Source organism: Aptenodytes patagonicus, chromosome 3, assembly GCF_965638725.1.
Source record: "Aptenodytes patagonicus chromosome 3, bAptPat1.pri.cur, whole genome shotgun sequence".
In the NCBI taxonomy this organism is placed as follows: domain Eukaryota; kingdom Metazoa; phylum Chordata; class Aves; order Sphenisciformes; family Spheniscidae; genus Aptenodytes; species Aptenodytes patagonicus.
Genome location: NC_134951.1, coordinates 10,822,858 through 10,894,946, shown reverse-complemented (window position 1 = coordinate 10,894,946; position 72,089 = coordinate 10,822,858). Strand labels below are relative to the sequence as shown.

Below are 72,089 nucleotides of genomic sequence, written 5' to 3'. Positions count from 1 at the left end.
TACTACATCTTTCCATGGATCTAGCCTATAGTCAACACGAAGAGATTAGAAGACCACCCAGGAAGGAACTAAATGATCTTAAGAACTAGAACATTAGGAATAGCATGAATTTCAGTAGTACAAAAGGAAAGGTCGTTCATTTAAGAACAGATAGGAGGAACTTCTGCTTTAAGCTAGAAACTTGTATATTGGGAAAAAAAGAGAGGAAGGGAACAATTTATATATATTGTTTACAGGCAGGATAACTGTGAATACTGAGCTGTGGCATAAGTGGAGAGCACCTACCATCTTAGGCTCTATCAGTGAAAGTATTTCCCTAGTGATAGGGATGTATTACCTATTACTCATTAGAATATAACAGTAATTACTAATTATTTTCCCTGGTACTGCTGTGACATCATGTAGAATATTCTAAGCACTTCTTGTTACCCATATTCAGCAAACATGAATTCAAACTAGATGAGAATGGAAGGACTATTCAAATCAATACGGAAACAAAAAGTGTTTTTTCAAGAAGGGACAAAGCAGCCTGACACTTCTATCCTAGAAAAATCTGAAAGGGCTATGACTGATCCCTGTAAATCCACAGGAAGAGAAAAGAGCCATACAAGCTTAAGGATGATGTTGTTACAGGCCTAAAATAAAGCAAAGGTACATCAAGGCTGAAGACTGGAAATTATGCATCAGTCTATGAGCCTTTGCAGAGGAATGGTGGTATCTAAGGGACCAAAACTAAACATTTTTAGAGCCTAGTTTAATACATTTATGACTAGCATAAGAAAACACAGTTGCTTGTGATAGCAGGCAGGACTCTGGTCCTAAGGATTTCAATAGTCCTTTCCAGTTTTTTGCTTCAGAAATGCTGCAGAACTTTGCTAAGCAGAAATGAACTAAGAAAATGATGAAAAAACACACTGGTTACTTCTTTGACAAGATCTGTAGGCTAAATCTACAGAGTTCTTACAGAAAAACTTTTCTGTTTGCATACATTTACACTTAAGGTTAAACATTACCCTGAAAGGCAAAGCCCCTCATTGCAACATCAGATGGTATTTTTCCTCAAACACTAATGGGTTTTTAAACAACAAAAAGACAAAAAATCCCACCAAAAACCTACACCAGAAATTTCAGGAATGTTGTTTCTAAAATAAGAACTGGGTCTAGTGTCAACGGCTGACTACTGTGCAGAAAAACACAGATTATTAAACTGTTATGACATTGAAATACTCAGGCCCAGTATTGCACTTTTTATGTTTTCTTATTAGATGCATGATTATGTCAGGGAATGCATAAACAGAGAGGAAGACAAAAAGCAAGATTTTCAAAGGCACCAAGAATAGTTTATCAATGGAAATTAGGTGCCTAAGGGGTATTACCCCTTTGCATATAGATTCTATAATCTCTGCAATTAATGTTGTACATAGGGCTACCAGTATATGCAAAAATGCATGCAATCATAGTAATAAATCTGGGAGCTCTGCCAGAGCAACTACTCTCCAATTGGATACATCCTTTCTCTGAGGCATTCTTTCCCTTAAAATCTTTAGTCCAATTTTGCTTTGACTGAAGAAATTTGCCTCGTCACACCTCAGAAAATCCATGGTTTTATAATGCAAAAGAATATTAAAACAGACCTGTTTTTCCACAATGACTGGAACTGATAGAAAACATCAGTTTTCAAGGAGGTATCTAGTTTAGTGTGACAATGTCATCCTTCTAAACTATCTGATAAACCCAAGTTAGCCAGCCTGCTCCCAAGAACTCTGCCTATATAAAACACTGTGTTTAATAAACACTCTATGATATTAATTAATGTAGAGGAATAATGTTTAAAATAATTTTCCCTAAACTATGTAATAAGGTCTGAAGTAAATGGTGGACAGGATTTAAGGAGAGTCATTCCCACGGATGTAGATTTCAACACTGTAAGAAGCCACCCATGGATCACCCCAACTTTCTTCAGCAGGAGGGTTAGCCACCTCTATTGACAGTGACACCTTGCCAGGTCCCATTTTGCCCTTCACTGGCTTTTCTCTGAAAATGCTTGTAAAAATTTTTTTCCTACAGTGGGGCTTTTTATTAAGAAAACCAACCTTTTCGTTTGCTGTTTATTAGAATATGCTTGATAATTTGTACTATTCTGTTGCAAGAAAAGAATCATAAGGATTATAAGGCATTTCAATGAACTGCAGAATGACAGCAGAACTCATCAAGCTCTCTTTGAACTTCAGTTTATCTTTCTGTTATAATTCGGGCAATGTGATGGTCATGCAAAGAGCTTCATAAAGCACTTAATGTTGTAAATTAATGTTGACGCTTTACTGGTAGAAAGTAGTGACTATTCTCATATTTGCAGGGGGAGTCTATTAATCTATTATTTTGTCATTAGCCATGATAATTCTTATGGATATTTTAAAGATTTCTTTCCATTGGCTTACAGTTAGCTACTTATGTCAGCCAAGGAATGATTTCCAAGTGATGTGGGGGGACAACATGTACGTTGTGTTTCACTAGCACAGGCATAAATTCAACAGTGAAAAACTCATGATGTCATGAACATAGTTAAAAGAGAGACGTTCTTAAGTTACATATTTATTGGTGTTTGATACAGATAGAGTCATAAAAGTTAATGATGGAAAAGATCTGAGCCAAGATTTTGAAAAATGGCGATAATTAAAATGAGGCTGCTAACCATTAAATATGAGTGCATATTTAACCAATTAAAATAAACACCATGGAAATTTTTTCAGAATATAGTAGCCTCTGTTAAATTTTAAAAAGTTGATTAAAAGGTTAGTTGCAATGAAAATCAAGCTACTAGTTTCCAATACTAAATACAGACTTGGGAGCCTAACATTTTAAAAACATCCGGCCTTGTTAGACTAATAACTTATTGCCACTCAGTGGTACCTTTCATTCTTTTTTTGTGGTGGATTTTTAAAGGCACTAGTGAGATGCTTTGTGTTCACTAATGTATTTGGAAAACTGTGGTGTAAATTAGTTCTCAGAGTTCTTGGCCACAACGGTGAAATTTCCTCAAGTATCTGAAATTGCTTAAAGGTAATATTCTTGACATACCATTTCACTGCATGTGAAATGTGTGCCGTGTGTTGACTGGGAACTCATGTGAAACCCTGGAGAGAGGCACAGGCTCAGAACAACTGCTTCTGGGACAGAGCAGTAGCTGCTTCCACGGAATATCTCCAAGAAAGTAAGCAGTGCCATCAAAAATGCTTTGTCTTTGAATTTGCATTCATTTTAGTACAATGTATTTCTGCAATTATAGACATTAAAAAAATGCACGGCATCAATTATTTCTGCATCAGTAAAGCTGCTAAGATAATAATTTTGTAGTGTCTTGTTACAATCCAAGTACCAATTTTGGTTTTTAACAGTAAAATAGAGGGAAGGGCAATTTTAGATTGTTATCAGTCATGATAAAAAAGCTGAGAGGAAGCAGCAAAACCCACCTCAGAGGCGGGGTGAATGATTGGGCAGCGAAGTTGCACTGATCTCTGCCCCGCTCTGGCTCTGCTTGAGAGCAGAATGCCTATTACCAAGTTCAAGATCATCTCCATTCACTGCAGTCCTTACTATACAGACATATGCCAAGCCGAGCTCAGCCTAACTGAGGAAGGGGTCAAGAAGCAAAGTGCCTGAGATAAAAAGAAGAAAGATCAAAGTAAAGAAACTCAGCAGAAACTTGTTAACCTAACAGATAATGAAGGCATTAGAAAAGAAGAAACTAAATAGTATTTTGATATGAGAGAGTTTGCCATGATATGGTTGATTGACAAAAGCTATTTTACTAGATAAAGAAGAGCCAGACCTGATGGAAAGAACTTTAAGGGATATGTTTATATGTTTATATGAGAAGCTGAGGCAGGCTCTGTTACAGTTGACATGGTCTCATCACCCTTATATGGCACCACCAGTATGTTCCATGGAAGCAGACAAGGATGTTTTGTGTCCTGTAAAAACTGGATAAGTAAATGCCATATTACGGTTCTTCCTATACTAATTTTCATCAAATGTGCTGCAAGCATTACTGAAGTCTCTGGACGTTCTTGGCTTTCTGAACCACAGGGTTGTCATTTGACAAAAGCATAATGTGAGGACATGGACAAATCAAAGCCAACAAATGTGACCACCGCTTCCATGCCAATTCTTTCTTTGGTAGCCCAGCTGAAGACAGCAGAAGATGTTTCCAGAGCTGAGGAGTATGCAAACAGTCATTTGAGGAAATGATGTTCAGCATCTTGAAAAATGAGGACAGGCACACAAAAATGCACAGAAGATTACAGCCTGTTTTTTAGAAGTATGTGTGAGTAGGGGGGCTGCACTGGGCCCACAGTGAAATAACCTGACATGAAGCCAAAGGATTCTTAATCGTTCAATTCAGTAAAACCTATGTAAGATTTCCGTACCACACCTCTCCTATCAGGATTAGGTTTGCAAGCCATGTTATATTAAAATTTCCATTCTTTTTGCTTTCTTTTTTATTCTTTTCTCATTTTTAAAGTATATATTTCCTCAGTTTCCTCAGTGCCATGAGTCCTTGTAGTCTTCTGGTTAGGGTAAAAGTAGATCTCCCCCAGGGTTCCAAATACAGCCACAGTTCATCAACAGATAACCAGTTACTGACAGACCAGTCCCATTACACACCTTATGGCCAGAGAAAATGCTGAATTATTAGAACTTCATATAAAAGGAACAAAATGAAGATTCCCATTTTTAAATGACTCTTCCTCATGATGAGCACACAAAATAGAACAGGTGCAAATGAAAGGATTAAAATAGATGTGCTGTATAAGCCTGTTGGTTTCTCTGACAAGTACTAGTACTATTTTTTTATCCTTTTATGTGCAGAGAAGGGAACTGAACTTTTGTTTCCCATGAACCAAGTAGATGCTCTCATCACAGTGTTACAAGTAGAGAAAGGAGTAAAGCAAAGCACAGAAAAAATTCTATGGGAAATTACTCATTTTACCCACCTCATTCCAAAAAACATGTAGGTGTACACTAGATACTAAATGTTGTCCTTGTCTCTGAAGTCTACTCCTGTTTAACCTGGGAGGGTATTTTCCTACTGAAGAGTGAGTATTTTACTTTCAACTACTTAAAACTTCCTCGGCTTGTGGAGGGACACCGTACACCAGAAGATTCCACATTATAGCAAGACACTTTATGTTAAAACACCTCCATTTTGCTGTTGGTTTTGTTTTCTTCTCTTGATTTACATCCTCAGGCAACATTTTAATGGCATTTAGTTACCTACAGGTATGGAAATAAAGTTGGATTATTTTCACCTAACTTTGGGTATCTAAGTTGGCCGTCTAGATTAATCTGACCAAACATCTCTAATACAAATATATGTATTCCATCTAGAAACTAGGTTCTTCCCATACCTAGTGGGAGAAAAAGGGACCTCTAGGCAGAACTCACCTCCTCCTAAAGTTAAATCTAAAATAGAGCAGGTGACTCATGCTAAACATGCCTATTTCTTTCCACTGAATATAATGGCATCTTGGACAGCTGGTTCAGATTTTAATGCTACACACTAAATATTTATAAGATGCACTCTCCTAAATTCCAAAGTATAAAGAGATTTTATAAAATCTCAGAAAGTGTTAATTTGCTCATTTTGGTGTCTAAGAATTTTTAAAATACATCCCTCAGGACTCTTAGGTCTTGCTGAAATTAAACGAGATTATAAATACCTTCATTACCTAGGAATTATTTCATCTAACTTTGTGCATCTAACCTAGTCTAACTTTGATGAGTCACTTAAAATAGACACCTAATGATTGTGTGTTTACAGTTACATAAACTGAGCTGAATTTCACCCTCTGGGTGTTCTTAAATGGTCTAAATTTTATTACCCCTCCTCCTTATAAGAAAAGCTATGGAACATGAGATTAAGTTACTGCTCCATAGATATCTAAGTTGTTTTCATATACGCTTTCCATGTTTATGTCACCATTCCCAGTTCTTTCTAAACCAATAATAAAACATTTACTACTTGGGAGACTGAATAAAATATAAATTGCCTTTTATAATCTGAAATAGGATCCTTTACCTGTTCCTTCAGGAAAGCAGTGTAAGGGAAATTGCACTGCTTGTATCAAGGACAATGAATTCACTGCAAACAACTATTCAGTTCATGTGTAAAATTCCTGCCTCTTAACATAAATTATAAAAGAGAGGATGTCAGCATTTGCTCATGTTTGATACCTACAATATAGAAATGGACACTGCTCCAAGCTCACTGTCACAAGCAGACGTGTGTATTTCAAGTGGCAGTCTTACACATATGTGTAATATGTCTTTTTACGGTTGTACAAACTGGGAAAAATAGTTTTCTTAAACTAAAAATAACGTAGTAATGAGTGCAAAGAAAATTTTTTTACTGAGTACCTCCCTCCCTGACTTGCAAATGCTTTCTGTATAAGACATGGCAGTGGAAATGATTAGACAAAAGGTGATTACTTCACAGGCTTATCAGACCTCTGTTAAAACGTTGTTGCTGCAACCCCTGGTTAGGGTCACCAGTCCTCCAAAGATAGGATTAAAAAACCCAGAAAAAAAAAAACCCTTACATAAAAGACCTCTCTCTCCCCTCTTCCTCCCTCTCTCTCTTTTAAGGCATGAAATATCTCTTCTGTGGCCCTTACAGGCAGGAAGAATGGTTTCAAGACTCCTCTTTGACAAGAGACACTGAAAAGTAACATGCAAATTCAACTATTATATAAGACAATTTTCTCATTTGCATCAAGTTAATTAGCAGAGGTGTTCCTCTGCAGCACAGAGAAAATGAACGGATCACTGCACTCAGCCACAGTTACACTGCATACAGGAAAGATGTCCCCATACTAAATCAAACCTACAAAACATGTATTACTTGTTTCTTTGTAGAAAGCAGTCAATAGTGGGATACTCATCTGTAACTCAAACATATACACAAATGCCAACTAATTTGTAGAGATAGCTATAAAATGGAAAGCAAATTAATTAAAATCTTCATCTTCTCTCATGTTTTTAAATCACAATTTCCAAATTTCCTGACACTTTCGTATGCGCTCTGTTAACTCCAGTTGTTATTCTTCATTTTCTCCTGGAAAAAGGTGGAATAAGGACTGTATAAAAAGAATCCAGCTCTCACTTACTTAAACATCAAAAAATAGCTCATAATTGCTATAAAGTCCTGTGCCATTACATATATAGCACCACTCTGCCACTTTTTCTTTATTAATTATTTCCTTTTGAATAGCAATCAGTGAATCCAGATGTATGAACGTGAGAGATCTTAGCTGTGGCATCTGGATCCTCCACAGATTCCAAAAGTAAGTCTGCTATTGGCATTTAAACTGAATCACACTCCTTTTCAGTATTTATACTGCCTTTGGCTTGCTGTGTTATGGTGCATTTATTAATAAGCCGGTGTGCTTATATTTTGACTTGGGAATATTCTGTGCACTTTGGAAGAAATCCTATCCCCATTGAAGTCAATGGGAGTTTTGCCATCAACTACAAGAGCCAGGATTTCATCCTTTGAGTTTTAGTTCACGGAGAGGAATAGAGATCGCCTTAGGCAGGCTCTTCAAAAATCCTTCAGTCCTGTAAGCCTTCATTACTTATCTATTAAAAAATCTGCCAAGGGAAGAGGTTAAGCTCAAATATCCTGGTTGTTCTGTCTTTATATTATCAGCACACTCATAAATACCCACGTTGGACAAGGGTAGGCACAGAATATGCTCAGATTAAGACTCACAAACTGCTCACAGAATGGGTGACAGCAGGTAAAGGCTACTAAAATATAAAGATTTTGGCCCAAAGTTACAGTCAGGGTCTATTGGCTTCACAGCTATACCAGATCCCTCTTGCCAAAAACAGTCATATGCCATGTTGCCATGGACCCCCCAGTGGTGGGTTTGCACTTCTGCTCCCTTCCAACACTATGTGGAAGCCACAAGTATTTATAGTTAAAGATGCACCATAAAAAAAAAAGGAAAACCACTGAACTCAGATCTTTTAAACTGAGATTCATCACGTATTTTGTGAGTTTTTAAAAGCCTTTTAAAGACAGAAAACTTTTCCTAGAAAACCCTCCACAGATTTAAGAAGAATTTCTCATGAACAAATTCTGATAGAAAGCAAAGTATTTTGAGAATGGAGCTCTTTTTCTTTAATTTTAAACCATTGTTTTCCATGAAAAGGGAATGAAAAGTGCTGGGAAAACTTCTGTGTACTTTTCAGTGTCCTGGTTATTTTGCAAAAGAAATCTAGGGCAAATTTATTTTAGTTAAACATTTATTTGGTGGCCACTGTTTCTACAAAGATTTTTTTGCTATCCTCACCATTAACCATTTGTTTCTCTGAATGCCAGTAAGTGCCACACTATTCATCTACAAAGAGGCGTAAAGAAGTATTGTTTGTTAAAGATAAATTGCAGCACTAGTTTTCATGGTTCAAAATCTTGGGTTTTGCAGCTCTGTATAATTTAGGTGATGAACCATTCCCACTGCTCTATGGTGAATTATAAAACATATCAATCCCTATTACTCCAAAGAAAAGAAATAATAATACGCAAGGTACATGGTTGTATTTTTTTTTCATATGGTTGAATGCTTATCCGCTAGGAATAGAAGGAAGGTTTAGTCGAACAGCCAAGTTACTAGAGTAATTCTCCATGTGCTCACTCCTAGCTTGCAGCAAATGAAACAATGTCAGGATAAGTTCACATCTCCTTAGGGTTAAGCATATGTATGTTGACAGCTAGATCAGCTTAGCTGACATGAAATAACTTCTGAAGCCAGAATAAATTGAGCTTATATCTGAGTTGAAAGTTGAAGGCTAATATTTAGTTTTTATTTATTTTTATTTTAATAAATATAGTATTTTGGTCATGGATTTCTGAAATGGACCAGCATTTGGTTACAATCCTTGTGATCTGTCTGCACTTTACATCTATTGCTCCTCAAAGCTGCATAAGTTTTAACCTTTTTGGACTACTGGTATGGTCCAAAGCTCTGTCTGTCTGATATATTTTAGCTTTCTTTTTCCAAGTTACAGGGTATTCTGATTACAGAAACACATCTGGCTCATATATTTTAAATTTCCATTAAAAATTGCCTTTCTTGTCAGTTCTCTCTGACATTGCTTCAAGCATCTCTTACAGAGCTTGCTTTTCTCTACTTTGCCCACTGTCAGCAGTTATCTAACACTGGTCTCCTATCTTGTCATATGAGCTTATTATTTTGAGCTGGTACATTTTGTCCACTTTTGCATTCCCTTCTGTGTATCTTGTCTTCTGATCAACCTTTCTCCGGGGATTCACATGAAAACTGTGGGAGAGCTCAATACTACTTATTGCTCTCACCACTGACCCAGGCAGAATGGATTCTGAGGAAACCATGGAAGTGGTAATGAATGGTCAACAAATTCCTACCAGGAAAGAAATTATGTAAGTGCACAATGAAAGCTGAGGAAGGAAACAACTTCATATTAATTTTCAAATAATTCCTAACTATGGGACTCTTTTGGAAATGAACTTAGGCTTAATGATTCTATGATTCTATGATTCTTTGCCACATGTTGATAATAAGGAGCTGGAGGCTTAAGTGGTAGTTAATGGCAAAACTAGAAAAAAATAACGAGATTCACAGAGCTTATTCAGCCACCTATTCTGAGGCACTGACCTGGCAAATCCTTCAAGATCCACCTACAGTCAGTAGAAAGATGTACTTTCTTCCTGGGCGTTAATCATGCTATATCTTCACCAGCAAGTACTGCAGATCAAAAGGAGTGGACATGCAGAGCAAAACTGTTCATGCTGGGCACCTAGTAGCCATAGTAGGCACTTTTTGTGGACTTCAGATTGGTTTTGATCTGGTCCCACAGACAATACAAGTTAGGATGGGAGAGCTTAAAGTGCACATCTGGTTTAATCTCATTCAAAAGGAATCCAGTTTGTGCACTCCAAGACAGCTCCAGAATGTGAATCAAAGCAGAGTAAGTGGGAGTTTTGCTTCAGGAGCACATGCTGGATCCAGATTAAGAAGTGAATGTAGTTGCATCTTCAGATCATCTGAAGTGATTCACTCCTTTTTTGAGTACCTATCTGCATCACAACCTACTTCTCATTCCCCTGTCTCTTCCTCATAACAGAGACAGCTAGAACAATAACCTAAAGGAGTGTCTTGTATGTCCTCTTACCCCCGCAACACTGTCAGCTGTCACTGGTTGCTTCTTTTTCATTTCTTTGCTTTTATTTTGTGTATTTTGGAAAGCAAAAGGCTTACAGCGTCTCTTCCACTAAAGAACATGTAAGATTAAGCATCACTTCTCAGAAAGTGGTCTTTTAAGCTGAGGTTAATTCAAGAAATCAGTATGTTATCACTACTGTTATAATCGCCCTAGAAATTAAAAAGATGATAGCCTGTCAATGTTACCTTTGTAAGAAACAGAGCTTAGCCTTGTATTCTTTGCTTGCTCAGGACTTCTTATCTTGGTAGGAATTTTGACTGAGCATGAAATGCTGGGCTATGCTACACAGATAAAATACCTGAGTAAAAGTAAAAATAAAATGTTCTTCAAATCTACGTACTAAATAATCTAGTCAAAGGAGCGGTGACTGGTTTGCATTGCATTTTTGTCTATCCGCTAAGGGATAGAGCAGACACCAGAAAGCTGAGCAAAGTCAGGTAGAACATGTATGGACTGAGGAGAGTCTGGAAACCCTGACTTCCATTTCCTGGACAATTGGTTTAATTCTCTGGACTGTTACACACAAGTCTGATGCTTCCTCCAGCTGCACTTCTGGATGAAACTGTCTGTGACTGCTGTACTTTGTGTTGAAATAAATGCTGTCCATGTGTGTTAGAGGTGCCGAGAGACCACTGATTGAACTGACCTCCCAAAGGAGCTGACGTTGAAATGCCTTGTTTGTAAATCATAAACAGCCTTCAGGGAGAGAGCAGCACTGAGAAGCCAAGATTGTGATGCTTCAGGGAACATAAAACATTCTGGCACCAAATTAAGTTTTCACTAAAAGAGTAAGCACCCACAAAACCTTAGGTGCCCAAATAAGATTTATATAAACAATTCTAATGAACTCAGTTGCCTAAAATCCTAACTGCATTGAATTTCACGTGCCCAAAGGTCTTTTTTTACCTTGCCCTTTGAAAGCAAATGGATGAAATTCAGGCTTTGTGTTAGTCCAGCGCACTTCCATGCACAGTATTCTACACTATCTCCCTGTAAAACATGTATGTTAAAAATAACCAGATAAGTTTGAACACTGGGAATTAACAAAATATGAATATTTCTGAAATTTACACCTGGATTGCTTTTTGAAAGAAAAATGAATAGTGATTTGTGAATAGCTTGCATTTCTTTTTCTTATCTAAAACAATTAAAACCAATGAAAAGACACTAATGGCTAGAGCCAGCTTTCCAAAAGCACTTAAGAATCTTATGATATATAAAGGCACCTAATGGGAATACCAGTTTATGTTTTCCATTTATGCCACTACTTCAAGCAATCCCATTTGTGTCACTTGTACTTCGCTGCCTGGATGTTTTAAGAAATTCTTTTCAAGGCCCAGTTCCCTTAAAAATTCCAACTGTTAACACTATAACTATAGGTCTGTTTACTTGACTGAAAAATGCAAAGGGGAAATTTATGAAAATATCACGTGTATTTTCTCTGCTTTTCCCAGGGAAAAAAAAAGCTTAGGTGAAAACACATACGATACAATTTGAATTATTTATCTGGTTTTAGTTTTACAAAAAGTGTATCAGTACATCTGACATTACAGTTGGTACATATTAAATTGTTTTTCTAGCCAAAAGGTACTTTTTTTTTGCTTATATCTGACTTCCATGTCTGAATAAAATTCAAATATTGCTATAAAACTATGATTAATTAACAGTACTGAAAGACAAAGACTTTTTTCCTCTATTAAGGTAATTTCTTTATTCAAATAAATTAATGCATACATTTGCTGTAAAGCAGTGGTTCCTTCTGCATTTAAGAGTATTTTTACATGACTTAACTTCAAACCATTTCTTTGTTTTTCTGTTACTAACTCAATGAGCTCACTGCCACGGAGCAGATGTATTTATTGTGCTGTGCAAAGGTTGCAGACAACAGAGATTTCTTATGTGCAAAGTCCAGGTATCTGGGATCTTAGTAATTAAAGCATGGTATTTCTTGTTGCTTCTTTATAATCCAAATGGGTTCAGATAGAACAGCTTCTTTATAACTTCTCTGATAAGGCCTGGCGTAAACAGGAGGTACAGGCAGACACTGGTTTCAGGCTTGAGTTCATTCACTCACTGACACCAGTTTTAACCTACATATACTGATAAACAGCGGTAGAGTCAGCACTATTGATAAGACTCCTGCTCCCTGTACAAATACTGCACAGGTCTTGCAGTTGAAAAAATTCACAAGGGTGCTTGTCAAAATTGTTTTTGGCTAAGAACCTATTATAGAGTACTTGCATCTACAGAGTCTAACCTATCTGAGCTCCTCCAAGTCCATTTAGTCAACAGGAAATACCAGGAGATAGTGTCGTAGTCTCTTCAATGAAACTGAATCTTAACCATTACATCTAGGACAGTTTCATCGTTCTACCATTAACTAGAGATCATAAGTACTCCTCTCGCCTCATTCTCCACTGGATGATAAACCTAGGAAGATGAAAAAAAAAATCACAGAAGGAATTATAAAATCTAGCCAGAAAAGCAAGATAACCAAGTGAGCAAGTATACACTCATCGACAACTGCTCTAATACATGCACTCCTGACTAAGACAGTACAGACAACAACTGACTTGTGTTCCACTCCCAGATAATGGTCTCAGTGTTACCAGGAAACAGTACAAATTTATTAAAATCTCATGTCCATTTTTCAGTTTTCAGAGCTGTCACTGTGATGCCTGCTAATTACCCCCAAGACGACCATACACTATAGGTAATTGGTACTGAAGTCTTTCTACTTCCAAAGAATAGGTTCCCTTTAATTTCTTGTAACAGTTGGTGATACAGTGGTGGTTCTGCCCAGTACTGTTTCATGGCTCAAATATGTGCTGATGTATAAGACCATGATAGGGCCTAACTGGATTTCAGTTTTGTTTCTGCCCCAGTACCAGATTTCCTGCATTACACACTGATAGGCTCAGCACATGTTTGTTTCTTTCATCGCCAGGTGGGAAGGAAATAAACAGAAAAAGAGAGTAACAAAACCTTGGCTCCACCCTACCAAAGGATCAGGCAACATACTGGAAAGGGCCAAAAGCAAATTACCTCCTCTTCAAGAACCCTTTCCTATGACAGGCAGTTATTTATCATTTCTACATGGAACCGACAGTTAAGAACAATTGAAGCACTTAAGAGTTTTAGTAAAGATACACTGTAAACATGTTACATTGGATATTTTAAATCAAAAGCACCAACATGAATCACAATGCTGTTAGCAATACTGGAGTTACTGCTACTTAAGGTGAGAAGGTATTTTCAAGACTGAACTATATCCTTTTGTTCTGAAAGGAAACATTTTAAAAATAATTTCAGAATACAGAGGCATTTCTGTTACATTACAGGAATTTAAAAGCATCCAATTGAGACAGCTGAAGAATGTTTTCAAAAGCTGTATCTTTCAAATTTGGAGCACCCAAATACAAGATATTTCTTTCTTATATTTGATATGAACTTAGACAAAATGTTATGTAAATTTGTGCCCTTAACTTTACATTTCCTTCGTATTTTTGAGGGATTCTGTGGTATTTGTGTAGTTGAGTTTTTAGTTTTCCTTTTTTCTCACAGAGAAGTTAAATTATTTTAACAATTATAAATGGATATCTTACATACCTTCCATCTTGATTTGTGGCAGTAACAAAATCCTATCATCCAAACTGCGTATAAGAAAGTCCATAAATTATGGAAGTTGAACATTGAATGGTTGATCCCCTTTACTGGTTAGATCATAGAATCATACAGGAAATTAGGCTGGCAGGGATCTCAAGAGGCTATCTGGTCCAACCACTTGTCAAAACAGAGCTAACTTCAAAGTTAGATCAGGTTGCCTAGAGCTGTGTCCGGCTGACTTTTGAATAATCTTCAAGGATGGAGATTCTGCAACCTCTCTGGGAAACCTGTGCTATCATTTGATCACCTCCCCTATGAAAGACTTTCTTTTTTGTATCTAACTGTAATTTCCCTTGTTGCACTTTATTTCCCTCAGCCTTCCACTGTTCATCCCCAAGAAGTGTGTGGCTCCATTTTCTCAAAGATGTACCTATATGGTAGTTGGAGACAGCAACAAGATCACCCTATAGCTCTCTTTTCCTAAGGCTGAACAAACCAGCGCTCTCATCTCATACATCATGTGCTTCAGACTTCTAACCATCCTGTCAGCTTTCTCTCCAGTTTGCCAGTGTCTTTCTTCTACTTCAGAGCCCCGTGACCAGACACAGTATCCCAGATGCAGTTTTAAGAGTGTTCAATATAGAGGAATAACTACTTCCCTAGACCTTCTAGCTACTCTCTTGCTAATACAGCTTCTTATAAGGTAGGCCTTCATAGCTGGAGGGGCATACTGCTGACACAGGTTCAACTTGTCTACTAGTTCCTGTTCTGCAAGGCTGTTTTTTATCAAGTCAGTCCCCAGCCTGTTCTGTTACATGGTCTTACTCTACTCCAGATATAAGACCCTGTACTTAGTTTTGCGGAACTTCAAAAGGTTCCTGTCAGTCTACTTCTCTAGCTTGCCAAAGTCCTTCTTAGTAGCAGCCTTGACCTCCAGTATACCTATCACTCCCCCCCTATTTGTTGTCACCCATGTACTTGCTAAGAGTGCCTTCTGTTCCGTTGTCCAGGTTAATAAAGACGCTGAACAGTTTCAGGCCAGGTATTGAGCCCCAAGGAAAGCTGCTAGTAACCAACTATGAGTTAGACTTCTAACCAGTGACTGTTACTCTCTGAAGCACTGCAGTCTAGCCAAGTCTTCTAGTCTAGTCTAGTCCCACCTTACCCAGTATACACCTCCTCAGTTTGGTTTCAAGATGCTATGAAACACTATCTTGAAAACTTGCTACAGTCTACATAAACAACAGCCACTTGTTGACACAATGCTAGCTTTCTTCCAGTTCCTAAGAAGTATCTGAAGACTTACTAAAATCAGTATTAAAAATGCAAAGGCCTCCTCTGGCAGCTTTAAAAAAAACCAACAAAACCATGTTTGGATGCAAGTAATCCCTATATGCTTATTTTAAAGTATGCGTTATAACGGCTGACATCTAATATCTTCATTAGTTACTGTTGGAGTGGAAAATATTTGGGCATGACCTTACTGTAGTATCACCTAATATGCTTTCCCAAAATGAAAATAACAATCTGCAAGATTATTGACAGCATATCTTTGCATTCCTAGAAATAGACAAAAACCATTAACAGAAATTCTTTTATTCCTGATATAGTTAAAACTTCTAAAATTGTCTTTGTCTTCCAGATATGGTTTTCTCCTTATGTCTTTTTACTTTCTTTATAGTCTTTCTTCACTGTCTAACCTCCCAGTTAAATCCATTCCTGTTAGTTTCCCCTTTCCGCATATTTGATCCCATTGTATTTGTCCCCCCTTATATTTTCAGTCCTGTGTGACTGTTTGTATTTTGGTTTTCCAGGACCTAGTATGCTATCAAAATAATGTCAGTTACCACTAATACTCTCCTATCTAAATTTATAATTAATTGGCTCCTGATTGTTCCCTAATTTTAAGATGTTATGAGGATGCTTTAATACTGGCGGAATGATGTCTCCAGTATTTTGCTCATATTGAAATGTCCATAAAAGTACAGCTTGCTTTCTCCTCCTTAAGCAGTCTAAAGAAGAGAAATAGATAGGCTATTCTTTTAACCTCCACTGACAGTAGAAGTTCTGTGGAAGGCAGCAATAGTCACTGTCATGGTTAGATGAAGACAGCTTATGCTGAAGACAAAGGTCTGTAACAGCCTTATGTGACGATTTATCTGGTCTGCTTCTACTGCCTCCGCCTCTCTCAGGTCTCACAGAAGCAGCAGGCTGGACGTGCCCGCAGTAGCGGCCAGCTTTTATCTGCTGTTTATTGGAGGTGGTTGAAGTTCTCTTTCCAGTCACATGATAGGCATGTAGGTAGTCTGAAGATTAGTGAGGTACTGAGACACTAGCAACTGAAGATGAGGAACAGAAATGCTGTCATCTGAACAGTTCACTCAGGCTCCTGCCTGTCTTTACCTAGATTTTCAACTGAGCTGATGGAAGCCTTCTACTCCCAGTCACCATCTTTCTGAATTGCTCTTCTGGTATAGTAGATTATGGGCAATGAATATGTGCCGGTGCTATATAGTCGTGGTGCAGTGCAATTCATCCCAAAAATCTGCTGTTTCAGAGAAGCACTCAGAAATAACACTGGACATGCATTGGTTTTCTGTGTTTGCAGTACCTCTGATCATGTGACAGAAAAAAATAACATCATGTAGCTGGGGGCACTGGGGGAAGAAGTATGTGATCATGACATTTAGGCACTACGCAATCAGAGCAGCCATCCACAAGCATTCATTGTCACTTGCTACAGAGCTGTTGGCAGCACAGAGATAGTTATTATTACTTTATATACAAAATGCTGCTCCCTCTTCTTTTGCCTAATGTTCTCCATTGTCGAAAAAACAACAACCCATTAACTCTAACCTTCCCAGGTTTCAGTAACATCAACTGATTAAATTCAGTTCCTTTCATTATTCTGACTCCTGGAATTAATACTGGCAATTAAATATATATGCCGAGAAACCTGGCATTAGTAGGATAAACTGCATGAATAAGGAGTACTCACACACGTAAGGACAGGGTCATGATATCAATGTGTAAATTTTTTAGGGCAACGCCCATGCGTTTTAGCTTCATGATACCCAATTGTGACAAAACAGAAACACTGTATTGTAATTAATAGGAATTATTTAGCAGTCTGATACTTGGACCAGCGCTCTTGGTAAGCAAACAGCAAAGAAATCGAATTAAATAAATGATAAAAGACAGTATCTATATCTCTGACCCAGAAAAAGAAAAATACAAATTAGTGGTTACCAAGGCCAAGGAAGGTAATGAATGTAATTAACTGCATCGTTAATTGCATGGTAATAATCTACAAGCAATAGCAACATAGCAGTCTTCAAGATAAATTCAGGATTTGCAATTTCTGGACATGCACAATTACTAGTGTGAGTTAGCTCAAATAGTTACAGTGTACATGTACCAAATTCAAGGGACAGTCTCCCAAGTTTTAAAGTGCTGTTTTGCAGATTGAACAATCTTCACTTATTCTGCTTTATCATTAGATCAGGTATACTGTTTATCTTCAGTGACTCACTCCCTGAAATCACCATGACTGACTTAATTTATTGATTCCAAGGAAAGGTTCATGTGAGAAGTCACATAGACTAGCATCATTACCCTTTAGCCTATTTTCTGTAAACCTGTTTGTGAAGCTTGTCTGCAAAATGATTTTTTTTCTTGAAAATTATCAATACATCCTTACTTTTCAGGTTTGTTTGCAAGGACCCTTTTTTCAAGTCACTGTTTTATCAGGTGTTAGATCACTCTTGAAATGTGGCCTCAGTCCATCTGGGCAAACAGACTTATCAGCACGCATTAAGTTTCACCAACTCTGAGGGAAAAATATGAGGGAAAATATTTCACCAACTATGAGGGAAAAATAAAACAATCAGATAAATATATACTTCAGAAGTAGCTATGAATTTCTTACACACTGAGACTTTCCTACAGCAGGCATATGTAAGAGGTGCCAATTATCAAGTCATCTTCAATTCTGAAGTAGCTGGAAACAAAGATGTTGAGTTGGATCCACCCATCCCAAGATTGCTTTTAGAATGATAGAAAATGACAGTCACCGCTTTACATGGTACTAAGTATCACTTGTGATTAATTCTACAGGAATTTTTCCTATCCAGGGTGAAACAAAGCTTTTGAGACACAATTTCAACTCAGCTCATGAAGGTGGAAGCCTCGTGAGATGAACTGATTTTAAGAGAACCATTGGTATCACAGCACTGCCCTACCCCTCATTTAGCACTTAAGTCAGATTTCTGATTCAACTCCAAGTATAACTAGAGTTTTTCAATGTATATTAAAACTCTAAATGAAAATAAATTTATCAGGACGGGGCTGTCTCCACACCTGTGATTTCGAAGGCATCTATGCAAATATTCTTATTCTAAGGCAAATAATGTGGTAAATAAATGTTAAGTTTGATGTGGCACTGTCAAGAGACAAAACATTAGTCTGCTTAAAAAACTGAGGAAAGATACCACGAAGACAGTTTGGCATTTAAAATGCAAAATAGGCAGGATTTATTTGCTTAAGAGAGAAATCTAGAAAGTCTCTACAACCTCAAGACCCATTAAGTTATGAAGCTTTATGCAACTTCAAAATCTGTATCGGTGCATTATGTACATTTTGGTCCTGAAATTTCCTGGTCTCACTGTAGGCATCAAAGCGAAGGACAAAGGCAGATCAGGACAGAGTTCTGAATGAGTCTCAGAAATTCATAGCTAATGTGGCAGAAACATATTAATTGGTATTCATGGAAAATTTAAAACTGGAACAAAATCCTACTAAGGCTATTTTTCTTTTATTTAGCAGAAAATTTCCCCAATCTGTTAAAGCTCTTAGCATGTTTCCGGATTGTAAAGAAGAGTTCTTTTTCATACTTGTGTTTGATTTTCAGTTTTTAGGAATGTTTTAATTTCTCCCAAATATGTATTTGTCTTTTTTTTCTTTTTTTTTTTGGGCGGGTGGGGTGGGAAAGTCCCAAAAATGCCAAGACCATTAAGAAAAACATCAATCTTCAAAAAAATATTTTTCACTGAAACAGTATTTGGATCCAACTGTTTTTTTTTTTTGGACACACATTTGTGAATACTGAAACTCAAACAAACTAGTACATAGTTTGACCTTCAGTCTAACTATTTTGTGAGAATTCACAGCAGCTCTTTTATGATGTACGTTGACACTGCAACTGAAGGTGTGACTGCAGTGCAGAATGGTTTAAGCAAGCACCAAATACATTATTTGAAGACTGCAGATGTCAGAGCAGGATAGCAACTGAAGTATATGCCTAAGGTCCCCAATGTGATTGCACAATCCATGGTGAAGTCTGTGCAATCGCTTCTTTCCTGCTGTTTACCCGTGGTAGCCAGTTCAAAGCTACTGTGTTTATAGACTTGCTTATATTCAATACATAATTATATTCTGATTTTTATTGTGCTGGATATGTACTCCCAGTGGTACATAGTTCTTGAGTAATTTTATATTTTGTCAATTACTTATATTTTTGCCTTTTAAGGCTTGACTATTCTTGCTACAAGAAATTCCTGGTAAGACCTTTTAGAGGTATTGCACGTTGTGTAATTCTGGGGGGGGGGGGGGGGGGGGGAAGGGGGGAGTGATAAGAATTATTCAAAGCAAACACTTTAGGGCTCAGATCAACAGATAATGCTCAATTTCAGACCACACTGACCTGTTCAGCTGAAAGATCGCCCTGACACAGAACACATGACAGAAAACAAATCACTTCCATGAACCACTATGACCATTTGAATGAATGTGACCCTCAAGCTCCTCCTACCTTTTCTAGTCCCCTGCATTATCCCATGTAACGAAGAAAATTGCACTAACAACCTGTCAGCTATGCTCCAAATCGATTTTGTTTGGACAAAACGGAAGTTGCTTGCTTTCTTCTAACAGGGATGTGCCCTCTGCAGAAGCAGAGAAGACTGAGTAATTCCTACTTTTAATAATCCTTCTTTTATATTAGGGAAGTGACAATGTTGTTTTTCCAATGAAATATCTAGAAAAGTCACTGTGTACCCTTTTCAGTGGGAATGAGGTCAGGTTGTTAGAAATCCACACATAGAGGCTACATCTGTGCCCCAGGTGTGCCAAACAGGACCTGGGATTATTCTCTGCCCCTTCACTCAACCGGTATAATCCAGTTGTACCCTCATCATTAAGCTTCCTTACTCTACAAAACAAGGTGACTGCAACCAAACCTTCTACTGTAAAATAGTCCCTGACCCAAGTTGAGCCTATAATCATGCCCAGGAAGTTTTTGAAAGAGTGTTTGTTGGCTCATGACAAAACCATGCCAAGGAATACTCTATACATAAGAATTGTCTCCCTTTTGCTCAAATCTTACATAAAACAGTCAGACCGGCCACTAAAAAAAAAAAAAAAAACCTAGACTTTTCCAAACTCAATGGTAAATCTGCCACTGACTTCCATAAGGGTAAATTTTCCTCTTTATTTTGAAAATAACATATGTGCAAATTTCATAAAATATTATCTAAATTTAGCCCTGAGATAACTTCTTGATATTAAAACATGGTAGAGGTAATGAAGTACTCCTTCTGTTTGTTTGTGTCTTGTTTTTAATTGACAAAGTTCTATCCACAGATTACAGAGCTTGATGCCTGAATTAACAGGTAACATTTTATGAAGATTGTCAGGGGTCAATTGTGGCTTACATATTGCAAATCTACTAAGAATTTAACAACTTGCTTCACAAATACTAACATTTGATTAAACTCAAACTAGAAAAAGAGCATTAGAGCTTAACTTAATTTTTATTTTTAACTTAGTTAAATCATTTATTCACTTTTTAACCTACAAGAACTGTCTGAAGCATAAACTTCAGTTTCACAGTAGCATTCTTTGGGAAATAAGATATTCAGGAAAGATTCAGGATTATTGTACTTACATATGAATAAGATTCTCATTAAATATAAAATATTTGTAATTTGTGGTCTTAAATAAAGTTTCTATATGAATATTGTAATGTTACATTCATCCTCAAAAATGGAAAATGTCACAGCAGTTATCAACGATAATTTGAAGGAGTTAGACCTGAAAATCTCCACTTGTAATAAACACAGTCCTGCGTTTCCTACACAGATTAAGTATCATTAAGTTGTGTGCTAATTTAGAAATACATTGACGAAGAGAACAATATAATGTAGCTTCTATTAACTGAGAGCTCTTAATAAAGTTGATAATATATTGCAATCAAACACAGGAAAGGACAACTTCCTTCTCACAAACCTCACCTAAAACCCAGACAAAATAGGTATACTAAAATTATAAATACTATCATATTTTCTCTCTGATGGAGGTATGTTTTGTAACGGTGTTATAAAAGTGTGAGTCTCCTTTAATTGATAAGTAATTGCAATTATACATTTAATTTGACATTCTTTATTTGCTATGTTTTAAACAAAAAAGAATTTCATTGTTCCATACATGCAAATATCAAGTCAGGTAAAGATATTTTATTTCGTACCAAAAAACTTTGTATCTGAACATTTCAACAAGGACAGCAGAAGGGAAAAAAAAAAAAATCTTCAAATCAAATAAATTTAACACGAAGCCTGTAAACTAAGAACTGAATCATGTGATTGTGCCCCTGTACTTGGCACTGGTAAGGCCGCACCTCGAATATTGTGTTCAGTTTTGGGCCTCTCACTACAAGAAGGACGTCGAGGTGCTGGAGCGTGTCCAGAGAAGGGCAACGAGGCTGGTGAGGGGTCTGGAGAACAAGTCTTATGAGGAGCGGCTGAGGAAACTGAGGTTGTTTAGCCTGCAGAAAAGGAGGCTGAGGGAAGACCTCATCGCTCTCTGCAACTACCTGAAAGGAGGTTGTAGCGAGGTGGGTGTCGGTCTCTTCTCCCAAGTAACTAGCGATAGGACGAGAGGAAATGGCCTCACGTTGTGCCAGGGGAGGTTTAGATTGGACGTGAGGAAAAATTTCTTTCCTGAAAGAGTGGTTAAACATTGGACCAGGTTGCCCAGGGAAGTGGTTGAGTCCCCATCCCTGAAGGTATTTAAAGGACGAGTAGATGAGGCACTTAGGGACATGGTTTAGTGGGTGGTGGTGTTGGGTCGATGGTTGGACTGGATGATCTTAGAGGTCTTTTCCAACCTCAATGATTCTATGTGTAAGAAAGACAGCTGGTAAAAGCAACAGACTAGATTTGATGGATCAGGAGATCCCTTTCTATGATATGCCCCTATTTTCAAAAGCATTCAGGTTTTACACCAATCATCAGTACTGTATTTTCTTCATACAAGAAGAAAGAAAAAATCTCTATAGAGTATAAATGTAATTTGTATGTGAGGTTTCTTTTATTGACCTAATATTTACCTCTGTATGTTGTAGATACAGCAGTAGCAATCTTAGCAGGTCATCATCATTTATTACTCAAGAGCATACTGGTTATCTTAAAGGCTGGTCTCACCACATTAAGTATTTCAAGGTAAGGTCATGCATTACATAAAACATGACTACAAGCACTTTGGTGATATATGTGTTCAGCAGCATGTGGGAATTAGAAAGTTAATTTCATTTTGTGCACACATGGGTTGTACATGATCTGTACATAACTGCCCCTTGGAAATGCGCTCATTTTGAAGATGACTGGTTGTCTCGGTATTTGGAATCTATTCTTAACATACAAGTGAAACACTTTGTTAACAACATCCAGTAATGCCTTATGACTTCTTAGTTTAGAACATTATCTGGTACCGTATAAAGAAATGTATATAGAAAAAAAAGCATTGTTGTAAGAATTTATATGGAAATCCATAGGGTAATATTTGGAACCATATTTATTCAGCCTTTTTAGCCACTGGTTTAGATGTTGCTGTTTTGAAACCAAGGTACGATGCACTGGTAAACCTCACAGCACATCTGTGTAGAGTGTAAGGGGACTAGGTTTTTCATTAAGGCAGTTGAGCTGGTACCAAAAACCTACTATGTACAAGGCCTGAATGTGTTTTACATGGCTTAGACTGCAAGTAAAAGTAAAGTATATGAAGCAGAAATCTCCACCTGCCCAGAAATACCACTTTACATGACAGAGAAGGGAAAACTTAAGAGTAGATTGAATGCTGGGAAAAAGAGCTTAGCACAAAGTCTGGATCGGGAGGTGCGACTTACATAATTTCCTGAATGTGGCCAAGCTGTGGGTCAAGTGGGAGTGAATTTCAAATGAAAAATCATGCTACTGAGTACGTTCTATCTTTCAATTGTGGTACCGTCATCTTTGGAGTCTTAATCCTACCATCAAATTCACAGATGAAAAATTCAAAGAAACGCTGACAGGCACATGGATGCACTTGTGCAAGTCTGACTGTGCAAGCAGATCCTTAAAGTGAAAACTACCTATTTATCATTTTTGCTTTAGGGGACTTGAGGATCAAAACCAATCTGCAGCACAAACAATGAAAAGCCAAATAGATACTGAAAATCCTCCCGTTTTTCACTTTCCACACAGTATTAGTAACACACGTAATACTTTTCTTGTTGCTTAAATATATGGAGGGAAATCCTTGCCCCAGCAAATTCAATGAGAGTTTTGCCATTGACTTCGATAAGGACAAAATTTTCTCCCAGTGCTGGTGTGATTTTTAGCCTGTCTTTGCCCCTTTAATACATGCGATGACAAAATCCTGTACTTCAATTCCAAGGATGGAGATCAGCACCCTGCAGCAATTAAAATTGCTGTAGTATATCATACTTTTCCAGTATATTGTCTGAAAGACCATAGCACAGAAATATTTTTGCGTTATGCTGTATAAATAGCTAAAATTTACCAGAAAAAGTAGTTTTAAGATATTTTAACTTAAAATCTATTTCTAAACTCATCTCTCAATGGATGAAATTATGTACACAGATATCTCAGTACACCACAAACTTCCTCTACCTATCTTAAGGTAGGATTTGGTCATTCATTAAAAACAGAACTGGTACTAAAGGCCACATGCATACATATGAACATCCGAGAGTGCTAGTATGAAAGAACAGGTTGTGCTGAAAGTATGAAAAGCAAGCATATGTTGTAATGAACATTGCTATTGTTTGCACTGTGATTTCAAATTTCATACAAATGGCCAATGACAAATGCCAGAAAAGAGTTTTAAAGAATTAATTCTGTTTGTAAACAGAGACAAGATGTAAAATATTTAACAAAATGGATATAATAATTAACACTGAAGTCTAACATTGTAAGGCTTTTAAGAAAAAACAAACAAATACGGGACTAGCTTAAACCACGGATATCAGCTTCAAAAAGATGCTGAGCACTGCTACAGTGGGAAATAGAGATGTTCAGCATTCCTAAATAAAAAGGCCTTTTACAGATTATAAACCTGAACTATGAGATGGAAAAATTTAAGCAACCAAAGTATTTTTCTTTTCCAACATATGTTTTTATGTTTAAATGAAAATTGTGCACAGAGATTCCAGGTAAGACTACATTCCTTAAACATTATGCTTCCAGTGGACACATGCATAGACAGTGTCTGAGCAAAAAAAAATTCTCTTTTGTTGAGAGTGTGAGAAGTTTGATTTTTACTTGAAAGTGTAAAATTCAGAAACAGGTTTGCTAAGATTTTAAGTGACTATGAATTAAGACCACACAAGTGCCGTCAGATCTGCATAATCCAAAATGTGTACCTCTGCAGACACCCACAGTGTTCATTAAACTCTGCAAGAGGCTGCGGCTCTTTCTTCACTTACAGCTTGTAGGGTTGGGGCCAGAACTTAGTTAATCGATATGGACCATAGAAATGAATAATGTTAAAAACCTATTAGATCATTCAGTTTGTCTCTTCAGAGACAACTAGATGATTTAACAGGTCTTTTTCCACCTCTTGGTTCCTGTGATTTCATGACTCACAATTCAATTACCTCACCAACCATCACTACATGCAATAGTTCGTTCCACCACTCATCAGAAATATTATTCAATATTTCTAACGACAGAATTGCCACTGCATATACAACTTCCTTTTCCCCCTCAGAATAAAAAAGAAAAAACAAAAAACTTTTTGAACTATAGATCTTTAGAAATACAGTATTTGCTATGTGAAATGGAACTATTTGAATCTACAGAATTGAAATTATTAAAGTTCTATTCTGAAGATGGTCACTCCTTTTCCTGTATTGTCATTCAATCTCTCCATTAGCCCTACTCTTCCACTGCCATGCTGAAAAACTGGGAATTTACCCACAGAGTGCCTAAGTCTAGCTTCCCTCTGGGTGCTTTTATATTAGTTTTAGTTTACAACAGGAGGTGAATCTCCCTACCATTCCCACTTACCCTGCTTTGATCAGCACTGCAGACCTATTCCACAGTGCACAAATTCTTTGGAATGAAACTAACTCAAAAAATGCTTTTCAAATGCTAGCGGACAACCAGTCCATGTGACTACACTAGAGCTAGTCTTAAATAATCCTCCCTCACTTAAAACCTGTTGACTTGGATATTGGGTCACCAGCACCAATCATTTAACTTCACATACCTACTCTGATTGTGCCACAGGAATTGCTAAGTTAGATGGAGCCTGACGTTCTCTCATCCCACACAGCAGAAATGGGTACCTAGGGTAAAAATGCAGTGCACAGCTCTACATTATGGGCGTAATTGATGTGTAAGACGACATAGTGGCATGACCTTACCACACAGCACCATACAAATTGTACAGCAGAGAAACTCAACCTCACCACTAATACTGGGTCTGCATCTGCACAGCTGTACTGGTATGGTGTAGTCCGTATGGCAACACTCATCTATTTTGGGAGGCCCCTATTAACAGAAATTCTACCTCCTGCTTTGTCCCACTGTTTAACAAGTCTCAATTTGTTCTTTCACCTGTAAAATAGGCCTATCTTCTGATGTAATGGGCATATCTTCTCTCTGCTCTGACACTTAGCACCACTGAAATGTGCAATGTGTATTTTAGGAAGCAACAATAACTACTGTCTACTGCTGAAAGCATTTCATAAAAGCTGTTTCTACCCTCTGCTTTTTTATATGTAAGCTACCGAGTTAATGACTAATTTCATATAAGTGATGATATTAACATAACTTAAAAAAAAAAATATAGTGGTGGTAAGATTTCCATGTGATCTAGTAAAATATTTGAAATGAAATTTTAACCACGTATTGAGTAAATAGGTACTGTAAATAGATTGAAAATATTTCAAGAGTTAGTTCAGGTTACCTGAAAACACTTAAAGTGGTTTCAGACGGTGTGATTAATGTGATGACCCTTCTAGTGAAATTCTACTGCACATGCACCCTCATACTTCATTACAGGTCAGACTGCACTAATCGCTCCTGTGCGCCTTCCTTCTACTGAAGTAACACAGGCGTATTTCCAAGCATCCAGCTGAACTTGCGGTTGTTCCTGCCACCTAGTGGCTATCGCTCAAGTTAACAGAAACACAAACCAAGAACACATTGAGGACACACTTTCAAAGACAAAACAGGAAAAAATGCACAAACTTTTGTTTTGAGATTATTATTTTGAGTCCCGTTGTTTTTCAAATTTGTTGACTACTACAAAAAACAGCAAACCTTTTGGACTGACTTCAAAGAAAAAAAAGTGTTATACAGATCTTGTAGTGTGAAAGGTTCTGAAGAGACACCGATTTTTTCAGGAAAAGCTAATAGAACTGTGTGATTATTTTTATATTCCCTACTTCTAATGTAAATGTCATCATTTAAACAATAAATCTGGGCTTACCTAAGCTGGAAAAAATGATCCATTTATTGTGAGATTTATCTTAGGTGGAGGTGCTTTCACTCTTCATTTTTAGAATGTTGAAATGGCCTGTATTTCTGCTGTTGCCACTCACTCGTACTTCTGTGTTGCATACATCTTCCCTTTCAAAGCTATTTATTTAAAAGACAAGCACAAATGCTATTACAAGGAATGCTGCAGTGCCTTTTAGAAAAGCAACTTGATTACATGCAATAAAAAATGTTTCTGGCAATCAAAAACCACTGATGTATTTTCAGGTTTGCACAAGACACAAGCTGGAGAGAGATGGAACTAAGCCACGGAATATAAGTTCCTCTGCCCATACCGTTCAGCATGTCATGATCTAATCAAATCCCATAGAAGACAATTTCAAAGTACTTTGTTATGACAGACTATCCTTTCTAAAAATGAAAAAGTGTAACGTTTATCTATTTTAGTAACAGTTTTATGATATTAATATTCAGAAACAATCTTAGCAATACTAAGGACAGACCCCAGAACAGCCATGGGGATTAAAAGCAGGATATGCATTGTTTAATTCTCCTTCTTGTGGAATCAAAGCAGTTATGATCTCTACATAATTCTTCGTGAAAGTCACGTGCTTCAGAATGGGACTCACTCCAGCCAGCATACAGCGCTTAGAACTAGCATCGTGAGCATTCAGCTATTTAGTCACCCAGGAAGGAAACATTAAGGAGAAGATTAAGTCTTAAACCCTTCTTTGTTCCTCCATTGAAGATATACTCCCATTTTCTTGTAATCTGTACCTCTTGCCTTCCTTGGAGGTAGGTGGTTACCCAATTCCCCCCCCCCCCCCCCCCCCCCCAAGGAATTCAGTAAGGCTCACTTTTATTTTAAAACTCAAACAGAAGAGAAGATGCCGGTAATTCCTCTCCTCTTTTTGTATGGTATTCTACTGATTGCAACGTTTCTCTGTTTTTTTTCCACTGCTCAAATCAAAGCAAATACATATTTGCCACCTGCCAAGAATACTTTAAGAATGTTGCAGACTACTGTTGGTGTTTAGACTGGGAGATGAATGTCCATGTTATCCAAAAGCCATCCTTTTCTTTCAGTATCCTCCCTAGTTTTTACAACAAAGGATAGCTTTGTCTTATGTTCCCTCCCCTCAGAATCATTTTTTGTAAGTGTTGGAAGTTAGCTATAACTGTGATTAGTTATTCATTATCTGATTTCAACACAGGTGCTCACTCACACAGTGCTATGTTCTACTTCCTGGCAGACAGCTGGCAGTAGAGCTTCATTTACAATATTCTGTTAAACTGTAGTAGAAGAATACTTCTACTTTCTTTATACTACACTTGAATCTGTAAGGAAAACAAGCATCCATTCCTTCACAAGAAATCTCACATGGAAGCATACTGAAAGTAGACAAACTCAGAAACAGACCACCGTCTCTTACAGAATAAAAATGGGTATAAACAGCCACTTCATCCCATGACCACAGAAGGCTTTTTTAGTGAAGAGTTTTAGGTTTTCATTAACTATTTTTAAGGCATATACAAGAGGCATAGCAAAATTTTCCTGATGAGAAAACATTCCTGAGTGGACATACAGAGACATATTTCAGAACACATGAAGTACCACCTTGTTCAGTAGTTTGATATAGACAAAAAAACAACTTGAGCCTCACTTTAGGAGTTTTGTCTTAGTCAAGATTTGTCAAGAGAGTAAAGCCTCACACATCAAAATTCTTTTTTCATTGTATTTTTTTTCTGTCAACGTGTCATGGTTTCATGTCATGCATTCAGTCAGCAACTGAGCACCACACAGCCGCTCGCTTACTCCCCACGCCGCCTCCCCCCCCCGCCCCCCGTGGGATGGGAAGAGAATTGGAAGAGTAGAAGTGAGAAAAACTCGTGGGTTGAGATAAAAACAGTTTAATAATTGAAATAAAATAATGATAACAACAATAATAATAATATAATAATGATAATAATAATACACAAAGCAAATTATGCCCAATGCAATTGCTCACCACCCGCTGACCAATGCCCAGCCAGTCCCCGAGCAGCGGCCCCCCCGGCCAGCTTTCCCCCAGTTTATGTACTGAGCATGATGTCCCATGGTATGGAATGTCCCTTTGGCCAGTTGGGGTCAGCTGTCCTGGCTGTGCCCCCTCCCAGCTTCTTGTGCACCTCCAGCCTTCTCAGTCGGTAGAGCATGGGAAGCTGAAAAGTCCTTGGCTAGTGTAAGCACTGCTTAGCAACAGCTAAAACATCGGTGTGTTATCAACTTTGTTCTCATCCTAAATCCAAAACACAGCACTGTACCAGCTACTAGGAAGGAAATTAACTCTATCCCTGCCGAAACCAGGACACAATGGCATATAAATAAACTTATTAGAGTTTGTTAACCTTCCATACTGGAAAAAACAGCAAAAGTATTTAATGGCTTCCTCACAATAACGACAAGGAAGGAAAACATAGCTTTTTGTGGGAATAACAGCAACACAAAATTTGTAAAGATCAATAAAGTGGAAAAGCTGAAAACTCAGTTGGTTGTACTACTTACACAGTAGACAAAGCTGGGAAAACCCCTTGAGATTTAGTACTAATCAGTGTGGAATGTGTAGGTTCACCAATATTTTAAAGCATTTGCAATTCAAATGTAAACACTGAATAGGTTTTGCAAGTTTGCTGAAGTACACTATAGGGATGTTCTGGGACATTGCAACGCTGCTATTTCTGCTTTTAGCTGTTATGTGCTTCCTGAACACTTACCATGGCCTATAGTGACTCTTCATGTCTCAAATGTTATTGGAGGAGCTCACTTCTGAGATTTGGCAGTGCTTTATGCATATCTGACACTTTCCAATGTAGATATCAAGCTGGGGCGGGTGGAATTAAAAAAAAAAAAAAAAAACAAAAACATACAACTCTTGAGCAAACCAAAGACCTATCAAAAACCCCACACTATGTCAGAAAAGACCTAATTCCTTCACTGGCTGAAACAATGTAAATTGCAAAGAAATTCTGTAACAAAGGCACAAACAGCAAAAAAGCTCTTCTTTCCTTCCAGAAGGCGGCGAGAAAGCTCCAGCATCCAATCGGCCCTGACAGATTGTCTGGTCACGCCTTTTGTTTTTCCTCCCCCCACCCCATAATAGCACAACTTCAAACAGGAGGGACACACTGTATGCCACCATGCGTAACTGCCCATGGTTAAGGCGCACTGCAGGGAAGCAGTACACATTTTTTAAACTCACTCACACCGCAAGAATCTTTTTCTGACTGCTCTAACCGTAAGATTATTATATTACAGCTGCCATCACCGCTGTAATTTGAGTAGGAAAAAATGTAGCTCTTGCTGCCTTTAAAAAAAAGCAGTGGTAGCACTCTGCCTTCAGGAGTGAGTTTTGGATTATAGTCAGAGCAGGACTGACTTCAGCCTGAATTACAGGGAAAAACATAGCCATACCCCACATCCCTTTGCAATATTTAGTACTCATAAGCTCAAGACTGCTCCTTATCTAGTACCTGAGTCTTCTGAATTGCCATTCTGAAGCAGCATTCTCCCTTCACACTGTAGAGGATGCAAAGATGCCTACCTTGGGTTCTAGTTTTCAGTTTGAGGTTTTAATCTTGTAAGAATGTAAGTTCTTTAAAAGATTTGGTCTTATCTTTCCTCTCTATAAGTCCATTCTTACATAACTCTGCCTAATTAGACTAATGGAGTTTCTATGGATGTGAAATCTGATCGTCTAACACCAAGTAAAACTACATAAATAAATTTAGTCAGAGCTTCAAAACACCTTAGATAAAGGAAAATTTCAGTATTACAAGGTTTTCATCAGTCTATTACTATACTAAATATACTGGTATTCTATCTTTTTTATTAGAAGTGACACAAGTATGCTCAGATGTTTTGTAAGGATCTCCAAAGTCTTTAGATACACGGGATGTCCATCTCCTTAAAATAGTTCTCTTGGAATAAGATGTGTATTCAAGGAAATGTAAATTTAGAATAGTCTTAAAAGAAAGCCCATTTAAGCTCAATCAGTACACCAATACAAAACACAGTATCTGCAGGTAAAGTTATATGGAGGGGAAAAGGAAAAAAAAAAAGTGTGGCATACACTAAGCTGCTAAATTACTTACCATCCCAGACTTGTTATGTTACAGACTCATTTACTTCTAAGACTTGAGATGCTTCCTGAAGTCTGCACCTTCTGTAAGAGGTACTTAGTGAGGGTGAGATGGTTTCTGTGGGAAGGCCTTCTGGAGGAGCTGCCTAAGGAGAAGTATGCATGTCTAAACCCTGAAGCACACTGCTGTTACCTGGGGGGGGGGATCTGATGGGCTTAAGTTCATGTTGGTTGTGTGGGTTAAAAAAAAAAAAAAAAAAGAGTCCAAAATGGGAAGACTGGGGTACAGAAGAATTGCACAGGACATTACTGCATTACATTGTGGAAGAAAGTAAACAACTTCACAGTTCAAAACAAGTACGTATTCTTATTTTCTGATAAAGAATTAAACAGACCAAGCAAAACTCTGTCTTCCAAAGTAATTTGCCAGTAGTAGAATTTTGTTGGTCAACATAAGAATGCAAGAATAAACTAGACATTTTGTCCAGAAATATAAAGCTAAAGGTGTATCAGTAATAGACCTGTACAATCTTTGTTCTGAGTAGCTCTTACAAAAAAGCTTCAACATAACAAACATGACTGCTTACCTGCAAAATTAAATTAAGAACTCTTCTAAATTTTAGGGTTAATTCAAGTAGGTATGATGCCATTTTAAACATATATTATCCAGACATCAATATAATAGCTGTATTTGGAGATCACTACTATCTCTAAGAATTGCAAAAGCAACTTTTCCCTCTCCCAACTTTGCAAAGCATAACTATGATGCAGCAATCCTCACCAGTCGAAAAACATGTAAAAATTGAAGGTAAACCCTTAGAAATTATTATACACATGAACTCATTCCAAAGAGTGAAATCAGTTATAGATATACCAGCATCTGTTGATATTTATAGGACTGTACTTCATACCAAGTTTCCTTATTGTGACCACCTCGCTAAGCTTATATTCTTAGTAAAAAACCCCCAAAACACCCTCAAAAAAAAAAAAAAAAAAAGCCAGACTTGCATGCAAAAGCAAGCGGGGCACCATTTTGCACCCTGTTAAGATGTACTCCTCCCCCAGCCTGGAGAATTTCTTCCTGATGATGGGAAAGAATGAGAGCTCTCAAATCTTCTTTAGATAGCTCCAGAAGATTCAATGACCCACTGGCACCTTTTATAAAGCTTAGAGACCACCTTACAAATAACAGACAGCTGCAAAGCGCAAACATAAAGGAAAAGAAAAAAAAATAACCCACCCCCCCCAAAACAAACAAACAAGCAAAAAGCACAACTCCAAAAGAAAAACGAACTAGACAGAGCTACCCACACGCTGAAACGCGGGACACTATCCCTGACCCCATCCCCAGCACTTCACCCTCCTACCCTCAGCCCAAGACGGAGGCGGCACCTCTGCCATTGGGCCGTGCCGATTGGCTGGGCGCTGCCGCCGCGCTCCCGCCAATCAACCTTAAGCCCCATCCGCCACCAAAGAGGCGTTTAAGTCTCCGGTGGTGTTACAGCGCATGCGCTTTGCTGAGCAGCGCATGGGTGCTCGTCTTCGCGCCGCCATTTTGTCAGTGAGGGGTGAGCGGAGGCAGTGAGTGCTTGGTTGTTGGGCTCGGTGTCGGGATGGTGTAAAATGACTGTGCTCTGGCGGTTATGGCTCTCACGCGTCGCTTTCACGCTTGTGAGTGATAAGGAAGCTGCTGCTGAAGGGTAGCGGTCTTCTCGGGTCTTGCTTGGGGGTGGTAGCGCCCGCCCGGCGGTTCGCGCGTTGTCGAGTTGAGCCCAGTTCTGCCCTCTGCTCCTCTCAGGCGAGCGCCGACTGGGGCGTCAAACAGCCCAGGTCAGAGCTGCTGCTTTGGAGGGCTGCGCAGATACCTTAAGCTGTCGCTTATGTCCTGCATTTCGTTGCATTTAAAAGCCCTTTTATTATGCTGTAAGTTTGTTTGTATGGTATTAGTGCATGACAGAATGTAGATTTTGATGGCTGAGGCGTTGCAAACAAAAATAAATGTGTGACCTCTCTTGCTTAGAAAGTAGGTGGTAGATTATCTGTAGTGTTGTTCTTCTGACTGGTGTGTTTTTTGAACTGCTGCAAAGAAAGAATGGGCTTACCATGGTTTTAGGAAGGTGGATTCAGTTTTGTACTTCGTTTTTTTTAAATCTTAACATTGTAATTAAACGGGGTATGAGGAACTCTTCCAGGGTGTGTTTGTTGGGCAGGAGAAGTAGTACAAGATTTTAGTTTACGTATATTTTTCTAATGATTTTTCTATCATCTTTCCTTGTAGAGAGATGCAGAGCTCTTACTAAGAGGGCTGAGGTTTCTAAAGGTCTGTTATGAATGAGTAAGTCCTAACTGGTATGTAGGTGAGTAAAAAGCAAAAGGTAGTTTTGTAAACTGCAGAAATGTGACTGTATCAGCGTGATGCTGTTATTTGGGCTGTGACAAAGGGCAAGCAAATGTTGATGCATAAATTGTTTTCATTTGTTATGTGTTTCTGCAACCAGGGGTTTGTTTCAATGGGGAAGAAAAAAAAAAAGGTGCCCAAAGCATCAGTGGTGCACCTTCAAAAGTTTGATTCAGCCTAACGATCGAGTGTTTCTTCCAGGCAGGCAGAACCCTTTCCTGAAGGCTGTTTTCCTTCATTAAAAAACACCAGAATTCAGCTTTCTATTTTATTACAGGGAGAAGTGAAAAACAGGGGGGCTTGTTAGGAAAACATTTGTCAGATCGGGATTTGGTGGTACTTTAACTGGGAGGTTTTTTTGGGTGGCTGGTGGTTTTGGGGTTTTGTTTTGGGTTTGGTTTTTTTTTTTTTTGAGAAGTCATGTATCCTTCCTCCTCCTGCCCGAGATGTTCTGGTAAGCTTTACAGTAGGAGTGCTCATTTATTTGTTAATTTTAATTTTTTTGTGGAACTAGAATGATAGGGGTCAATATTTACTCTGAAGACAGATTATATGATCACTAGCTACTTCATGTATGCTTGTGATAAAAACTACTATGGCAGTTCTGTTGAAGATTTTTTGCAGGCTGAGGAAGATCTTGCTCTAATGACTTGTAGTTGAAACTGAAAGTTTCAGCTTTACATAAAAATTCATAAATCAAACATATGCTTTGTCCAGTCTATCCTTATGTGCTTATCCACTGTCTTTGCATTTGACAGATGTGTTCTACCCCTAATTACTTTGTTAGAACAGCAGTTTATTTCATAGAATTGCTTGATTAAATTGTGGGCATGCATAGCCTTTTTAAACAATGTGAAATCACAGATCCATTGACAAATTTGAATGGAACTAGAAGCTGATCTTGAAGACCAGATTATAGATGAAGGTCAGAGAAGTATCTGAAGGGTTTGAAGATATTTAAACCGTCAGAATCGGAGTGTTGAGATGTTGAGGTGTTAACACACCTGGTGTTAGTTGTTAACTAACAATTGTTAGTTGATGGGCAGTGCAGAAATGTTGGACGTAGATAATGTGTTCTGTATGTCCTTGCAATTATGGAAACTTGAAATATGCTACAGCTATGCCTGATAGTGTCTAGACAGCCAGATTAAGTAAACAGTAAAGCACAGAGCTGTAAGATGTCATTGATTTGAATTGATTTGAAGAAGTGATTTACACAGAAAAAGCAGGGTGAGTAGGGGAGGAGTCCTTGGTCATTCACATATTAAAAAGAAAGAGAAACAGATGGGAAATACTTTTGCAGGTAAATTCTCCCTGTAACGGCAAGCCTAGTGCAATGAAACACTGAATTGGACCTCCTTTGGACAAATTTGCAGTTAAATTTATTGAATGTAAGTAACATTTGTGAGATGAGCAGAGGTTGTATAAATGGCATGAATTGCTTTCCAGTCTTGGTTTTTTTGAGCAGAAATACTTTTCTTTGAGAAGAAATACAATTATCTTCCTGGTCATCTGTCCTGTCCTGTTCCGCATCCCTGCATGTCCGTGTTGTGGCGTTCCCTGCCCCCCCGCCCCAGTTTTCTGAGATAATCTTTAATTGTCTGTGTTATTCTGGGAACAGCTTTCTGATTACGAATTGTTCTCAAGTGATAAAATTAGTCTAGCCACAAGAGCAAGTCAGAGGTACTTTTTTTCAGATATTATCTGAACATGTCTTTACAAAGAGAATTGTGTCAAGTGTATCCCAGTTGCATAAAACATGACATTGTTAAATGTTTAGTATACATTTTAACCAGAAGTGTGATAATATGCTGTTAAAGCATTTTGAAAACAAATTTCATGTAAGGAATTAGTTGACAAAGAAAAAATACAGAAAATTATCAGGCTGATCTTATTCCTTTTCTTTGCAGATAGAATGGAATCTCTGACTCCCTCACCAAACATAGATATGAATCTGAAGATAACTCGTATAGAATGCCGTCCTGAATGCTTGGTTATAGTGTTCCAGGGTCAATACAAGGCAGGATGTGAGCTTGACTATTACATACTACAAAATGAAATACAACGTGTGTTCAAAGTAAAAGATAATATTTCCGTTGGTGGATCTTGTTTGGTGGAAGACACAGAAGGAAAATGGCATAGAGGAAGAGTTCTGGAAAAGAGAGAGAATATCTGTGAGGCTTTTCTTATAGACACTGGGCAAGTGCTAGTTGTTGAGGAAACACATCTTGCTTCTGCTTGTAATGAATTGTTTCAGCTGCCTCCAAAGGTGGTTTGGGGTGTTTTTGCAAGCATACTTCCTCTTGGAGAAAAATGGGGTCCAAAAGCCATTAACTATTTTTCATCTCTGGTAGGATTACAGATTACGGGTCATGTGAAAGCTGTTACACCATACCAACTGTTTATTCTAGAAGTACCAAAGGTCATTAGTGATGTTCTTGAACTGCAGTTAGGAAAATTTATTGATGGAGATTCATTTTGTCTTATTGTAGAAACGTTAAGAGTGTTTCCCCAAGAAATGCTAGTGCCACAATTGTTGCAACAGAAGTATCCAGTCAAAGAGTTGCTTACTTTCAGTAATTCTGAGAAACCAACAGATTTTTGGCCAGTTCCAGATGATCTCTTTCCATGTCTACCTGTTGGCAGTAAAGAAAATGTAAAAATAACTGTTGCAGTAAGCCCAAATAAATTTTACTGTCAGATTCAGAAATGGCAGAAAGAGCTGGAAGATCTGACAGGAGCTATGCATTTGTACTATGAAGCTATCAGTACAGAAAATAATAAATCTTTTGATAGTTTAGGGCTACTCTGTGCTGCCAAAAGGCAAAACGGACAGTGGCATAGAGGAGTGATAAAACAGCTTCTCTCTGACCATGTGGAAGTCTGGTTTATGGATTTTGGCAATATTGAAGCTGTGCCATCTAGTTGTGTTCAGAAACTTAAAGTAGAGTTCATGGCATTACCAATGATTTCATTTCCATGTGCACTGTCTTGTTTTGGTAGTCAGGATGAAACAGTAATAAAAAGTCAGCTGAAAGAACTTATACGGGCCTTGATAGGACAAACTTCTGTGTGTGTCCGTGTTGATTTATTCAATGACATTAAACGCTTGTATTACATTACGCTGCAAAATCAAAATCTTGGAATTAATGCTAAGCATCCAGAAAACCTGAATGACGCAGCTGCATCATGTGTCTCGCTTTCGGAAACAACAGTCACGAGTATTGCTGTAACCTACAAACCATGTGATGGGAGATACAATTCATTTAAGAATTGTACTGGAAATAAGCGTACAAAAAACTGCTTACCTGAATGGGATATTTCTTTGTCAAGCCACTGCAAAAGAGTAGAAATGCAAATGAATTCTTTCCATACTGCTTTTGTGGTATATGTCATAAATCCATCTGACTTCTGGATTCAAACATGTGAATATCAGAATGAATTTCAAGCCTTGATGAAAAATATTGCAGATGCATATAACCCATGTGGAGCTGATGAAATGGTCCTTAAAAACCCAGAACCTGGATTGCTGTGCTGTGCCCGGTATAGCAAAGACATGCATTATTATCGGGGTGTTGTCGTTGAAGTGCTTCATGTAAATATTACTGTTTATTTTTTGGACTTTGGAAATACAGATACAGTACCCTGTTATGATGTGAAAAGATTGCTTCCTGAGTTTTCTGATTTACCAGCTTTAGCTATGTGTTGTGCACTTGCTTATACGTTTCCTGTTGATGATGTGTGGGTTAAAAAGGAAACTGATTTCTTCAAAGACATTGTGTTTAACAAACTACTCCTGCTTCATGTCATTGGAAAGCAAAACAACAAGTACATTGTTAATGCGCAGTATAAGAATGGTTTGCAGCAAGGAAATGTTGCCACATGTATGGTTCAAGCTGGATATGCTGAACACTGGGAAAAGACACCAGATTCTGTTCTAAATTCGGCAAAAAAAAGTCAAGCCCTGAATCGCCAGAAATTAAAAAAAAAAAAAGTAAATGCACAGAGCATCTGTAATATTCGTAAAAATAAGGAAATCTGTGGAAATGGAGAGAGATTTCGGAAGGAAAAATCATTAAGTGTGCCTTCAGTGCTGAGAGAATCTGTTGTGCTCTCCTGTTTTGGAAAAGGTGCTATCTCTAAAAGCCATAAATCGGTACATGAGAAAAGATTATTTTATAAAGAGTTTGTGTTTAAACCAGGAGCTGTTTTTGAAGTGGTGTGTTCTTACATTGTTTCCCCAGCAGATTTTTCATGTCAGTTGCAAAGTAAACTGTCAGAGCTAAATAACTTAATGGAACAAATTCAGACTTACTATAAAGAGCATACCAGTCCTTACAAAACTGGACAGGCTGCTTGTGTTGTTAAATGTCCCAAAGATGGGAAGTGGTACAGAGCAACTGTTTTGCAGCAAGTATCCACAAACGAAGTTGATGTGGTTTTTGTAGACTATGGTTATCAGGAAAGAGTTTTACTTAAAGATCTTCAAGCTGTTCTTCCAGATTTCCTAACTCTGGAAAGTCAAGCATTTCGGTGTGGACTTAAAGATGTATCCTTACAGATTGACTCACTTAATTGGTCTGAAGAAGCGCGTAGACATTTTGAAGACTTCATTTCTGCTTCTAGAGGACCACTGACTTGCATCATTTATGCTCTTATTCTTGTAAGCCCCAACTGTTTATGCAATATAGTTGACTTACAGACTCCATTTATTAGTGCAGAGGAATTCCTCAGAGAACGTGGTCTCACCCAGTCTGAATATATTGGTCTGAGAAACCTTGCATCTTTGGGTTCTCTGTACAGTTTTTGCTACTCATCTTTTAATATGAAAATTGGAAGTGAGGAGGAGGTTTATATAACTCACATACATAGTCCTTCAAAATTTTATTGTCAGCTTAATCGAAACACTGAAACTATAGAGGCATTGATGAAGAAGGTTAGTGTCATAAGTAAAATGCCAAATAGTGCAAAATACGATACCAGCAATACGCGATTATGTATAGCCAGATATTTTGAAGATGGTCTCTTTTATAGAGCTTTGGCTTTTCCTGTGGAATCGACATCCTATCTATGTGCTGACTTTGTAGATTTTGGAAATAAGAATATGGTAGAGAGAGACCAGTTGATGCCTATTCCAGACTCTGCCACTGACCTAATATTCACACCCATGCAAGCTATTAAATGCTGTCTGTCAGATCTTAGGGAGACAAAAATTCCAGCAAGTGTTACTAGATGGTTTGAGGAAACATTCCTTGGTAAACTGCTGAAGGCTGTAATTGTATCCAGAGAATCAGATGGACAGATTGTTGTGGAGTTGTATGATGGACAGCTCAAAGTCAGTCAGAAAATTAAAGAAAAAGTATTGGAGGAATTGGCACTGAAAAATCATATGGAGGAATTTGTTGGAAGTAATGGAAGAGTGACAACTCACATGGAAGATGACAAAGAAATTAATAAAGTAACTGTTAAAAATCCTGAAAGAGTTAAATTGAAAACTAAAGTGAAATGCCAAGTATATGATAAGTATTATCAGACAGATATTGGACAGAATTTTGGAGATGAAGAGGAAACTGCATATAGCACACAAAAGTTGTGTAGTGGGTCCTCAAAACCGCTAACTTTACAGGACAGTCAAGAACCAGGTTTTAGAAATACTGTCAGTGCTGTTCTGGAGCACAGAGAGGAACCTCTGGTTGGAGAGCCTGCTTCTCTCTCACTCTGTCATCCTGCTTTAAATTCAAAGGAAATAACTGTAAATGCTCTCTCTGAATCTCATAATGAAAGGCTAAATTATACAGGTCAGCAGCAAAGGAATAACGAAGATAGACCTAAATTAATCAGTCTTCCTCAACATGATATTCAGGTGAATTCTGAAGTAGCGGGGTATATTTCTCATATGAATAGTCCGTCAAGTTTCTATGTTCAGCTTGCAGAGGATGAAAACTTAATAATACAACTAGCAGAAGAATTAAATGAAAGCATGGTGAATATAGGTCATGAAAATTGTATAGATGAGCTCATGGTAGGGGATTTCATTGTAGCAGAGCATGACACTGATTGTTTTTATTATAGAGCAGTTACTAAAACTCCGCAATCAGGAAACTCCTTTGAGGCAGAGTTCATTTATTATGATAATACAGCAGTTGTAAGCCCTTCAAAAATCTGCAGGATTCAGAAAAAGTTCTTAACTTTGCCGGGGCTTAGTGTTCATTGTTTCCTTAGGAGAGTAGGAAGTGTTCCTGATGAAAGCTGGACTAACAAAAGTACTTCCTATTTTATAAGCGAAATAAATAACAAGCCAGTCGCTTGCAAGTTCTTACAGCAACATGGAGAGCGTTGGGAAATAGATGTAACTTGTGATGGAAAGTCTGTGTCTAATGACCTTCTGCAGGAAAAAGGCAGGACAAGGTGGCAAAACACACCAATGCATAATCAGGAAAATAGGCCAAAACAAATTCCGGTTACAAATGGTAATCCTCAAGATAGAAAGTGTAGGAATGGTTTAGGTGGTCAAAGTAAAACTAAGGCTGTTAGGATGAAAAATAGTTCCAAAACACCCTTAAGTGTCCTTCCTCAAGATCTAAATTCTGGACAGGTAGAAGGAGCAGAAGTAATTACTATTTCAGAGAGTGGAGAATTTCATGTACAGTTACTTAAAAATTTGCAAATATTACATGAGTTAAATGTAATGCTTGTCAAAGAAGCACAAAGAAGTGATTTGTTTAGAGTGGATGACATTGAAGAAGGATTGGAATGTATGACAAAATCTGGAAGGAGCTTGAAGTGGTATCGAACAAAAGTGATAAAGAAATTTGTCAGGGAAAAGTTAATGCTAGTTTTTTTCATGGATTATGGCAAGTGTGAGATGGTGTCCTTAAATAATGCAAAGATGCTCAGTGATGAGATTAAAAGTATTCCTAAACAAGCTGTGTTTTGTAAATGGGTTTGGTTTAAAAAACTGAAGAAAATTCAATTTGTCCATGTAGTAAATGCACTCCTGGATCGTGAAATAAGGATCTTGTTTTTGAGATATTTGGAACCCTCTCATATCTGGGAAGTAGATATTTTAATAGGCGAAATTCTGCTTCAAGAGTATTTGAACCAGCTCTTAAGTCGTCGTCGGACTATTGTTGGACCAGAAAAGTCCGGTAATACAGACTGTAAGGAGTTTGATACATCATTCAAGATAAATTCAGTCACATGGACACTGCTGCAGAGTGGCAGAAGGTATCCTGGGTTTGCAACTGCAGTTACTGATCCTTCAAACTTCTGCATCCAGTTTGAAGTCTTATTTGATTGCATGAAAAACTTGTCTTTGCTGCTCTCTGACCTTCCTGATAACTTGCCAGCTTTGCCAAAAGAACTTGTGGCTCCTGGTGCTAGCTGCTTGATCAAGCTTGGACTGGAAGCACAGTGGAACAGGGCAGAAGTTAGTGAAGTAACAAGTCAGTCTGTTGTTCTTAGGTTTATTGATTATGGCTTTCTGAAGAGCATCCCTTACTCTGATATCCATAAACTTAAAGTTATTCCAGAAAGTCTGTCTTATTTACCACGCTTGGCACACTCTTGCTCTTTACATGATACAGTTCCTGCCAAGGGGGAATATTGGAGTGATGAAGCCAAACTACTGTTTCAGAAGCTTCTTAGTAAACCGGGTCTGATACTTCATTTTAAACACTATGGCTCTGAAATGAAATTAGAGGTGGATGTTCTGTACGAGGAGAACAATCTAGCTCATGCCTTAATAGCTGCTGGCTATGCAGTCCGCTCTAGAAGTAGGTGCTGCCTCATTCCAGTTGGCAGAATTAAATCAGAAAAAACAGATTTGCAGCCTAAGTGTCCAAATTCTAGTTACTGTGCTTCCCTTTGTGAACCAGATTATAATTATGATGAGAAATCTTATTTTGCTGACAGAAATAAAAAAGTGAAACAAAAAAAGTATCCGAGGCGTAGGACTATCTGTGATAAAGTTTCAAATAAGTCTGGTAAAGTGGGTGCTGGAATATCATTAACAAAGGATCTGAGTTCATATAACACTGAAAGAAAAGAAAAGCTGCAAAAGGTGGACCATACTGTGAAGAAGTTGGGTTTTTTTCAGCATTGTCATGATAAGAAAAGTAAAATTGACTTAATACAGAGTAAATCTGCTACCAGTAGCACTGGTTGAGACGCGATTCTGATGTTCCACAGTCTAGAAAGACACTGTGAAGATACTGTCAAAAGAATTACTTGAATAACAAGTAGACGGTAGTTAGGAAAGTAGTAATTCAGTGCATTAAAAAAAAAAGATACAGTTACTGCACTTGATATATTTTTTTTTTCCTCCAAGATCTCTTGTTATATTTATTTAGACAATCATGTTTTTGGCAAACCTTTCTCTTAGAATGCTTTTACAATTCATGTGCATGTATATGTAAAACTTTGCAATAACATCTGGTTTACAGTGTTGTCTCCTTGTTTTGGATGCTCAGAAAACAAAGATGCCAAGCATATTCTTGTCTTTGTTTCTAATTCCAAAGTTCCCGTGTGAGTATCTTTTGTTAGGAGAAAGTTTACTAACAATAAGCCAGAATCTTCGTTCCCCATTTATGGAAGAAACACCCATTCAGTTGTTTTCAGTTAGCTCTTGGTGTAAAGATGCCATTGACCTGTTCAAGGTTCTCTTGGTATCTGAGTTGCATCACAATTGGGGTCGTTCTCTCTGCTGAGTGTGCTTGTTCCCCTGATCTCTCTCCTCCATCCTCCCCACCCATCTGTCAAAATGAAGAGAGGAATTTTTCTGTGCGCTTAGTCTGTTAGTATCTTGAAGGGAAATATTCAGAGCCTTTTCCTTTCCTTCTTTGTAGGAGGAGGAAATTTCAGGAGAACTGAAAAGTGATGATATTCTGTATATGTCTTAGAACTTTTTTTTTTCCAGTAAGCATTCTGAAATTATAAGAATTTGTCACGTTCCTCTTTTTTTTTTCCTCTCTTTTTTTTTTTTTTTTTTTAATTTCCCCACCACCACCACCTTCCTCAGTTGTTTGGACAAAGATAAAGCATGAAGAGGCCTGAAGTGTGAGGGGTTTTCTTTGTATGCCCTGTGATTGTTTGAATTTAAATGAAAAAATGAATACGTCCCTACTGATAGACAATGCATCTAATGCATCTCTGTATGCAAACAAGATCTAAGAACACTCCCCGCCCCCCCCCCCCCGATATGATGATGTGTTTAATTCCTGTGAAAACTTGAAAGCTTTATGTGGAAAACAGAATTTAATTTTTTTAAAAGGAGAGACACGTGTCCAGGAAGTTTGAATAAATAAAGAGAATGCCAGCTGATCTTACAAAGTTAACTTTGCTGGTGAATTATTCAAAAAGCATGCAAATATTTTCAACATACAAGTGAAAGATGCCCATTAGTACCAAATCAGAAGATGCATAAGATAAAATTTCTTAAGTAAACACTAGCTAAAGTATCAGAAGTGTTACGTTAATGTATTGATTAAATAGAGGGGTTCTTTGTAACCATTTGTGATTGTTAACTTTTTTATATTGCAACATTTTATTATATTATTGCAGAATTTGAAGTTTTTCCTAGTTAAAATTATAAGCTTACCTGGCATGTTGTTAATAGTTTGACATGCTGCTTGCTCTTATGATAAAACGCAGAGGTTGTACTGTGCAACATTACTCATGTTGAGCGATAACTTTACATTTATTTCACTGGGCTACGTTCGTTGTAGTGCCAAGGAATACTTGATTTTCATGTAGAGGCACTGACACTTAAGGGTTAATTAACTCTGATTCTAACTTCTGGCTATCATTCAGTTGGAACAACAGGTGCTTGGGTGTCTTTTCTTTTTAAAGATCATCTGGATACCCTAAACCCCAGTCCTGTTGGTGTAGTATTAATACACAACTTGCATATTTTAATTTAGGGTGGTGGGGGTTTTTTTGCTACTGTAAAGTATATTGTGCTTTAACTTGTGTGTAGTTGTCAAACACTGCTTACTTAATGTTACAAAATGGAGCCTGGAAATGACAGATGATTAAGAAAAAACAAACAGTTGTGTGTGTACTATTTTTATGTTCTGCAAATTGCAAATGTTAGATTTATTTGCAAGAATGTGTGTTTTATTTTCAACTCATAATGAGTCTAGCTTGTGATAGTAATTCCTTTTCTGAAGGTCTGATACCCAAAGTGCTTAAGGTAAAAACTGGATAATTGAAAGTATTTTCAGGATTATGCTGTACCTGTAAATACAGAGAATGTCTTTTGTTGCCATTGTTGATACAGATTTTCAGAAGTGCTTTATAAGGTTATGTTACGATTGTTAGATGAAGTTGCTGGGATGTCTGGCTATGGATTTTTATTCCTAGTCTTCTTTCTTTGGTGTGTACTTCCCCTGCCCCTAAATTAATCTGTAACACCATTTTTCTTGTAAGTAGGAGAGGCTACACTTGTAATGTAGTTGAAAGAAATTGTCATTTATTTAGGAAGTCTAGGTGTGGTTTTGTATTTGTTTTTGGACAAGCATAATTCTGAGCAAAAACACTACTTTGATTTGGTAAAATTTAATTGGAAACTACTGTTTATCATTCGGTTGTATTTCCAAAATGTATTTCTGTATTTGTTTATACTGTGTCATGGATTACTTTATTTTTTTTTTAGTCCATGAAAGTGACAGAGAACCAGTTGCATTTGTTTGGAAATAAAAATGTTCCCATGTATACTGATGTATTCAGTATTCTGCCTTTTTGTTTTGAATAATAAAATGCGTATCTTCTGCGTGTAACTTGCTTTGCCTAAGTCATTCTGAGTATTTTGAAGCTTTCTGTGACCTTTTTGGTTGGTGAATGCATTGGAAGAAATCTGAAGGTACCTCAGTATGTTCTTTGTGGGCCGGTGCCAAGGAACAATCCTTGCCCTCTAGGCCAGCAGCTGTGGAGCGGATCTACTTGCACTGAATCGAGGTTCGCTTTTGAATGCTGTACAAATGGCACAGGCATTCTGCCTGCTCATTTGTACAGCTTTCTAGATGAGATGCATGCCACGCTCAACCTTCATCTGCTTTGTGCTGGTCAGAGGTACTCTCACTGGCACGCTCTGTAAAGGCAGCCAGACCGTGTATGCCAAATAGGCACACTGTTACAATAGCGTTACTTGAAACGTTTTTAGATATGTATGCAGTTACTTTGAGAAACATTTTCCGTTATTTACTTTTAAAGATGTGCATTGCTGAACATTTAAACTGTATTGAAAAGATTATTTAGATGTTCTTCTAATGTTCTGGCATTTTACAATGTTCCATAAAGCTTACCTGATACTGGAGTGGGGGGAGGACTTGTGTGTAACTTCCTCTATTTTGTTTTCCCAAGGGAGCTTTGAGATGGTATAACTGTACAACAACATGCCCGAGTTTTAGCAACTTACCATGCAGCGTTAGTACCTCTTGCTGATTTTGCTGATCCTTTCTGGCTGATTTAGGAGTAACCCTATACTACCTGTAGAAGGAAATGTGTTCAGACCTCAGCCAGCAGAAATAGTGGGCCTGAGAGAAGGAGATCTGAGATCATTAAGGATTCATGTAGGAAGAGAGGCAGAGAATGAAAAGGTTTCGCTGGAGATATGGGATGGGTGGTTCAGGAGTTGTGAAATGGCTCTCTAGTTATTGAATGTTTGTGTAGGCCAGGAAGCATAGAAGTTTTGGCTTTCAGGTAGAAGTTCAGGTTTCAGTGCTAACCTAGTGTGTGAAGATTTTTAAAATTTGCAATAAGAAGACGGGGAGAGTAAATATGAGCGTAGAGCATGAAGGAGAGCTCTTAGAAACTAACAAATGATCATCTATTCCATAAAAGCAAACTTAGGGATGAAAAGACCCTCTGATGTTGCTTTTAAATTACCTTTAATATCTGCAGAGGATTGTATATGTATGCGTGTGTGTGCTTTGTTAGCTGCAGAGCAAAGTCTGGAGGTAAGCTTCACCACTGTCCAGTGGGAATGGTGCTTGAACAAGGTATAATAACCTTATTCTTTTTTTTTTTTTCCCTGAACCTGCCTTTTTGCTGCCCCTGTGCTGCCTTGTCTTTGCCCACACTCCTCCCAAATGAACAACCCATCCCAAATGACTTTTTCTTCATTGGTCCTACATCCCTACCTAGATTTGGTATTTCTGACAGTGTTACCTAAGCAGTCTGGGCCCTACATGGTGTTACTGTACAGTCACTTAGATGTCAGCAGCCTTGTACCCCAAGACTGCCTTCTGATTATTTGGTTTGTGCTGCTTACATTTCATTTACTCTATATGCTTCCTAGAGAAAATTATCCGACATGGTCTTTACTCTTCTACCTAACTCTAATTAAACACAAGCAGTTTTTTATGTGCAGTTTCCAATACCAGAGCAACAGAATAATCTGGTTTGTGTTCACATGGTATCTTCACCCCTCAATAGTATTCATCACCTTCCCAGTTCCCATCAAAGGCCTTAGCTAATTAAGAGGCTCAGTGCTCTGGCAGGAGCATTTGCTCATACCTGGTGATCCAGGTGGCATTCTTAGCCCTGATGGTGGAGAGAAGAGGCTGGGGGAGGAGCACATTGGTCCTGTGGATTAATACCTGGTTCTGCAGCTGATGTTATCGACAGGAATTTTGTTTTTATGACAGCAGAACCCCCTGAGAATTGAGGACTGCTAGGCAGAGACAGGATCCACTTGACAAAGTGAGGAAAGAGCATCTATGCCAAGAAGCCAGCCGATGTGGTGAGGAAAGCTTTAAACCAGGAACAATGAGGGTACGGAGTGTGACTTGCAGTTAAGTGAAGAAATGGTGGATGAGGTGGAAAGAAAAGGGTGCAGTGTGGTGGGAACAAGAGAGACCTCAGGAATACTAAAACAGTAGAAGGGAGGCTACGTCAAATATGTGTATACAAATGCATGCAGCCTAGGATATAAGCAGGAGGAACTAGAGCTGGAGTTCAGATTTGCAAGGGATGTCAAAGGCTGTAAGAAGAGAACTCAGCCCATACAGGTCCATGGGACCTGACAAGCTAAATCCAAAGGTGCTGAAAGAATTGGCTGATGTCCTTTCATAGAGAATAGGGGAGATTCCGTATGTTTGGAAGAAAACAAATGTTGCACCCATCTTCAAAAGATGCCTGAAGGACAATCAGGAAACTACAGGTTGGTTAGTCCCACTTTGGTACCTGGGAAAAGCATGGAACAAGTCTTCTTGGAACACATTTCTGGGCACATGAAGGAGAACTAGGTGATTGGTAATAATTGACACAGATTTACCACGGGTAAATCAGGCTTGACCAACCAGAGGGGAAAACAGTGGACACCATGTACGTTGACTTCTGCAAGGCTTTCAACATTCTGCCACAATATTCTTGTATCTGGGGTAGGATGTTACTCTCTGGATGGGTCAGGAACCGGATGGGTCAGGAACCAGATGGGTAAAAAGCTGTTTGGATGGTTGGGGTTCAGAGCATAGTGGTTAATGGGATATGCTCTATCTGGAGGTTGTTAACAAGTGGAGTACTGCAGGGGTCTATCCTGGGTCCTGTCCTGTTAAACATCTTTATCAATGATCTGGAGGAGGCAATGGAGTACTCTCTCACCAAGTTTGCACATTATACCAAGTTTGCACATTGTACCAAGTTGGGAGGACCAGCTGATACACCTTGAGGGCCACAGGCTGCAATGCAGAGGGAGAGGCTGGAGGAATGGGTCAGCAGAAACATGACAAAATGTAATGGGGACAAATGGCCATAAATTGAAATAAGAGGTTTAGACTGGAAAGCAAAACCTTTTCAGAATGAGGACAGTCAAGCACTGCAGAAGTTTGCTCAGAGAGATTGTGCAGTCTTCATCCTTGGTAGTTTTCAACACCCAACTGGGTAAAGTTCTGACAAACCTGGTCTGACCACATAGCTAACTCTGCTCTGAGCAGGAGGTTGACCAAGTGAACTGTAGACGTCCCTTTTCACTTGAATTATCCTGTTACTGCTGCAGCTACCTTTCATACCTTAGTAGCTTCCAAAGCCTTGCTTCTGGAACAAAGCACGTGAAAGTCCCTAAATCTTACTTTAGCACATGGTTAGCCAGTTTCATTCAAGCCATGTCCACTACCAGTTTAAGTGTAAATGGCAAATGAATGAGGACTACGTAGGTATTCTGTCTGGCTTTCTCCAGCCATGGTTGGAATCTTCCACTGAGGAAAGCCTTCTTTGCAAAACAGCTTCTGTTAATCTCTCTCCAAAAGAGACTGTTAGGACAGAGGTGCCCCAATAGGTTGAGGTACACAGAAAGCCTGTCAGCCTGCCAGGTGGTTTATGTCCCTTTAAATACTTGAGAGGTAGCTTTGGGAATAGAAGCTTAAACTACCTCCTTTCTCTCATCTCTTCCATCCCCTGCCCCTCCCTCCCTCACCAAGGTGTTTAAAAGCATCTCCATGCATTCCTTTGCTGTATTACTCATCAGTGTACTTGGCTCTTTCACCAACTATCTGTAACAGTGTGCAGGGTGCTCATACGTTGGCTAATTGTGTAAATCTGAAGGGATAATTATTCTTGAGAATATGTATGCTCACCTACTCATTGTCTCAGACTTGCAGTCTTTCTGTAAGAAATATTTCTATAAGAGGAGTGCAAATATCCCTCTTACATAAGGTAATGAGGGAATTTTTAAGACACCTGCTTATATGGCTCTTACAGAAATGCTTACCAGTAAGTTTGGTGTGGGTCAGTGATCTTAAATGTTTTGCCACCCAATGTGATCCATCACTGTTTTATCTGATCTCACACTCCATGCCATAGATATTAAAGGCCTGTGTCGGCTATGTTTTATAATTTATACATTGATATAAAATATGAGGTTCAATGGAGACACTGCAGAGCGTATATGCTGCAGAAATACATGGAGGTACGAGAAGAGGGGAGGAAAGACTTCTTCCTCAGAAAGTCAAGGACTTGTTTGTAAGTGGGGGGCAGTGCAATCTGCCAGGGAAAAAGTGTCATGATACCCTTTGAGTACTCCCCGGGGGAGCAGGGATTCCCAAAAAACAACAGCTCTGCTGTTGTTATTACAGTAGCTCTGCTACTGTGAAAAGCTTTACTGGCTAATTTGAGAGTGGGAATAGCAGAGACTAGGAAAGCTGCTCCAGTTACAGCAGGGAATGCTTTTTAGCATGTGTGGGGCAGCAGGAAACACTTGACGTGAAAAGGAGTTTGTGATATTAACTTAACTCCTCTTTGGATTCATCCAGAAGGCGTTTGTATGGTGGCAGTGCCTCTTAAAGACACATTGCGATGAGCTCCTGTCAGTTTGCAGGAGGCTGCTTGTTTTTGATGAATCGTGTGTGAGGTGCACTGACATCTGGTGGCTCTGTGCACGCAGGCATGGCTCCTGGCAGGCCTTTGCAGGGTATTTACCCCTTAAATTGCCTTCAAGTGATCATCTCTCTGCCTTTGTGCTGAGAAAAGGTAAAACGTTAGAATAAGCAGAGTGGGGGGAAAAAGGTTGGAGATGCTGTTTTAGGGGAGGCCTCATATAAGAAAATGTTTGGTGGCAAATTCCTGATTTCTGTGGATACATAGATACTGTATTTGTGGACTGGGTATTCAAAAGCACTTAAAAATGCACATTCCCGTTAATGCCCAGTGAATTTCTATTTCTTAATTATTTAGACACATTTGAAAATCTCGGGGTTTTTATTTCTTTCTCTTCAAGAATCAATTTTTTTCTATAATAATAAACATTGTGAAAACAAAATAATGAAAATATTTATTCAGCTCTGAACTGACTTTAGGGACAGCTGTCTTGATTCCTGCAGATTTAGTAAGAAAGTTTCTAGGACTACCATGTCTAGATCTGCATAATGAAGGAATTAAAACTGTGATTGCAGTGTAATTTTTAGTGAGCAGTAAACATTAGTAATCCAACTGGGTGACCCTGAAATATAACTAGACCTAGTTCTGTGAAATTATTTTGCTGCAAATAAAAAGAAATGGAGTAAAAGTGGGGTTTAAATGGGTTTAATTTTCTTTTTTTTGAACTTTAAAGGAATACCAAGGTGTTAAAAGAGAAAACACTATTTGACAGACTTTGATTCTGATTAATTCCTTAGTGTTTAATCACCCTGATTTCATAGGAGTTTGAACTTAACACATAATATATGATCAAGCTCTTTAATTATGTTCATTTTCTTTTAAGCCATGGAGCCATTGATCTCCTCTAATCTGACATTCCATGTAATGTGGAATTTCACTTACTTTTGCATTAAGCCAGTATTCCCCCTTCTGTCTCCAAGGGTTCAAACCTTCATCTCTCATTTCCCACCTTCAAGCTATAAGCTTGCTGCTCACCCCCTTGAAGCTGTTTTACTGTACAAAAAGTATTAAAGAGCTGTGATATGTGTCTCTCTCTCTAGCCACAGGAGTCAAGTCTAGGAGCTAGACAATTTCTTGGGCAGGGGGAAACCTATGCTCCAGTTTCTCCTCAAAGGAATTCTTACGCATTTTTATATGAAACATTCATTGATGAAACAACTCTGGGAGCAGACACTAGGACTTTCATAACCCAGTTGTGTTCCCTGCATTTTGCACCCTTTGTTTCCCCTAATTAATCTTGGATCCTTTTCTGCAAAGCAGGACACCTTCAGCAAGAGAGATCAAATGACTGATAGCTCTGGCATTAAAGCACACACCTGACAGAAATTAAAAACAAAAATAGGAAAAGAAAAAGAAAAAAACCAACACCTTTGGTCTGAAATAGAGAATTAGCTTTGCATTTTCTTCACTTGGATTGAATGCACCAGCCTACTTCAGGATAGAGTGTATCCTCCTTTTGTGTTTTAAAGGATAAAGCACATTTGAGTATGAGACAAATTAGGCTTCTAATTTTATGAGGAGCTACAGGGCTGTGGATGAGTGGATGGAAGAACCTACCTGCAGCATAAGTTGGCTAAAGAAGGGTGGCATCTCAGGTGCCTGTACTCAGTGTTTCTGGTTGGCTGGTCTGGTTTAGGCATTTCTCCCTGTGGACTCGTGAATCATTTAGAGCATATCCTGAAACATCTGCCTCTTGCTGTCGTGTGGGCTGTGGAATCTGCTCTGATAACCAGACTGAAAAGTTGATTGAAACTTAGTATTCCTTATTTTGTGCTTAATGAGAAGTAATGCCAAAAAGTTTGCGGCACTCAATCCAGCAAAGGACTTGGGCAACATCTAATCCTTGGGTTTCCTGTCCCAGGCACAGAAACTTTGGGGAATGCCAAGGCTTCCTGTAGACTGTATGGGGAAATGTCTGGCCTCTCAGTGTGGGATTTAAAACAAATCTACATATTGGACATGGAAAACCATGAGGATGAGAATGTATTCTAAATTTTACATCTTTCTAGAACCAGGTGTTTTATGCGGAGTGTAAGTAGGCACTTCTCTCCATGCAGTGTCTTTCCCTGAGCTACACGTCTACAAATAGCTCATTCAACACAGTGAGTAATCATTCATAAAACATCCACCAGTGTAGTGGTTTAACCCCAGCCGACAACTAAGCACCACACAGCCATTTGCTCATTGCCCCTCAGTGGGATGGGGGAGAGAATCGGAAGAGTAAAAGTGAGAAAACTTGTGGATTGAGATAAGAACAGTTTAATAGGGAAGGCAAAAGCCGTGCACGCAAGCAAAGCAAAACAACAAATTCATTCACTCCTTCCCATCGGCAGGCAGGTGTTCAGCCGTCTCCAGGAAAGCAGGGCTCCATCACGCGTAACGGTTACGTGGGAAGACAAACGCCATCACTCCAAACGTTCCCCCCTTCCTTCTTCTTCCCCCAGCTTTATATGCTGAGCATGACGTCATATGGTGTGGAATATCCCTTTGGTCAGTTGGGGTCAGCTGTCCTGGCTGTGTCCCCTCCCAGCTTCTTGTGCACCCCCAGTCTGCTCGCTGGTGGGGTGGGGTGAGAAGCAGAAAAGGCCTTGACTCTGTGTCAGCACTGCTCAGCAGTAACAAAAACATCCCTGTGTTATCAACACTGTTTCCAGCACAAATCCAAAACAGAGCCCCATACTAGCTACTATGAAGAAAATTAACTCTATCCCAGCCAAAACCAGCACAACCGGAGAAGAAGATAATGCTGTTTTTTCATACATGCTCAGATACTAGGAGTTGCAAGAACAAGTTCCTACTAAACCCATAGCCACAACCCAGGGAAAGCACCTACAGACTGTATGGCATTTCGAGAAAGAACCGTTTTCCTTGTTTCCGAAGCCGTGCAGCAAGGCACCTGGGATTCCTTGTGCAAAAGAAGAAAGGGTATGATTTTGTAGCCTAGCTGCTAGGGCACAGAACTAGAGGGATTAAGATATGTGCTCTAAAACCTTGCTTCTGTGACCTGTTCACTGTTTTGTCCACAGTAGAACAGTTTCAAGAGGAGGGAATGAAAAGGTTCCTTATGCCATTATAACTTGGTGATGGAAGGTATGTTTTTGGACACTCTCAAGCTGAAAACATCTCTCATTTTCTAGGTGAATGATTTAACCATTAAGTTGTTGATTCGTAAGTGTTTGCTACTGTCTTCTCTGGCAACTCCGAAAAAAAAAAAAACCCAACCAGAAAAAAAAAAGGCTAAGAGCACTGCCCCATGATTTATACTAAGTGGTCTCTCAGAGTAGCCTTTTCATAATTGTCCCCCCTAAGGACTAGAAAGTAAGAACACCTGTTTTTTTGATGCTTGGCCCCTAAAAGATGTAGGTTGAAAAAGGCCCACGCTTAGATTCCAACCGGGTGTATGTGAGAGAGGAGCACTGAGGTGCTGAGAGTGAAGTAGTTCAGGGCATGCTCAGGAGCACAGTTCCCAGTGCCTGGGGAGTCAGACAGGGAGGCAGCTAGTAATTGCAGGTGCCTGCAGGTACAGCAGCTGCTGAACAAGGTGTTTTAAATAACAAGTTTGAACCTGGACAGTACAATTCTGCTTAATGCTTGCTGTAAGATTTCATTAAATTTAGTCCGTGCACCCTAATTCATGCTGTTAGTTTTCTTCAGAAATATTTTAACGTATTTTAAAAATTAAACTTACTGCTGATGTTTTGTTTTGTTTCCACCAAAAATTGGCACTTTCTTGTATTTGAGGATGGATTAGGAAGGTTGAGCTAGGGACCACTTTTGAGCAAACTGGACATGCACAAGTCCCAGGGAGGGACATCTGGGGTGGAACAACCCCGTACAACAGTACAAGCTGGGAACTGACTGGCTAGAAGGGAGCTCTGCAGAAAAAGGCGGTTGTATCCAATATCAGATGTTTGTGATGGACAGTGGGTTGAATATGAGTGAGCAGTGCGCCTGTGTGGTGAGGAAGTCTACCCACATACTAGGATGAATTTAATCACTGTCTTCAACTACCTAAACTGAAGGTACAGAGAAAACACTGCCAGGCTCTTCTCAGGGGTATGCAGTAGAAGGTTGAAGAGCAATGGACACAAGTCGCAGCAAGGGAAATTCCAGTCAGATACAAGAAAAAAAATTATTCCCAGTTAGACTAGCTAAGCACTGGCACAGTTTACTTGGAAAGGCTGTGGATTTTCCATTCCTTGGAGATACCAAGCCTTGACTGAACAAGGCCCTGGACAACCTACCCTGGCTTTGAAGTTACCCCTGCTTTGGGCACAGGTTGCCCCTTACAGGTTACCTGTGCACTTTGAGCAGGGGTTGGATCAAATGGCCTTGAGAGGTCCATTCCAACCTTAGTTACTCTTTGATAACTGTTATTTTCTTGGATTATGCACAGTGTATTGTAGATGTATCTGAACTAGTTTTAGATGAATCAGTTTGGGAACGGATGGTTCCTCTGTGGTGCCTAAGAGCTTGGTCCCATTTGGGCAACTGGATTAGTGCTCAATACTGGACTTTATATCGTATTCAGGCTAGCTGGTTTATAGCAACACACATACATACACGATAATATAATGTAGATGTAGTATAGACACACCTAATTACCTCCATCCCACTCTCCAGGAACAAATATCCTTTACCAGAACTATCAATAATAGGGCACCATCATTATGTGATTTAACAATGACAGATAATATACTGCAGTACAAAAAAGCCCTTTCCGTAGTTTATTTCCTTCAAACTTATGTGTCTTCTGGTGTAACGGCTTTTTCACTGCAAGTGCCTTATATGGATATATATGCTTCGGAGTGTAAATTTGGCTGAGGTAAACAGGGCTTATTAATAAACAAGGAGCTTATTTTGTCAATGACTGTTTGTTCCATCCAGGCAGTAGGACTTTGTGAGTGAGTTTTTGCCCCTTCCCTCTTATTTTTCAGGATATTCTTACACTCCAAATCTTTTTCAGCAAGGACATTTTCAATTTAAGGGAGTGGACACTCACCTGACATATCTCCTTGGTACTAATAACCCTAATTTTGGAGTGGGTCACATTTGAAGGATACCTTACAACATTATTATACCTGCTATAGATATATATATATAAAACCAGAGAAATCGTTACTCAGTTTTTACTTTGTAACCTTTCACCAGAATTAAATTCATTTGAAAAAGGAAACCTTGTTGAAATTAGTAAGGTTATTAATGATGGTAAGAAAAATTTTACAAAGATTTACAAATTATTTGTACTATATATATATTATCTATATATTTCTATATATACATGTACATAATTTACAAATAATTTTACAAAGAAAAATTACTATTTACTGTATTTCAAAAAAGTTTTACTATATGAAGTATAATATGATATATATAACTAGAAGTAATAAGTAGAGGAAATTAAAAATAATTTAAACTTCCTGAAAATTAGTTCTATTAGACTGTAGAATAAGTTCCCAGGGGAAGCTGTAGAAGCCTCATTATGTGGCTTATTTAAAACTAGATTAGATGAAGTGCCTGAAGGGAGCAAGCTTGGGCTGTTTCCTGTAAGGCTGAAGGAGATGACCTCAGAGGTATTTTTTTGCTTCTGAATTATTTTATTCTGTGATGTGGTGCATCTGGGAAAGTCTTGTTCATTCTTATATGAGAATGTTTTGTAGGTGCTCCTCTTTCTACAATACTTCTGTGTGATTTTTAAAATAAACTTTTTTTTTCCCCTAATAGTTTATAGGTCTTTGTATTGATGCATATCACACTGAAAGTGAGTAAAAATAATAGCTTTTTTAATACAACGCCGGGAATAAGTTGACAAAGGTAGAAGTATCCCCACAAATGCCTTCATTTTTCTTTCTGGTTTTAGAGTTAAAAATTTACAGTTAAGGTGATTGTCTTTACAACCTTGACTCTATGTATCCATGGGTGGCCTGAAAGTTGCTGTGGTTGTGATGCTCTCTTCTGTCCACAGGAATGCTGCCGGTGGTGAGCTCAGCGTACCTGTAGAGTGCAGACTTGTGTGTGCTGGAGGGTGATCTCAGGCCATACCTCGGGCTGAGCCACAGTTTCCATTGGTACACAAGGGAGCCTGGATGTTAATCTTGAAGCTACTCTGTAAAAGTCCAGATATATTTGTTGAGACTTCATTATTATCTGTCTCAGTGCCTGTATAGGTATTTCATACAAAGTGGAACAGCCCCAAAAGAAGAGGATGTAGGAGAACGGTTACATTGGCATTAGTGACTGTGTATCTCAGATGGCTGTTTGGTTTTCTCACCTGCTATTCTGGAAAGAGCAGCACTGTACAGTTTCACAGACATTCTCTGTCCCATTCACATGGAAACTCTTCAACACTTTTTTTTTTTTATCCTGAATTTAGTCTCCATTATAAACTCATGAAGCATATATGATCCGACTTTTTCTTATTTGTGATGTTTACTTCCATGAGAGGAGACAGTTTCTTCTACAGTGGCTTTAGAAAAGATTTTATATTAAACAAAAAATTTTGCTAGTCTTTATAGCATTCTATTTGATCTTTTTTTGCAAGTATTCAATCAGGGTGCAAACTCTCAAAATGACTAAAGGACAAATGGCCTATAAATTTACATTTCTGTAATATGAATCCACAGTATCTGCTCCAACAAGTTATGATTTGATAGCTGATGCCAAAGGGAGTGTAGACATTCATTTAATTTTGGATCATTAGATCCAAAGCTGTCCTGGTGATTATGGCATGCTATTATTTTTGTCCCTGTCAAAACCAATGAGCAGTTGTACTAGTGATGGGCTTAGCTGACCAGAGAGGCTCAAAACAGAAGATTAATGATGAAGAGCTGGATCATGCACAAGAATGTTTCAAGGAAGCTTTAGAGAGAGGAGAAATTAAGTTGTTGTTTGAAATATATTTATCTAGTGTTTGCATTAAACTTACAATATAGTTGCAATGCTTTCATCAAGAAAAAGACTGTAGTTTATAGTACATTTAAACAATGACTATATTTTTTTAAATTTTTACTTGGAACAGAATTTTTTTTGGCCAATAATTATGCAACTTCAATCTGTAATACAAAAATATCTTCATCACCAGATGGTATATTGTCACCCACTGCAACACTGCTAAGTGACCATTCAACCATCATGCATGGCAAATGGGAGTGCACAAACAGATTTCTTTTAAATTGTGATTAAATTTTGCCACTTCCAATGCTACTGCTAGATGAATTTTCTGAGCTTTGTTCTTTGACCAACTGTCTTCTTCCTCTGATTACCTTTTTTTTTTTTTTTTGCTTTCCTTTAGCTCAGAGGGTATCCCATTTCTTACCTCCAAATGTGCTATGAAATTTTTAATTTCTGACAGGAGATACTTGCAGAGTTTTTCAGTTTGTATTACATACTACCCTGTCAAACACTTTCCCACATTTTTCTCCACCTGCTTGGGCTCCCTGGAGATTGTGTGTCTCAAAACTGAATAACAAGACACTGACAAAAGTAGTGTACTACTCTGTGCAAAATTACAAACCTGGGAGGTACCTCTGAATAGCATTGTATACTCAGTAGATTAGGTATATTGTTTTTGCAAACCATTTTGTTTTCCTATTTAACGATAACAACCAATTTGAAGCAATGGCTTGACTAAGTAGGAGAGAGATTAAAATATTATATTGACCAGGTAGCAAAATGTTTCGATTTCACCAAAATTCGATTGGCCACCAGGTGGAGACTTTGCATTAACTTTTCCTAAACCGAAGTGACAAAAGAAGATATCAGCATAAGAAGCCATTTGCACAAAAATAAAATAATCCCATTTATTTTTCAGTTCTTCTTGCAGATAATTCTTGCAATGAAAAGTTCCCCAGGCTGATCTGAGGAGGCTAAGTCTTAATTCTTTGAAAAAAGAGAAGCATAAAGTATAAGATTTAGCGACATAATGCTGAATTGTTTCATGAAATGATGGAATTTGCTAAAGTTCAATATGTTCTGTCTGCCTGATTCTTTTTAGGTGGCAGGGAATTGACCAATCTCGAATTATTTTCATTAAAAATGACCTAGTTATAAAAACTCTTTGGCCTTTAGAATTTGCAGCACGTTTAAATAACATGTATCTTTGTGTAGCATAGTTAATAGCAAAGACATAATTGCATGCTTTTCTGTAAGTGGAAGTCCCTAAATGCAAACACTAATAGGCAGCATCATCTATAACAATCTGCAAATTTATGGAGGAAATTGGTTTTCCAGGCTAGCTATTTATTGATATGGAGGACAATAATATTAAATTGGAGCTCCACCATCTTTCTTTCCATTTTTATGCAATGAAGAGGACACAGAAAGAGGTGAGGACCCATTGCCCTGTAACGAATCTGGCTGCAGAATTTCAGTAATGGGGCAGGAACATAAAACCATTCTGTTCCTCTCTGATCAGGAATAATACCATTTTTCAGCTACAGACTGGTTAGTTGGAAAGGGATGATAAGTGAGTAAATGTGGGTGCTGAGTTGTAAGTGAATAAAGGGAATGAAAGGCTGAAACTGCGAATCAGATGATGTAGTTCGTGCAGAAGCTTAGCCAAAAAAAGGAGGGTGAGGTGAGGATACTGGATGGGTAAAAAAATCCATACAGACATGATTTAAAAGGGTGCATATGAGAGTATCGGGTGACAGAGCAATGACAGCTGCAGGCAGGTGAGGAATGAGGCTGTAGTGGAAATGGGGAGCAGAGGGGTCTCATAGGGGTTACAGCAGCAGTCTGCTATTCTGTACTTTAATGTGCTCAGTTTATTCCCTGATTTTCATCCTGAAGGGCTTTGGGCAAAAGAAGAGATGCCAACCCTATTGCTTCTTCTGGCATATCCCATCAGCAGATACATTTAAAAACTGTTCATTTGAAAGAAAGGATAAGTGGAGTTAAGGCTCAAGCCAGGGCCGGTGACATCCGCTTTGGGCCTGGGGACAAACACAGTATTTGTCTGTAGCAGGGAGAGGGAGTTGTGGAATGGAAGGAGACGCTATGGTAGAAAAATGGTAACTGGCAATGTTTCAAAAGAAGGAAAATGAAAGCTAAATAAATAAATACTAGAAAATCAGTTTTAAAGATCCCAAAGGACTTTTATGATCAAGTAGTTAGATTTCTCATGCATGGTAGCCGGCCAGTTAAGGAATTTGCTACAGTTTTTGATTTGCTCTAGATTTGGTATGAAACATGCACTTATAAAGCTGTGAATAGGTACCCAATGAGTTCTGCTGGGGTTACTACTGCATCTAAATACGATGCTAGGTCACATTCATCCCTTGTGTGCAGTTGAAAAGAGCTGGAGTGCCTTAGGCCAGCTAGGTCTGGATGGGCTTTCAGTTTTCAGTACAGGACTAAGGACTTTTTTCTCTATTATCCACATCAATCTTCTGATTTTTGCTTGAGATAGAGAACAAATTTTGGAAAGGTATTCCATCTTAATTTGAAGTTATCACATGACATATCACATTCAGTATGGCTAATTGACCATTTGTCATTAGAAATGTGCATCTTTAGTTTAATTATGCATTTGCCTTTTTTAACTTCCAGCCATTGGTGGTCTTTGGTGCTTGGCTGTCTAAGGAGTTAGTTATGAATCATTAGAAAAATAACCAAAGACTTTTGAAATAAAACCAGCTATGTTGTTAATGATAAAACCGTGTGCTTTAGCCCTGGTTGTACGAGTGATGCGTAACACTCTAAGGGCAGGTTCTCCTGCTTTTATTATTCTTTATCAATATCTTAGAGTGGACCACTTGTACAGTAAAACATAGTTCAGCATGGTTAGAAGGAGGAGAATCTAGCCCTTAAAATAAGATCTGAAAATTGCCTGATGTCCCCATACTATTGTATGTGAAAAGCAGTTCATTTGGTGCCAGTGTTAGTGTGAAATACTGTGGGGGAAAGCTTGTGCTCACATCTGTAGGGTTCATCCTCTTATCTACATTAGCTTTAAGAGACCTTCTACGATGATGCAATCCACAGTTCTTTAAGATGAGGTTTCAACTCTATAACACTGAGATTTGATTTATAAAAGGGGACTGTTACATAATCTGCAGGTTTAAACAGGTCGCTTACTCTTTTCCTTTCTTTTTAAATTTACACTATTTTCTCTGTATTTCAGAGGAAAAGACTTTCAACAGATTCTTTAAAGGTCAGTGAGGTTGGTAGAGCTTATTTGATGATTGGGCAGTATGCTTAAGCCAAAGAGCAGCATTAATTGCAGAAAAATATTAAACCCCTTATTGAGATTTTTTTTTTTTAAATACAGCTTTTGAGATTTGTTGAAATAAATCAGAGTAACATAGACTGTCATGGACATTATTTGCATTTGATGAATGCATGTGCTGGCCTCAGCTGCTGAACTATTCAGGCTGAAGGTTTCCACCATTGTCCTTGTTCCTGTAGATATCACAGAGGAGAAGATTAAGAGCATTATAACTTTAACATAAAACTCAGAAATAATATAATAGGAAAAAATAGTTGACATACAACAAAAGGCAAATTTGCATAGATTTATCCAAACATTTGACTTCCAGCTTAGATGGCTTAAAAAGGAGGAAGAAAAACCTGTACCCATTCGTCTTGATGCAGTAATCTGAAAGTTAACACATTGGCAAACATTTCTCACTAACTCTGAACTGGATACGCCAATTATTTTTGTTTTAATTAAAATCTGCATTTCTCATACCACTCCTGTGATGGCCAACTGACCGTCCTGTTGGAAAGTAATAATGTTTTGCATTTATTCAGCATTCTTAATCTGAAGATCTAGAAATTGCTTTTCTGATATGTCAGTCGTTTCATCGTTCAGACCTTCCACTGGCTTTTTCTTTAAGCAACACTGAGTTTGAACTGTCTTCAGAGCTCTTGACAGCTCTGTTTCTGGTTATATCTTGGATTCTGTGTTCTGTCAAGTCCCCTTGACCTGGCTCTTTTAAATCTTCCAGAGGTTCAAACACTAGTTTTTCTGGTAGCATCCTCACAGTAGTTTATGATTTTATCATGCCGTCCTTCAGAAGAATATTTCTCTTTTCTCCATTCACTAGACCACTTGTCTCACTTTACTCAAAAACTTAGAATTTCAATTTTTGACATACATACTAGAACAGTCTACAGCAATATAAGGGAAAAGGAATTCTTAAATCTGAATTCCCCCAGAAGTATCAAAGTATAGATGTCTGCCATTTCAAATTGATAGAATTTACCTTTCTCTTGTTGTGATGAATTGCCCAGCACTGAATACAGAATTGGTGGCTGTGGAAATAGCTTTCAGCTGTGCAGATCTTGCCACTGGCAGGTTAGAGGCACCTAAGGAGAAAGGGTGGTTGAAGGCATCATTTTTTTGTACATTTATTGTCTTCAGTATTATTAATTCAAAGAAAAGTTTCAGTTGCAAAATGATGGCTTACATTTTTATTTAAATTTTTATATTCCAATAATGGTACTGTTCAATTCAAGAAGAATTGTATTAAGTAAGGGAGGTTCTGCAGGAGTCTAGCTAAAAGTACTCGGGCAACAACTTCCCAGTCATCCTCCCTACCCACAAAATTGGACCTGCAGGGATTTGAATGTGCTCACTGCATTTCAATCTCTCTTTATTTGAATCCATTATGTATTTTATATTTCTTATTCTGACAAAACAATCAAACAGAATAGGAATGACATATTTAAGGCTGGTTATAGTAGCATTTAAGGCAGTATAAAACAGTGAGATGGTCTGGTTACTAAATCATTCTAATAAAGGACAGCATTGCTTAGTTTTATTTTATAGTCTCCTGAACAATAACAGCAGCAGCTTCTCCACTATTTTCATTTTTTGTGAAAGCAACTGTTCTGGAGAATAAGATGGGGAAAACATCAGAAGTATTGAAATAATTATGCTAATATTTGAAACAATGATTTGCAAGTCACTGTTATATAAGAAATGCTTCCTTCTTTTTCTGATTTTTTTTTTTTTTTTTTTTTGAAATGAAACATCTATCAAGTAAACAGGAAAGGAAAACTGTCTTTTTCTGAGTGGTTTAATTTCCAGTGTTTCTTCAGCGTCCCCTCAAGGGTCAGACTCAATAAACAGCTGTGCACTATGTGTGAATAAAATCAATGTTGCAGAACCACATAGCACACCAACAAAAAAGGGTTTTAATTCTTTTCTCTTTGAGTGTAACTGGGCCACTTATGAGTTTAACTTTTCCCATTCCAGTATTTACTCTCGGTGCTTGCACCAAGGAAGAATTCAAAACAAGAAACAGCTGGAGCCTTTTCTTTACACTTCACCTGCTATTCACATCAATAACCCTTCAAAACACAAATGTGCTGGCAACTCACACACAATTTTCACTGCACCCACTTTTGTGTGGAGAACAAAAGTAACTTCATCATCTCACTTGGGATAATAAATATTAGAAATCTGCATGACACCATTTTCTGGGTAGGCTCTTATTTCCTATATTACAGGACAAAACTTGACTCACAGGTAAAGGATATTCTTATCTATATTTACAAAGATGCACATACATGCTTCATTTGTGTGCATATTTTTTTTCTTCTTGTATTGTAAAGAACAAGATAAACCTGTTATTGAGGCATGAGATGTGAACAACAGCATCTATGCATGCAGAGGGTGTTTTGTATGAGTTTATTCTTCCTCAGTGGATGCAAGACACTTTTTGACCACCCCAAAGAGCTTGGCTGGAGTGAGGTGCTTGGCTGCATCATACTTGGCCAAGCAGGCAGGTTCTGGGTGGTAAGAATTTCCCATCTACATTAGCTGCTGATCAAAGTGCCTTTGGGTAATGGAGTTGCAGAGAGGGGGACAAGGGTAGGTCCTTACGTTGTGCACGTGTCTGTGTCAGGGGCAGTTACAGCATGTTACATACAAAGCTTTTGGTTGTTCCGTCTTGTAGCCGCAAAGATGGCCAGGGGTTCTTGCAAGCACCCAGGAGATCTTCAGCTGCCTGTTTTGGGCTTCCTGAGTGACCGCGAATGTATACTGTTTATAAGGACACTGTGGACATTTTGGGATAGATCTCAGGGGCTTCCAGATTTCATACAGCTTGTGATAGCATTCAGTGTAAGTGCATGCCACGTGGTCTGCAGTGAGCAGTCGTGGAAAAATGTGAGGACAGGAGAGGGGCTTGGGTCTGTGTAAATTTTTGTTAGCAGAGGTAATAAAAATATTGGCTATATACCCAGTTTATATATGTCTCTACATTGCTTCCCAGGTAGTTGCCTGAGGAGGCCTTACTGATGGGGGCAAGGACGCAGAGATGGATGGGCGATGGAGTGTTGCAAATCCTCCCAGATTTACAGTTTCAGAGCAGATCCCATATCTATGCCACACTGAATGAGTCTTCCTTGATCATCAAGTTCATCTTCCAGCTGTTTTAAGTCATCCAAAGAAATGGAAACTTTTTTACACTGATATTGCTGATGTCCTCATAATGGCATAAGCAAAGTCTTCTCTTCTTCCTGTTCCCATAAGTTCTAATGTAACTAGAAGCAGGACTTTTTTTTAAGGTCCTTGGAAGCTTTTCTGCAAATCTAACAATGTTATTTTCTTTACACACCTGTCTAAATAGTCCACATGGAATAAGGTTTTCTCTATTGCCTGTCTCAGAAATGAAAACTGGGATAATGGTGGTTTCATGTTTCATGGTTAAGATTTGTAAGTAGAACATATTCATGTTTTCATATGTGTAATGATGTATGATATAAAATTACTTGTCATACACATAAATTGTAAAATAGGAAAGGTGAGTCATTCTGTGACATACGATAGTTTTGAAAACTAAGCTGCAAGACAGTGTTCTGACTTCCAGTAGAGATCTTGATTTGGGTGGGGTGGAGGGGAAGAAGGGAACGAAGCCACAGCATAGCCATTCAAGTGTTGATTTAAACTTGCCACTGGGATGAAGTCACATGCTTCGCATAAACAAATACTTATTTTTTGCCTGCTCAAGTTAGAAATCTTTCATGAGTTGTGATCTCAGGAATGTCAGGATTTCTCTTGGTGTGACATACTTTGAGAAGTACAGAACTTCACTGACAACTGAGCAAACAACAGGTTGTTTCTTTTGGTTCACGTTAAAAAAAAAAATAATCAGACACAGATAAATAAATAGACAAATAGGGAATACTAGTAATTCCCATAATGGTCCAGTCAGTGCAAATAAGTGACATCTTTCTCATAGTACTATGTGTATATATGCATTTAATGTAACTTGATGGGAAATGGGTTAAGCCACCTATGATGACTTTCATCTCTCCGAAATGTGCACATTCAAAAGTTATCTGTGTAAGCCTGTCAGTGGAGACAAGTAGGCACATCTAGGGAAATACTTCACCTCATGGAACAGGTCTCCTGGAAGGTGATTTAACCATCTTGCTTTTCTGTGTGGACTACAGAGGTAGCCTAGAGACAGAAAACTGACTTTCAGATGCCTTAAGTTAGGGTACATGTATCCTATCTCTAGCATATAGCCCTGAGTTAGACAGGACAGTTAGTTAGTCACTCTCCAGCTCTAGAAGGCTCCACAGTCAGTGTGCAGGCTACGAGGGCTGCTCTTCAGAAGTAGCTCTACGTTAAAAGCCTAAGATGACTAACTCAGGTTTTCTGAATCATCATGCTAAATCTAAGCATCTCATTTTTAGGTGTTAGCATGCCTTAGGTTGTTTCTGACCTCCAGTCTCTATCAGTGAAAAAACAATATCCAATTTTATTCATTTATCTATTTAATCCAAACTGGTAATTAGTTTCCCTGTAGCTTGAGCCTTGGAGGAGGCAAGCACCTTTGTGTGAATTGTCAGTGGATCACGATAAAGTAGCAGGACTCTCACTGCTAGATCTGTCTGCTTGCTAACAGCATATGCTCAGGGACAATTTCTTCTGCACATTGGCAGTTTGACAGACATGATTTTTTTTCCTGATCTTTAGAAGAAATGAAAAGATTTCTCAAACTTACTAAAGATGCTGATTCCCGAAGCTCTGTATTGCGAGTTTTTTTGTTAAAGCATTCCAGCGTCACAGCATCCAGACTTGTGCCCTCTTAGTTGATAGTCAAGGGGGATATTTGCAGGACTGACTGCACAGTGACCTCAGGCTTCCAGCAGCAGCAAAAATGCCTCAGGGAAACTCAAGACATTTATCATAATGCTGTTTGTTTATAGGAACTTTCAGGTACGACAGAGACTGACAGGTACTGTACCACACAGGTTAAACAGTAAAGAGCTTAGCAATAACAATATAGAAAGACAGGCAGTCCGATATTTACGCTGTATACAAAATTTCTCTCTGCTGGATGATGTTTAGAGCTCCCTAGAGCTGTTTTCCTTGATATGCTGACGTTGCTGGGCCTACAGTTCAACATGCTGATCTGGGTAGCAGTTCATGGGGCTTTTTTTTTCGTTCTGTTATTCTTTAAGGCTGGTCAAACTTTGCAGAAAGTTAAATGTTTTAAGGAGGATCTGGCTTAGTAGGTTCATGCTATTTTCAGAGGCACGGCCATGATCGTGTGATACAGAGGTAGAATAAGGTCATGAAAATTTGCTAGCCACAATTGGCTTTTCTGCTTAGCTTGTGTAAAGGAAGAGTAAAGTCCTCACTGGTGAACTGAAGAGCTGGTTAGCTGGAAGGCAGGTTCCGAGTAAGAATCTCAATTTTCCTTTGATGTAAAGTATCTCTCTTAGGTACCTACATGGCCCATTGCTCCAAAATCTGAATAACTCACAGAAATATATTTCTCCTCCTAAACTTGCCGTGTGAAAGAAAGGGACATACTGGTATCCTTGCTAGACAGATAGGGCTCTGAGACTAATGTCCCAGTCCACAGACCTTTGTGCAAAAGTTGAATTTTAGGAGATTGAAATTAAACACTAAATTCCAAGTACACGGTCATTAAAATCTTTATATAATACCCCAGGTATACAGATTTTTGCCAGTGAAGTTTCCTTAAATGCTTGTTCTGGTCTTAGGCTGGGATGAATCACTCTCTGCCTATTCTCCACTGACTACAAAGGGAGCATCAGCTTCCAGATTAGACTAGGCACCTGCCTTGCATGCCTCTAAAGATGCATGAGATAAACCTAGGTCTAAATACCTAAGCCCCGGGGGGACATGTTTTCAGGCACATATCCCACCTTGGTATTTGCTGTTGGTTATGCAGGTAGCTCTTTGCTCAGCTTGCTAACTGCTGTCAATACACCCTTCTCAAAGCTACTGGTGCTCTCTGGGACATAGGCCCCTAAAAGTTAGGCAAGTAAGTTCATCTGTGAGTATAGATCACATACTATAAGACTCCTGAATCCAGGTTAGCAAATTATTGGAATATTTTTCCTTCCAGTAAACATAAATGTTTATGGAGCTTGTTTCAAAACATTTTGCAACCATTAGGTAATTTTTTGGTACTTTTTACTTTTAACAGTCAAGGCATCTCAAATTTCAGCTCGGATTAATACAATTCACCTTCACAAACATCTCCCTCAGGTTCAGCTACTTTTTTAAAATTTTGCTTTATTTACTGCTTTTACCTGTTGAAACAGTTATCATGACTGTATCACTTTTTCTTTTTTTAATTCTGTGGGTTGAATAATGGTATGCCTATGCAAGTTATTGCTGTTCATGAGAAATAAAATACAGCCGTGCATGAACTGCAACACCAGAGTTTCTGCTCTCCTAAACAAGGAAAATAATTTAATTTACAAGGTGGATGGTAGGAGTAGAGAGAAAAAAAAAACAACACAAAACCTGTAATGCAAAAGTCAACATTTTCAGGATTTTTTTTTTTTTTAAATATATATGCGCACATATGTGTATGAAAAACTAATGCATAGTATTCTGATCAACTACCCTTGAAATAAACCATGAGCAAAAAGGACACAGAAATGACACCTATGACACCTATATAATAGTTTCCAAAGGCAAAAAACTCCAACTATTGGTGTTACAAATTGGTGGTTTCTTGAAGTCTAGACTGCAAACCGCATTGGATCGTGCAGCTCTCAAACCACACAAGAATGGAGAGTATTATAGCAGCTGTTACCATGGACGTTGACAGAAATCTGAAAAGTGCAAAGGATAAACATAACAAAAAAATTAAAACCTTTCCAGATGGCTGTACAGCTTCCTAAAAATATACACTGCCACTGAAGGCTGGCTGGATTGAAAAGTTATGTTGTCTAAAATAAAAAAGCTGTAGAAGCTGCTGTATGTTAAAAAAAAAAAGTAAATTAGAAGATGTTGGTAAGTGAAATTTTTTCTCCAGTCTCTGTAGAACTTAACTATACAATATAAAGTTGCAGATGGGAGGCATAACTAAGATTGGTGCATAGATAATAATGTGAACACCATTCTAAAAAGTATGGATGGATGGTTAAACGATAAATGCCATTTGGCTGAATTTTGATAAAACAAACATAATGTTGCTAGACCAAGACAAGCCAACTAAAACCAATGTTGACTAGCAAGTCTGCCTGCTTCTTTTCTATACAGGTCTCACCACGCATGCCCATGCCTGTGTCACCTTAAGATTAGACTAATGTAACTGATTTATAGGGGTCTGGTTTTGGCATGTGGTCCCCAGCAAGCAAAAGAAATGAAGCTGGAACTCATGCATGAGAGCTTGTCAGTGTCTGCAAATTGTAGTTTCCTTGAATAACTGCCTGCTGTTTAAGATGAATGGCAATTCCATATATCATGACACATAGTGAACACCATTAGCAGATATATTTCTGGATGTCAAAGTGCTCCTGATATTACCTTCTACTTTCAGAAACTTTCACCAGTTTGGCTGAAAGTTTCCTGACCCATTTGTCTGCAAGAAAAAAATAAAAAGGAGATAATCATCACAACTCTTCCCATATCAAGACTTAAAGGACATAGGGCTGCATTTCACGTGATCTAAAATGAGAATCCAGTCAGCGTTTTACAGTGTTAGAGTTAAGACTACTGCAATTAGAAAGTTAAAATTTAGCGAGGTTTTTGCTGTTACGTCTGTCATCAAGAAGCTGTTCTAAGAGGACATTTCTTCCGGTCTCCAGTCTCAAATTATTTGTGGCGGATTGATACTATTTTGTTTTCATGCCAACATTATTCTTTAGATTTAAATAGTTCTTCCTTTCTTCTTGTTGTATCATCTCTGATATATTTCTAATCAGCTTCCTCTTCCCACTCAAATTTCATTTGGCTAGACCAAACAAGCCTTCCTTTGCTTGCCTCTCATAAAGTACGTTCTCCTTTCCCTTGATCAGCCTTACAGGCCTTCCCTGCATTCCTCCCAGTTTGACCATGGGCAACAACCAGAAGTGTGTGTGATATTCCAGTGCTGGTAATGCACTAGGAAACAAAGAAAGGAGCAAAACCAGAGCCTGACATCTTAAGAATTGTTGGTTTTGAGCATTTAACTATGATGTCTTAACATTCTCTAAATGTTTTTAGTGCCATAGAGGTACATGTAGAGCAGAGAGTGATATTTTTGAAATAACTATCTAAACTTCCACTGCCTGTCAGTATAATTCCACACTCTCTTGCTAATTTCAGTCTAAATTGCTTCCTTTCAGGCCTAAAACCATGCAATCTAAATAATATATTAAACATGAAGGATCCAAATGAAGCCTGGCAGTGACTCAAGGTGAGATTACAGGCTGTTTAAAATGAGCATGTGCCATTTTAGAGGCAGGTGTCTCAAAGGTAATTGTCATCATCTTCTCCTTTGGATTATTCCAGAAATCATCAGGAAGATTGTGTACTTCCATTAGCCTCGACAGCTGGTTCTGCTGATGCCGGGATGTCATAAAAAGTGTTGTTAGAGTGATATATTTCTCATGGAGAGCGCATGGGTACATGGAAGAAATGCTGCTCTGAAACAGGTATTCACCTGAATGACTCCTTACTCCTGTAGGATATAACAATCATGTATTATTAAACTTGAAAAAAAAGACACCATCCAAGACACTGTCCAAACTATTACAAAGCACCTTGGAGGCAACCTCCAGATACGGTTTCTTACTATAAAGTCCCTTACAGGAAAATGATACAATGGACATCTCATTTTAGATGATAGACTCTGCTTTCTCTAACCACATTTCCTAGCCAATCAACAGAGTAGTAATTTTGTTAAATGATTTAAAACTTACCTATGACTTTATGAATGTATGGATGTTGTATACAGCCTGCACTGTCTATATCACTCCACAGCTAAGGGTTAGGGTTAGGGTTAGAAGTTACATTCTGGCTCGGTAAAGTACTTGCATAAAGAACAATTACTTGCACGATTTACAGTGGTTGCTTAGGTTTTCCCTAGCTGTTTTGATTAATTAAGCCTCTAGAAAGGCTCCCTCCCCAACATCAGCAATCCTTGTTTATTAAAACCATTACATTCCTTTCTCAGGATCTTCCTGTTGAGCTATAATTGCATTATCTCAGTGACTGGCTCCACTGGGGTGTTGCTGTATGAATGCAAGAAGATTAGCATGTTAACCCTTTGTTTTGTATATTGTACACTATCTCAGACACAATTACAAATCAGTCATTGTAACTGCACTACATGCAGTAGCTCTAAGCAAAGCAGAAGCAGCAAAATGTAGCTCTAAGAAGCAAAGCTTAGATTGCTCAGCGTGACAAAATCCAGATAATCTCCATTCTAGATTACTGAAGGAACTAGTGCAGGAAATAGGAAGTCCAGCAGCAAGGATTTTTAAAGAACATTTTTGGTACAGTAGGATTGTATGATTAGAGAATACCCAAACCAGTAACAATCTTTTAAAAATAACTCCCCCTCCTCCCCCACAATCTTCTGCTCTCTTACTTCTCACCAGGGCCAACTCAGGGCTTCCTAACTGTGTGAGCAAAACTGAATTTCGCCACTGCATGGATGAGCATCAGGGATATTTATTTTGTCCTCATTGTTTGTGGTGATATTTCAGTTTTGTGATGGAGCAAAGAAGGATTTTGGGAGCAGAGAGTAGGCAGTAAGGGGCTTGAAGAAATTTTTAAAGTTCTGGTGAAATAGGGACAACTGGAAAAGACTGGTCTGAAGTGCTTTCCCCTCTTCCCTACCCTGCCAATCAAATCTCTGGTCTCTTCCGGAGAGAGCCTTCACCCCATAGAAAGGATGCTGGCCCAGGCTCAGCATGGACCATGTGCTCAGGACAGAGCAAGCCTACCTTGCTGGGTGTGAGAAGTAAGGACTATAGCTCCCAGGCTTCTCAGCTCCCCAAAGCCTCTTGTTTTTTCCACAGAGCCCATTCATAAAAAATTTATTCCTGTGTCTCTGCCCTTTCATGTTGTTGTGGTTTAATCTCAATTGGCAACTAAGCACCACGCAGCCGCTCGCTCATTCCCCCCCACCCGGTGGGATGGGGGAGAGCATTGGAAGAGCACAAGTGAGAAAAAGTCGTGGGTTGAGATAAAAACAGTTTAATAATTGAAATAAAATGATAATAATAATAATATGATAATAATAATAATAATACACAAAGCAAGTGATGCACAGTGCAGTTGCTCACCACCCGCCGACCGATGCCCAGCCAGTCCCCGAGCAGCGGGCCCCCCGGCCAGCTTTCCCCAGTTTAGGTACTGAGCATGACGTCACATGGTATGGAATGTCCCTTTGGCCAGTTTGGCTGTGCCCCCTCCCAGCTTCTTGTGCACCCCCAGCCTTCTCAGTCGGTAGAGCATGGAAAACTAAAAAGTCCTTGGCTAGTGTAAGCATTCCCTAGCAACAACTAAAACATCGGTGCGTTATCAACTTTGTTCTCATCCTAAATCCAAAACACTGTACCAGCTACTAGGAAGGAAATTAACTCTGTCCCTGCCGAAACCAGGACACATGTATCCCTTCCTTCCGTCATGTATTCCCTTACCTTTCTCCAGGATAAGATTTATTTCTGTAGGGTGCCCTTCTTCTGGCTCAGCTCCTCGTTCTCCAGTTCATAACAGCCCAGGACAGAGTCTCCTACTCTTCCCCTGAGATAACCTTCTTGTTCTGTCCCTCGTGGCAGGAGGAGGATCTGCTCCAGTCTCCACACTGGGCGCCCAGCAACCCTCACACGTTTCACCCTGTTCCCAGTCTTCCCATTCTCCCGTCTTTTTTCCTCTACCTCCACCCCTCAACTGGCACTGAGAGCAGGAGCCAGTCAGTCAGTGAAGGAAAAGGCTGCAGGTGACGCATATTTCTTCTCCCTTCTCTCGGCTCCTGCTCCCAGTGTTGTCAGGGAAGCAGACACAAGACACAGAGAAGTGGGGGCAAGGTAAGCAGGCATCAAAACAGTGCCTACCCTTGGCAGCTGCCTCCCAAGTCTATATCTAAACCCAACCCTATTACTAGACAAAGTATTAGAAGAGATTTTGAAGGAAAATGTAATTAAGGAATGAAGGCAAATGGAAAATTGGATAAATTACTGGAGAGTTTTATCAAAGTTGGTTTTTTTTTGTCAGATTAGCCTATTATCTTTATTTTATTTTATTTTATTTTACTTTTTCTTGTGTAAGGTAATACAGTGGCTTTATCTCTTTAGATTTCAGAAAAGCGCTTTCTACAACACTGCATAGGAAAATAATACTGTAGGTGGAGATGATAGCAATTAATAGAGAATGTGGGGTGGATTAAAGAGCTGTTGAAAGGGGAGGATATGCAGAAGGGGATACTGGGATGGGGAGAGGCTACTGCTAGTATCCTCAAGGGATCAATCTGTGACAGATCCTGTTGAATGTATTCATTAATGACCCAAAAGTAGAGAACTAAATAAGTGATTCTGAAATTCAGAACTGGGCATAAAGCTGGGAGGTAATGCTGAAACAGGGGGGTGAGGAGGGAATCATCCATTAAAAGAAGGCAGGGGGGATCAGATGACTCGGGCAACTGAAATGAAAAGTGTGAGATGAAACTCGAGAGTTTCAAATTACAATGCTGGGCACTCGGAAACCAGTAATAAAAACTTCTGCTATGAATAGAGGATTTCTAAATTGGAAGACAAAAAAGATCATTCCTTAGCTGGAAGATGGCTATGAACAGCCAAGGACTTTACTTGGCTTCAGGTGTTTTCCATTGTAAAAGGCATTGGTTAAACCTTATTTGGCAGATTAAAAGATTTTGCTTTTTTAACCTGACCAACTGAGTGTCAAAAGGGATAACTTCCTGCAAATAATTTTGGAGAACCAATATCAAGCAGGAAAAAAGTCCTGAAGTTAAAAGATCAAAATTGGTCTTCAGCAAGTTTAGGAAAAAAAATAAAAAGTTGAATTACTGGAACAGTCTTCCAAATAGCCAACTGGAGAAGGAATCAAAATTGTTTTAAGATGATGCTTGCTAAGCTACTGAAAGGGATTGCATATCAAAATAGGGGAATTTAAGGAGACTGGAAATTAAGTTTGTGATACAAGTTCTTGGACATTGGATGTCTTTGAAACAAGAGTAAGTCACTTGATCACAATGTATATTGATGACATCTTTCTGGGCTTGTCGTTGCTTGGGGGAGGGAGGGTGGATTTTTCCCTGCTGATCCATAGAAGGCTACTGGTGATTGCATGAGGAGAGTTGTCTTCGCCTGACCTTTGTGCAAAAGGAGAAATAGCCGCTCCCAGTTTTCCTGGAACCTTTACATGTTCAAGAGACTACAACACAAATCTACGGCTCACGCTGGCGGGTACTAGTTTTGACGCACTCTACCACATTGTAGGATGTGGTCCACTTTCTCAATTCATGTGGTTCATCTGTGCTTACGCGAGATGAGTTAATATGAGAGTAGGTAGATAGCAGAGATTGAACTTGAGTCACAGTAAATATTTAATAAATGCTAAATAACAAAAGTGCTATAGGACATTGGTAACACCCTCAGTCTCTTCAAATTCCCTTCAGAGGAATTCCCTACACTGTAGTTGTAGCTTTCAGTTTTCTACTGCAAGTCATGAGGTTCTTTTAGGTTGTAGGGAAGGAATTGGTGACCCTTTGTGTGGGAACAACTGAAGTAAATGTGCAACGGATCTTTCATCTAGTGCCCCATTGCAGAAGCTACATTCAGTAGCACAGGTGATCCCTTCCAGTCCTATGTTCCTGTTAAAAATTGGTTGAAACATGAAGTCTTTAATAAGGCAAAACTTTTCTTAGAACTGTACTGAAATCTTAGTTCCCTTTAATATTTCTTCTTCTGTGAAGGCTCCCTGCTCTCTCAAGCATTTCTTTTCCATTCCCATAAAAAACATCACAGTGTGCCAATAGTCTTAAAAATCTTCCCAGCAAGACACATCTCAAATAACGGTAAAGAAACCTACAGATAAAGGAAGGCATTAAGAGGTAGGAGTTGAAAATTTTCTATTCCTTTTATCAAATAGCAATAAATAACTTCTTTTTTCAAAATTTTCACCAAAATTTATTTTGTCAATATATGTGTTTTACTTCAAAAAGATTGAGTGAGAAATAAAAAAGCAGAAATGATAAAAAGGACAGAATGAAATATAACTGTTCAAAATAAAAGGAAACATTTTAGTTTTGTTTAAAAAGCAATATTTTGAAAGAACTGAATATTTACTGTTGAAAAATGTTTCTAAAGAAACATATT

At 38.5% G+C, this 72,089-nt stretch overlaps 1 protein-coding gene across 1 annotated transcript; it reads left to right on the top strand.

Moving 5' to 3' along the window:
• Positions 1-34,529: 34,529 nt before the first annotated feature.
• On the top strand, positions 34,530-42,064 carry TDRD15 (tudor domain containing 15). The gene is made up of 3 exons (XM_076335305.1): positions 34,530-34,555; positions 35,075-41,238; positions 42,011-42,064. Exons 2-3 carry the CDS (start codon positions 35,080-35,082, stop codon positions 42,062-42,064), a joined length of 6,213 nt encoding a protein of 2,070 aa, XP_076191420.1. The 5' UTR covers positions 34,530-34,555; positions 35,075-35,079.
• Positions 42,065-72,089: the final 30,025 nt, after the last annotated feature.

Coding starts and splice junctions, on each gene's coding strand:
- TDRD15 (XM_076335305.1), top strand. CDS start 35,080: ATGGAATCTCTGACTCCCTCACCAAACATAGATATGAATCTGAAGATA. Junction 41,239..42,010: donor TGCAAAAGGTGGACCATACT/GTGAAGAAGTTG, acceptor CCTTCTTTGTAG/GAGGAGGAAATTTCAGGAGA.